The sequence below is a fragment of the Sardina pilchardus genome, chromosome 13 (genome assembly GCF_963854185.1).
Source record: "Sardina pilchardus chromosome 13, fSarPil1.1, whole genome shotgun sequence".
Classification (NCBI taxonomy): domain Eukaryota; kingdom Metazoa; phylum Chordata; class Actinopteri; order Clupeiformes; family Clupeidae; genus Sardina; species Sardina pilchardus.
Window position 1 is genome coordinate 5274863 of NC_085006.1, and position 71309 is coordinate 5346171.

General features: G+C 40.2%; 6 protein-coding genes and 1 long non-coding RNA gene across 7 annotated transcripts; 5 read left to right on the forward strand and 2 right to left on the reverse strand.

The window, feature by feature from the left end:
• Positions 1–1994: 1994 nt before the first annotated feature.
• On the forward strand, positions 1995–5082 carry LOC134099028 (extracellular calcium-sensing receptor-like). Its single transcript, XM_062551702.1, has 6 exons — positions 1995–2038; positions 2149–2443; positions 2578–3384; positions 3629–3850; positions 3931–4054; positions 4169–5082. Exons 1-6 carry the CDS (start codon positions 2010–2012, stop codon positions 5080–5082), a joined length of 2391 nt encoding a protein of 796 aa, XP_062407686.1. The 5' UTR covers positions 1995–2009.
• Positions 5083–5749: 667 nt separating this feature from the next.
• Positions 5750–9376, reverse strand: LOC134099029 (extracellular calcium-sensing receptor). Its single transcript, XM_062551703.1, has 6 exons — positions 9249–9376; positions 8513–8816; positions 7344–8162; positions 6974–7201; positions 6768–6891; positions 5750–6648 (listed from the first exon to the last, which is right to left on the reverse strand). Exons 1-6 carry the CDS (start codon positions 9305–9307, stop codon positions 5750–5752), a joined length of 2433 nt encoding a protein of 810 aa, XP_062407687.1. The 5' UTR covers positions 9308–9376.
• A 1896-nt stretch (positions 9377–11272) lies between these two features.
• LOC134099027 (extracellular calcium-sensing receptor-like) lies at positions 11273–14167 on the forward strand. The gene is made up of 5 exons (XM_062551701.1): positions 11273–11548; positions 11677–12477; positions 12721–12942; positions 13033–13156; positions 13266–14167. The coding sequence occupies exons 1-5, from the start codon at positions 11288–11290 to the stop codon at positions 14165–14167; spliced, it is 2310 nt and encodes a 769-aa protein (XP_062407685.1). The 5' UTR covers positions 11273–11287.
• An 8545-nt stretch (positions 14168–22712) lies between these two features.
• Positions 22713–27650, forward strand: LOC134100044 (extracellular calcium-sensing receptor-like). The gene is made up of 6 exons (XM_062553091.1): positions 22713–22966; positions 23252–23543; positions 24019–24837; positions 25235–25462; positions 25999–26122; positions 26749–27650. Exons 1-6 carry the CDS (start codon positions 22713–22715, stop codon positions 27648–27650), a joined length of 2619 nt encoding a protein of 872 aa, XP_062409075.1.
• Positions 27651–30709: 3059 nt separating this feature from the next.
• LOC134100045 (extracellular calcium-sensing receptor-like) lies at positions 30710–41833 on the forward strand. Its single transcript, XM_062553092.1, has 8 exons — positions 30710–30825; positions 31355–31428; positions 31520–31709; positions 32786–33062; positions 33411–34232; positions 40093–40299; positions 40637–40760; positions 40929–41833. The coding sequence occupies exons 1-8, from the start codon at positions 30710–30712 to the stop codon at positions 41831–41833; spliced, it is 2715 nt and encodes a 904-aa protein (XP_062409076.1).
• On the forward strand, positions 34432–39185 carry LOC134099416 (uncharacterized). The gene is made up of 10 exons (XM_062552280.1): positions 34432–34557; positions 35717–35822; positions 36026–36172; positions 36466–36641; positions 36831–36967; positions 37098–37191; positions 37524–37856; positions 38166–38340; positions 38426–38550; positions 38797–39185. Exons 2-10 carry the CDS (start codon positions 35738–35740, stop codon positions 39115–39117), a joined length of 1593 nt encoding a protein of 530 aa, XP_062408264.1. The 5' UTR covers positions 34432–34557; positions 35717–35737; the 3' UTR covers positions 39118–39185.
• A 13282-nt stretch (positions 41834–55115) lies between the features above and the next one.
• Positions 55116–57339, reverse strand: LOC134099777 (uncharacterized). The gene is made up of 3 exons (XR_009941158.1): positions 57205–57339; positions 56194–56241; positions 55116–55634 (listed from the first exon to the last, which is right to left on the reverse strand). It is a non-coding gene; the product is annotated as an uncharacterized LOC134099777 (long non-coding RNA).
• Between the last annotated feature and the right edge of the window lie 13970 nt (positions 57340–71309).

The following is a 71309-nucleotide window of genomic DNA, read 5'->3' on the forward strand; positions in this document are numbered from 1 at the left end:
CAAAATGAATAGATAGATAGATTGATAGATAGATAGATAGAGGAATGAGATGCACCCCTTGAGGGATGAAGTGAACTGTGAGCATCAAGAATTATCTAGCCAGTCAATGCTGCCCTCTGGATTTCAAACTTAGTCATTGCCAAGAGAAAATGTGTGGGAATATGCCAGCATATATAGCCAAAGGGGGCCCTAATAAGCCTGGTATACCGTAGTCCTGCATCTGTGTTCCACACATGCCACCAACATCACGGGCAACCTAAACCACAAATACCTGACCTGCAGCCTCCTCAGTCTTCTAGTGGCCCCCAGTTAGATGTCACAGCCTGAGCTATATCTAGAGGGTCCACCAGAACAAGCAAGGGCCTGACCTGATTATTTAAAATACCTACTTGTAGCCCTGACCTATTGGCCCGATGAGTAAAGGCAAGGGTGCTCCACTGTGAACAATTTCAGTTCATCTATCTAGCCTGTGCTGACTTTGCAAACTTAATTTACTTTTCCTAGAACAGAGAATATGTATTTGTTTGATTTTCACTGTTTAAAATACATAATACACTACTGGATTAAATAATTAAATTCAGATGGAGAGGGAAATGCTTTTGGCTACAATTTGGCCAGACTATCCTAATCTTTCAAGTCCTTCACTTATATTTTACAAATCTGTAAAGAAAATCTGTTCTTCCACGTTGTGGTGGTAAAAATACTCTCTCTTTTCATTGAATATTAGATTAGACTAGATTCTATTCTTAAATTGTATTGTCATTGTGCAGAGTACAAGTACAAAGACAATGAAATGCAGTTTGTGTCTAATCAGAAGTGCAAAAAGCAGAAAAGTGCAGTGTAATATACATTACAAAATATAGACAGACGGTGCATAGACACAACAAGAAATATAGTAAACAGTTGGTTTACAGAATGTGGTTTAGAGTAATATAAATGAATATAAATGTGCCGTGTATTAGCAGAATAAATCTGGTTCTGCAATATGAACAAAGTATGAAAAACATATACATGAAGTAATAGTAGTAAGAATAATAGATAGAATTACTTTCATTCCCTTCATTTAACTGGCATGCCATGTCTAAAGTCTAGTGTATCAAATGCATAGATCAAACATTATTCTTGGTGGAATTATTATCCTAGTTGGGAAAATATACAGTATTTGAAGAGTTTGGTTCCAAAAATCCATTAAAAAAAACATTAATAGTCATGTTATTTAATTGTATATTTCAGATAACGTAAATTTCATTGTAGTTGTTTTGATAAGGTAAAGATAATCATTACAATTGCAGTAACCTAATTACAGTTACACTGACATTGTTGGACACATCGATAAAAGTGAGGCCTCTCAATCACTTTTAGGCCTCAAGGACACAGAGCTTGTTTCACTTGTAGAATATAGGCCTACTGTAAATTTAAATAAAGGTTTGTCACAGGCTAACAATCAGCAAATGCCATGTGGATGCAGCTCGAATATGGCTTTCAAGAGCAATAAATCAAATGTCAGAGTAAGGGTATGATAGAAACCAAGTGAAAAGGGCTGGTAATTCATTCAATGTGTTGTGTAGTACAGAACTATTAAATATGAATGGTGTAGAATAATCATAAAGGAATTATCCTTAATGTCAAAGACAATTTGCACAAAACAACTGCCATCATCAAACAATAGCACCAATGAACCCAGGTGTAACTAGCCCGACCCCCAATTTGTGATTCATCTTTAGAACACATGGGGGAGGAAGCATAAGACAAAGTTATTTAAACCTGAAACAGATAGCTCTCAACTGTAAGTATTTGTAAGACTTGTGATGTTGATCGCTCAGGCTCTGACTCTTGTTGCCCTGTGGGGAGCGGTGCTTACTCTAGTTGAGTCTGACATGAGTTCTTTCAATTGTAGGCTGCAAGGAGATACCAAGTCCCCTGAATTTTTCAAGGATGGGGATTTTGTAATTGGGGGGATTTTTTCAATCCACTATTATCTGCATACATTACAGCACAACTATTCCAGTATGCCTGAACCTCTAAAATGCACTGGGAGGTACATTACAATGAGAATAGCTCAGTTAAAGAAGATTGCAGTTAATGGATATTCAAATAGTATTTAAAAGCCTCTTTGTTCATTAACCTCTTCTGTTATATGTTTTACAGTATGGACACTCGGGAACTTCGATTTGCTCGCACGATGGAATTCGCCATACAAGAAATTAATAACAGAACAGACATCCTACCAAATATTACCCTGGGTTACGAAATACATGACTCTTGTGCAGCTGTGCCTGTCGCTGTGAAAGTTGCTTTTCAGTTTGCTAACGGGATAACCCCTAATATTTCAATGGATACCTCTTGTCCCAAGAAAGCCAATGTTGTAGCTGTTGTAGGGGAGTCTGGCTCAACACCGTCCATTGGCATGTCCAGAATTCTAGGTCTTTTCGGAATTCCACAGGTGCTTCCAAATTGATTAACTAAACCGTGTAGGCTACATAAATGTAATGTCTCTCAAAAACATCACCATATTACTTGCTCTACAATGTATACCGGCAGAAGTCTAATTTAACTGTTTTACACGAACTCTTACAGGTTAGCCACTTTGCTACATGTGCCTGTCTGAGTGACAAGACACAGCACCCCGCGTTTTTCAGGACGATACCAAGCGACCACTACCAAGCAGCCGCTCTGGCACGACTGATTAAACATTTCGGCTGGACGTGGATTGGGGCAGTTCGTAGTGATTCTGACTATGGTAACAATGGAATGGCATCATTCCTGACTGCTGCAAAAAGTGAGGGGATCTGTGTAGAATATTCCGTGGCTTACTACAGGACAAATCCTCGTAGTAAATTACTAAGAGTGGCAGAGGTAATACGCCGCTCTACTGCAAGAGTTGTGGTGGCTTTTCTTGCCTCGGGTGACATGCGCATCTTACTAGAAGAGTTATCGCGACATAACCCTCCATCCTTACAGTGGATTGGCAGTGAGTCGTGGGTTACAGACCCAGACATGATACGGTTTGAACTGTGTTCTGGAGCCATTGGTTTCGGAATTGAGCGTTCAGTCATCCCTGGTTTGCGAAACTTCCTTCTAGACCTCTCCCCTGCTCGAGCGTCCAAATCCAGACTTCTCACTGAGCTCTGGGAAGACGCTTTTGACTGTACGCTGCTCTCGGCTCAAACAGATCAAAAGGGTGAACAAGCTAAGACATGTGGCAGTAATGAAAGCCTAAATGGCATTCAGATTCCCTACACGGATACTTCGCAACTGCGCGTCACTAACATGGTTTACAAAGCCGCTTATGCCATAGCGCATACTATCCATGGCCTTATATGCAAAGAGAGGCCCGAGTCTTTATCTCAGTGCAACAGAAGCATAGTCCTGGAGCCAAATCAGGTAAAATTTGGATTTTGGAGTCATTTAAATAATAATGGGGTAATAAAAAATACAATGTGGCAAAATAGGGTTACAAATGAATAGCCTGAATAGCCAGCGTTCAAATCCCTGAATTCATACATTATAATGTATTGTGTTAATAACATAGTAGCCTCATCTCTAATAGTACAGCATTTAAACTGAACTAAATATGAACTTACTTATTGTTATTTGTGAAGAAATATGAAATGTCTCTGCTCTAAAGGTTTTTGAACAACTCAAAAAAGTAAATTTCACCATAAATGGAAATCATGTTTCTTTTGATGCAAATGGTGACCCTGTTGCCACATATGAGCTTGTTAACTGGCAAGTCACTGAAAATGGAGTTATGGAATTTGTGACAGTGGGCCGATATGATGCATCACAACCCAAAGGTCATGAGTTCAGTATGCAGAAAAATATCACTTGGATGGAAGGACAATCACAGGTAGAGGCCTCACCCTCTCTGTAGGCTATACTATATTTATTGCCAGAAGTTCTATCATGTGTCTTTTATGTCTTTGGAAGGTGCCTGTGTCTGTGTGCAGTGAGAGCTGTCCTCCAGGCACCAGGAAGGCTGTACAGAAAGGCAAACCTGTCTGCTGCTATGACTGTATACCATGCGGAGAGGGAGAGATCAGCAATGAGACAGGTACAGTTATTTAGCTAATTTTGTAATGTTTTCTTGTGCTTGAAATACAATACTGTATGATTTGTGCTGGGTTGAATCTGACTGTGTCTGCACACACTATTGTCTTCTGTACAGATTCGGTTGACTGTGTCTCCTGTCCTGATGAGTACTGGCCCAATGCCCAGAGGGATGAATGCCTGCCTAAACCAGTGGAGTTTCTGTCCTGGGATGAGGTTCTTGGCGTTGTATTAGCTGTTTTCTCTATTGCAGGAGCCTGTATTGCTGTCATTGTGGCTACTGTGTTCTACAGACACCGGATGTCTCCTATTGTTAGAGCCAACAACTCTGAGCTGAGTTTCCTGCTGCTCTTCTCACTGACTCTGTGTTTCCTTTGTTCTCTTACTTTCATTGGTCGGCCCTCTGAGTGGTCCTGTATGTTGCGTCACACAGCGTTTGGGATCACCTTCGTTCTCTGCATCTCCTGTGTTCTGGGGAAAACAATAGTGGTGTTAATGGCCTTCAGAGCCACTCTTCCAGGCAGTAATATCATGAAGTGGTTTGGGCCTGCACAACAAAGAATGACAGTTGTCGCTTTCACTTTCGTACAAGTTATAATATGTATTCTGTGGTTGACACTGTCACCCCCATTCCCCATAAGGAATATGTCCCTTTACAAGGAAAGAATCATTCTTGAATGTGATCTGGGCTCAGTGGGAGCTTTCTGGGCTGTATTAGGATATATTGGACTCCTTGCACTCTTGTGCTTTTTTCTGGCGTTTCTGGCTCGTAAGCTACCTGACAACTTTAACGAGGCCAAATTCATCACATTCAGTATGCTGATATTCTGTGCAGTCTGGATCACTTTTATTCCAGCTTATGTCAGCTCTCCTGGAAAATTTACTGTGGCTGTGGAGATATTTGCCATCTTAGCCTCTAGTTTTGGCTTAATTGCATGTATTTTTGCCCCAAAGTGTTTTATAATTGTGTTTAGGCCAGAGCAAAATACTAAGAAGCATGTAATGGGAAAAGGACAGTTAAAGGCCCTCTGATACCTTGTATGAAATCTGATTTCTCTATCTATTTCAAAAAAAAAAAAAAAAACTGCATGTTTTCATATCCATGAAATGCCACATCCACTGTTTGAAGAGTATGTACACTCTAAACGGAATTAATGCAGCTAGTTATAATAATATTGTTTGGATGTTTAGTATTACTGTAGTAATTGTTTAATCTTTTCAACTCAGTTATATGACAGAATGAATCATTTGTTTCATGTATTATTGATATGTGTCTTCAATGAAATAGGAAAAAGATTTGCTGTACACCATGGAACATTTCATATTAATTTGCAACAAAATGTTTATTTAATATTTATTTGGTGTGCTGTATCATTTAATGTACAACAATTAAGTAAACAATGTACATACCCAAGTGGAACGTTATTACAATTAAAAACTCTTCAGATTTGGTTTTGAGGTGTTTCTTGAAATTTAATACTGTAATCATTTCCTTACAATTCCAATAGAGTATAAATTATTTTATTTCTACATGTAAAAATATGCTAAACTGTGTCACACTATTGTACAGTAATTCCCTGAAGGTGAGAAATGATTTATAAATAACTTCAACAATCTAATCAGGATGACCAGTGAAGCATGTTTAATGTGAAATATAAGACTTGAAAGACACAATGCACAAAAATGCAAACCATTACTTTCAGTATTTCCTTGTCATTCCTCTTTTGGTGTTTTGCTCAGGTTTAAAAAGGATAATATAACATTTTGGTGCAAAGATGCAAAACAGTAGTCCAAAGCTGGATGCCAGGATGGCAAAAATCTCCACAGCCACTGTGTATTTCCCTGGGGAGCTGTTGTATGCAGGTATGAAGGAAATCCACACAGCGAAGAAAATGAGCATGCTGAAGGTGATCATCTTGGCTTCGTTGAAAGTATCTGGAAGTTTACGTCCCATGAATGCAAGAACAAAGCAAACACAAGACAACAGGCCAATGTACCCAAGCACCAGGTAGAACCCCGGGGGCCACGCACCTTTACACTCCAGCAGTATCCTGCCACCCTGGTAGGATGTGTTCTTGAAGGGCACAGGGGGTGCAGCCGCCAGCCAGCCCGCACACAGGACCACCTGCACCGCAGAGCAGCAGAAGATGAAGGCCCTTTGCTGAGGAGGCCCAAACAGGTGGACCACATGGGAACCAGGTATGGAGGGGCGGAAGGCAAGCAGCACAACAATGGTCTTGACCAGGATGCAGGAGATCGAGAGCACAAAGCTGATCCCGAACAATGCCTGCCGGGCTCGGCAAGACCACGGCGAGGGGCGGCCCATGAACACCAGGGAGCAGAGGAAGCAGAGCTTCAGTGACAGCAGCAGCAAAAAGCTGATCTCTGAGTTGTTGGCTTTAACAATGGGTGTGGTCTTGTAACAGAAAAATATGGTGGTAATGACTGCAGCTGCAGCAACCCCCAGCAGAGATAAAACGACTAGGATGATACCCAGAGTCTCTTGGAAAGAAAGAAATTCCTCCACGCCAGCCACACACGTCACTCTGTCTCTGTCAGACCAGTAATACAGAGGACATTTGATACACTCTGTAGCTCCTAGACATAAAACACAAAGCCCTCATTCATTTATGTTAACACTGAAAATCGCACAGCTTATGCACAACGACCAAACTGATTAAAGAGAGAAAAGGTGTGTTCCGTGTTGGCTCACTCACCTGTAATATTGCTGATCTGTCCCTCGGCACAGGGCAGACAATCGAAGCAGCAAACAGCCTCCCCTGGACGCGAGGCCTTCCTACTTCCAGGAGGACAGGCTACACTGCAGACAGACACAGGAGCCTGTAGAGACACACAATGCAACCTGTATGTCACTGATTTTTGCCACCCTTTCCATTTCCACTTGAAAATTCAAGACATTCACCTGAAACTGTCTCTCTGCCCACTCTATGGACTGTTCATCCATCTGCAGCTTTAAGCCTAGAGGAGCTGAGCCATCATAGCTTCCCACTTTCTGGAACCTGACGCCACCCTGGTGGTCTCTCTGCCAGTTGATGATATCATAGAGGGGCACCGGCTCACCATTAGAGTCAAAGGACACTTTCTCTCCAAACTGATTGGTGAAGTTCACTCCCTTTAAGTGGCGAAGGAGCTGAAGGCAGAGGTTGGTTTATGTAATAATGCATCATGAAATAAATGTTACAATGTATTAAAAAGATAAATAATTATAGCTAAAACTTCAACTAAGTGATGACAATGTTGTCAGTGTTTCATAGAGGAATACTCTGTTTTACCTGCCTTGGTGTAAATGTTGTGGTTCTTTTACAGACGGTTTGTGTGACATTTCCCCACAAAGAACCACACTGCAGCAGCTTGTGTAAAGCATGGGCAATTGCATACACAGCTTTGTATACGTTGTAGGAGATTCTGACCTGTGACACGTCACTGTAGCTGGTTTTGTGTGAACTCAAATCTTCATTTCCACTGCACAGTGGCACTTCAGACACACTGTGTGAGCCAAACTCTAACCTGCATCCAAACAGCTCCTCCCAGAACATGTTAGTGAGGGTTGACCCTGGCCGTGGTGATGGACGCACCTTCAGGAGAAAGTCAGACAGTCCTGGGATCACTGCGCCTCTAAAGGAAAAGCCCAGCGTGCCCACCAGCACAGGCTGAAACCTGGGGGCAGTCAGCAGACTGGCCGTCACCCACGCCTCGCTGGCCACCCACTGCAACCTGGTCAGGTTGCGTCGAGCAGCTTCAGTCAGCAGGCTCAGCAGCTGTCCTTCTGTGGCAAAGGCTATGACCACACTGGCGGTGGTCGTCTCTAGAACATCAGCAATGGCATTGATCTTGGCCACTGATGGTGCTTTGGGAATGGTTTGGTGGAAGGCTAAGCAGCCACCCCATTCATGCAGCTGCTCAGAGAATGCTTGGATCCCATAGCGACTGTAGTCATCCTCTGTGCCTATTGTGCCAACCCAGTGCCAGCCAAAGTGGGCAACGAGCTGAACCAGCCCCTGCACTTGAAACATGTCACTAGGCACGGTGCGCAGGAAGGAAGGATACACCTGCTTGTTTGTAAGACACGTGCAGGTTGCGAAATAGCTAACCTACAAACAAAGAAGAGTAAAGAAAAAAGGGGACTAATTGTGTATATACAGTATGTACATCAACATAGCATCTACAAAACAGCTCAAATGCCTACACATACTGTATGCCGACACGTATACATTATTTATCACCAGTAAACATTAACAATCACATGAGTAAGTATGTCACAATTGCATTACAGTTATTGTCAGAACAATTGCAAAAAAATAAAGTATAATACAAAATACACTCATTTTACATACATGTAGACTGTATGCAGTTTTAAGTGCTGTTACCACTCGAGCTAATGGAACACATTCAAATAATATTTTTTTCAAAAATGATTTAAACATTTGATTTGTTTTCATACCACTGGTATCCCAAAAGGTCCCAATGTGTGTGCTAGAGCACGGGTGGGTGTGGAGGATGCTAGACCAATGACAGCAGATACCGGGCCATTAGCAATGCATTGGGAGTCTTCTGTTTGATTCTGATGATGAGCCAGGGAGCCACTAACCAATGACAACCCCCCTGTCAAGCCAAGATGAACATGGTCACAACTGTCCATTATTCTATAGCCCAGAGTAACCCCAGGCAACAGCTTAGCATTTCCATTTATCTCTTTGATGGCAAATATCATAGTCTGAAGCCAGCGAAATGCTCGAAGATCAAGGCTGAAATAATCAAAAGAAGTAGTGAATTTCAGAGCATAAAATATCTACCTGACATAAAATATCTCTCTTTTACATAAAACACTGCAGGTGATAAGATGGTACACAATTGTATAGATTGAAATTGAAATTGTATTGGAAATAAACTGCTTTTAACACACACACACACACACACACACACACACACCAAAACATATGTTCCATTTTAAAAAAGGGCTGTGCACAAAATAAATTGTACATGACTTGCAGTAATGTATTGCAAAACAGTGATAAACAAGGACACTTGTGGTGAGCTTTACAAGCACAATAAAATATTAGCATTTCAGATACAGTCACCGACATAATTGGTTTGTTGTCCTTTTCCACAAGGTTATTGGGAAAATGTGGTTTTCATCCATAGGATCCTAATCTGACAATTTGGTAATTTCCACTCACCCACTGCACTGGCTGGGCTGCGGTCTGGAGGTGTAGTTATGATCTGGCTTTGAGGCCATATAGTGAAGGGGAAATAATCCCCCAATCAAGATATCCCCATCTGCCTTCAAGACTGGCAAATTAAAGTTTCCAATCATACTGCAAAATCTCTCTGCAGTGCAACTCTCTAACAAGAGGTGAAGAAAGAACAGTACCCTAGGTGTAATACGCTTACTCTGGCCTGCTGGCATCTCTGCAGGTATATGTCAGACAACAGGCAGAAGAGGTGGCATTATTGCAGCCAAGTGCAGCGTAGACAGGATTGCCCACCCTATAAAAGCTATCTGATCCGGTTCAACTGTCATGTCAAGTGACAGAAACTAAGATAGACCAATGAAAGCAGTTGCGGGGAGGGGACTTGCAGTAATGTATCTCGAAATAGGGTTTCTCATTGCTTTCTCAGCAGTATACTGTATGCATTTTCCTAAAGCAGTTCTAATATTTCAGCGAGCTATTGCTTGACTCTTCAATCGAATTTCTGTTATGCCAATGAAAAGGTGTCACCAGAATTAAAATCCTTTCAACATTGTTTAGAATTGAGAAAGTAAAAATGTGCGGACACATTATCAACATTGCAGCAGAAGTGTGTCTTTTTAGCATAGACTGTTCACTGTAAAGCAAAACTAGCAAAGCAAGGCAAGTTTATTTGTAGAGAGCATAATCTTTTATTTATTATTCTACACTTGAGGCTCACACTCAGGGACAATGCTGGCTCTGACATTCACCCTATCATCTCTATCTGGGGAAAATGTTGCCAGTTCTGCCTCAACAGGCCTCTGGTGAATACTGAAGTGTCAGGATTCCTCACATCTTGAGGTATGAGGTCACCTGTGAGCTTTTACTATGGACATCAAAATAATCTAGCCAGTCAATGCTGCCCTCTGGATTTCAAATTTAGTCATCGTCATGCAAAATGTGGGGGAATATGCCAGCATGTTATGAGAACCACCTTAATACTCCACAGCCACCAACACCTCGGCAACCTCAACTAATACCTGTCCTACAGCCTACTCAGTCTCCTAGTGGCTCCTAGAGGTCACTAACCAGGTTATCCAGAGGGTCCACCAGAACAAGCAAGGGCCTGGCCTGCTTATTTATGAAGCGCTATGTGTAGCCCTGACCTGCTGGCCCTGTGAGCAAAGGCATGGGTGCTCCATTGTTTCTGGGTGTAAGCATTTCAGTTAATCTGTCTGTGCTTTTGGTGACTTTGCCATACATTATTTTTATTGCTGGGCAAATATAAATATATGTGTTGGACATGTCAAATTAATTGAATTGAATTAGGCCCCTTATAGGCAACATGAAAATGGCTTTTGAGAGCAATATGAGTAAGGGTTTGATATAAACCAGGTGGAATGTATTACGTACAATAGAAAATGTTGTCGATCATGAATATAAATTCATTGAATAATTTGATGAATAATCATAAAGGAGTTATCCTAAATGTCAAAGTGAATTTGCACATCAAACAATCATCAAACAATAGCACCAATGACCCCAGGTAAAACTAGCCCGACCCCCAATTTGTGATTCATCTTTAGAACACATGGGGGAGGAAGACAAAGTTATTTAAACCTGAAACAGATAGCTCTCAACTGTAAGTATTTGTAAGTCTTGTGATGTGGATCACGCAGGCTCTGACTCTCACCCTCCTTGTTGCCCAGTGGGGAGCGGTGCTTACTATAATGGAGTCTGACATGAGTTCTTTCAATTGTCGGCTGCAAGGGGCTACTACCCCCCCTGCATTTTTCAAGGATGGAGATTTTGTGATTGGGGGGATATTTTCATTCCATTATTATTTGCATATAATACAGCACAACTATTCCAGTATACCAGAACCTCTCAAATGTGCTGGGAGGTGGGCCTACATTTCAATGAGAAGAGTTAATTTAAAGAAGATAAGAAATATGTAAAGGCCTCTTTGTTTATGAACCTTTTTAACCTCTTCTGTCATAACTTTTTGCAGTGTGGACACTCGGGAACTTCGATATGCTCGCACGATGGAATTTGCCATCAAAGAAATTAATAACAGAACAGATATCCTACCAAATATTACCCTGGGGTACGAAATACACGACTCTTGTTCTGCTGTGCCTGTCGCTGTGAAAGTTGCTTTTCAGTTTGCTAACGGGATAACCCCTAATATTTCAATGGATACCTCTTGTCCCAAGAAAGCCAACGTTGTAGCTGTTGTAGGGGAGTCTGGCTCAACACCATCCATTGGCTTGTCCAGAATTCTAGGTCTTTTTGGAATTCCACAGGTGCTTCTAAATTCATTGAGTAAAACGTGTACATATTTGTATAAATTCTCTCATCGCCTAAATGCTTTCTTTACAATGATAGAAATCGACCGATGTCTAATGTCACTGTTTTAAACGAACTCTTACAGGTTAGCCACTTTGCCACATGTGCCTGTCTGAGCGACAAGACACAGCACCCCGCGTTTTTCAGGACTATACCAAGCGACCACTACCAAGCCGCCGCTCTGGCACGACTGATAAAACATTTCGGCTGGACGTGGATTGGGGCAGTTCGTAGTGATTCTGACTATGGTAACAATGGAATGGCATCATTCCTGACTGCTGCAGAAAGTGAGGGAATCTGTGTAGAATATTCCGTGGCTTACTACAGGACAAATCCTCGTAGTAAATTACTAAGAGTGGCAGAGGTAATACGCCGCTCTACTGCACGAGTTGTGGTGGCTTTTCTTGCCATGGGTGACATGCGTATCATATTAGAAGAGTTATCGCGACATAACACTCCATCCTTACAGTGGATTGGCAGTGAGTCGTGGGTAACAGATCAAGACATGTCACGGTTTGGACTGTGTTCCGGAGCCATTGGTTTTGGAATTGAGCGTTCGGTCATTCCTGGTTTGCGAAACTTCCTTCTAGACCTCTCCCCTGCTCGAGCGTCCAAATCCACGCTTCTCACTGAGCTCTGGCAAGACGCTTTTGGCTGCACGCTGCTCTCGGCACAAGCAGATCAAAAAAGTGGAGCAGCATGTAGCGGCAATGAAAACTTAGATGGCATTCGGATTCCCTATACGGACACTTCACAGCTGCGCATAACTAACATGGTTTATAAAGCCACTTATGCCATAGCTCATGCTATCCATGGCCTTGTATGCAAAGATAGGCCTGAGTCTTTATCTCAATGCAACAGAAGCATAATCCTGGAACCAGATCAGGTAAAATGGATATTGGTGTCAATTACATAGGCTACTAGGCCTACTACTACTACTAATAATAATAATAATAATAATAATAATAATACAATATGACATGACAAAGTAGGCTGGGGTTACAATACAAATTAAAGTAGCCTGTCAGCTTTCAAATCCATGAGTTAATTGGGGATGCATCATTAAGTACACTAAATCTGAATTTGCCTTGTTATGTGTGAAGAAATATGAAATATCTCTGCTTTAAAGGTACTTGAGCAACTTAAAAAGGTCAATTTCACCATAAATGGAAATCATGTTTCTTTTGATGCAAATGGGGATCCTGTTGCCACATATGAGCTTGTTAACTGGCAAGTCACTGAAAATGGAGTTATGGAATTTGTGACAGTGGGCCGTTATGATGCATCACAACCCAAAGGTCATGAGTTTAGTATTCACAAAAACATCACTTGGATGGAAGGACAATCACAGGTAGAGGCCTCAAATGATGTCACACTTTCTGTATACTATGTTTATTGGCAAAAGTTTAATCATCAGTCTTCCTATATATGTCTTTGGAAGGTTCCTGTGTCTGTGTGCAGTGAGAGCTGTCCTCCAGGCACCAGAAAGGCTGTTCAGAAAGGCAAACCTGTCTGCTGTTATGACTGTATACCATGTGGAGAGGGAGAGATCAGCAATGAAACAGGTACAATACTTGCCGTACATACTATTGTACGCTACTTAAACAATAGAAATAGTGCTGTGTTGAATCTGACTGTGCCTGCTGTAAGCACACACTATTGTCTTCTGTACAGATTCGGTTGACTGTGTCTCCTGTCCTGATGAGTACTGGCCCAATGCCCAGAGGGATGAATGCCTGCCTAAACCAGTGGAGTTTCTGTCCTGGGATGAGGTTCTTGGCATTGTATTAGCTGTTTTCTCTATTGCAGGAGCCTGTATTGCTGTCATTGTGGCTACTGTGTTCTACAGACACCGGATGTCTCCTATTGTTAGAGCCAACAACTCTGAGCTGAGTTTCCTGCTGCTCTTCTCACTGACTCTGTGCTTCCTTTGTTCTCTTACTTTCATTGGTCGGCCCTCTGAGTGGTCCTGTATGTTGCGTCACACAGCGTTTGGGATCACCTTCGTTCTCTGCATCTCCTGTGTTCTGGGGAAAACAATAGTGGTGTTAATGGCCTTCAGAGCCACTCTTCCAGGCAGTAATATCATGAAGTGGTTTGGGCCTGCGCAACAAAGAATGGCAGTTGTCGCTTTCACTTTCGTACAAATTATAATATGTATTCTGTGGTTGACACTGTCACCCCCATTCCCCATAAGGAATATGTCCCTTTACAAGGAAAGAATCATTCTTGAATGTGATCTGGGCTCAGTGGGAGCTTTCTGGGCAGTATTGGGATATATTGGACTCCTTGCACTCTTGTGCTTTTTTCTGGCGTTTCTGGCTCGTAAGCTACCTGATAACTTTAATGAGGCCAAATTCATCACATTCAGTATGCTGATATTCTGTGCAGTCTGGATCACTTTTATTCCAGCTTATGTCAGCTCTCCTGGAAAATTTACTGTGGCTGTGGAGATATTTGCCATCTTAGCCTCTAGTTTCGGCTTAATTGCATGTATTTTTGCCCCAAAGTGTTTTATAATTGTGTTTAGGCCAGAGCAAAATACTAAGAAGCAGTTAATGGGCAAAGGACAGTGAAAGGCTCTCTGATACCTTGTATGAAATATGACTTCTCTATTTATCTCCAAATAAACAACAGGCAAAAGTTATAATTTGTTTGGATGTTAGTATAATTGTTTCATCTTTTCAACTCACAATTACAGTATATGAATGATTTATTTGCTGTATGATAAATGTGTGTCTTCAATGAAATATGAAAAAAAAAGATATTTGCTACAAAACATGAAAAGTTTCATATTCATTTGCAACAAAATCTTTATTAGGGCCTGAGCACCGGAGGGTGTAGGCTCGAAGGTATGAAGCACTATTGTTTTGTAAGGGTTGTTATAGTAGTTCATCTCCATTCTGCTTTTGAAGTGGTTCTCTTGGGTGAAAACTCATGAAATTTGACATGCCCAGCAGGTGTCATCAAAGCTTTTTAATGTGTTGTATTATGCTGAAATGGCAAAACAATCCAATGTAATACCTTGCAACATCAACAGTAGGCCTAACGGTGTCATAAATTCACCATGCATTGCTCAGTGCATGCAAATGCTCAGTGATCATAGCCTGTCGCTAGGGGCGTCTAGATTTCTACAGTGATCAAACTGCGTCTGGGAAATGTATATCTTCCACTTTTTGAAACAATTAAACAATGTTTAATGTTGAAATGCACTCATAGCTGTGGACCACTGGCGCAAGAAACATAGACTAATAGTAGAGAAGATAAAAACTATTGCGGGCCGCCCGGTTAAGCCTCCCCGCACCGAGCCCTGCTGGTTGGCGCACGGGGACGGCCAGGGCACGGTTGTATGGGGACAAGTCGTCCCATTCGGTGCTCCACCACCCATGCCCTTGGATTCCCTCCTCACCTTCGCACTCTTCTTTTTTGTTTGGCTCCGAAACTCCAGCCACTTCTTCCTCACAGCACCCCACTCGTAGGCCACATGGGCCGGAGGGGGATATCTTCACGTCTATATCAAAGTAGACTACACTGTACATCACATGCCTACTACCACACTATTTATAAGAGAGATGGGATGCGTCTTGCATGAGTTAATATATGAATGGCCTGAGCTAATAAAAAATAGGCCTATATTGACAATCACCCTGTTTGATCAGTTAGTTTGAGTTTTTTGGCTCACTATAGGTGTAAGGAGCCGCGACTGTACAGCTCAGGTTGCAGAGGTGCCGCTAGGGCGCAGCAAATTATCTTCAGAAACAATATATTTAAGCTCGATATTCACACCGGCCCAAAACGTTAATGGCCCACCGGGAATCCACCCGGATCTCCCGAAACTTTATGGTTAATCAGATTGAGAATATCATGGCCATCCACCCCCTTGCAGATAGAAATAAGTGATTCTCATGGCAGAAGACTCATGAAATCTGGCTCACACATCATACTTCACAGTTTCTACTCAGGGACAGGTTTTACCCGGGGTGTGGTTCAGGGACTCCATAGTGCCTGCTTATGCCATTGAGTATTGTGATAAGCAAATAGTTTCACATGCACACACACACATTAGTGGGGATGTGGACCTCCTTAAGATGAACATCAGGGGAGTAAAGCAGTTTTTTAGGACTGTTTGTCGATTGTTACACTATAAATGTATGTAGTGTAAATGTATAAATATAAAACATCAAACCCAAAAAGTGCCCCCAATGTACAAAATTTGCAAAAACAAATAGCACACACATAAGATATGTGCATTTCACAAACACACCACATGGTTGGATTCCGAAATGTCATGGGTCGCGGAGCCGTAGATGCTTGAGCCCATCACCGACACTTACGGACGGCTATGTTTAAAGCTTTATTTGATCAAGTGTGTTGTGTGGTTTAATCAGAGGTGTCAAGTAACTAAGTACAAATACTTCGTTACCTTACTTAAGTAGAAATTTTGGGTATCTATACTTTACTTAAGTAATTATTTTTCAGACGACTTTTTACTTCTACTCCTTACATTTTCAGGCAATTTGATGAAGAGGATAGTAGCGAGGGTGTTGATTTTGCTGATGCTGGAACCCTGTTGGACGAAGATGACTATTTGGAATACCAGCTACCCAAGTACCATCGCTGCGCCTGCCACCTCCTGAATTTAGTGTCCACAGTCGATGCTTCAAAAGCAGAGGTCAACCCCTTGTACAAGCGTGTGTCAAGGTCCACCTTTGCTAAATGTTTTTGTGGAACAAAAGTTCGAGATCAACCATTGCATCAGAAGTAGTTGAAGAACACTGCAAACTCCAACCGGTGAGGCCTGTTCCCACAAGATGGAATTCACTCTTCTCAGCTGTAGAAAGAATAGTGAGAATAACAAGAGAACAAGGTGAAGGAGCCCTTGCAGCTGTCTGCAGTGAACTAGATACACCGAAGTAAGTGTTTGTTTTTCTGCCTTTCAGTTAATGAAGTGATTATCAATAGATTTAAGTCCAAGTTTTATATTTTGAAGAATACATGTCTGCCACTATGCCAACTACATTTCTAAAAGTCTCAGATGACTATATTTTTCCTTTTTAATGAAAAGTTCCTCCAGTTGAAGGTACTATATCAGTTAGGCTAAATGTTCCATGTGCTGTGTTTTCTTTTCTTCTTTGTACAGGTTTACTCCAGTGGAACTTGCTTTTCTTGCAGAATATGCAAAGACGAAGTGCCCTGTTGCAAGGGCGCTTGATGTCCTTCAGGGGGAAACCAGCGTCCAGATGGGGTGGTTGGTCCCCACCATAACACTTCTAAGGACCAAGCTCCAGCAACTTACGGTGGTCTCAAAATTCTGTGAGCCTTTGATTGCTGCCATACTATCAGGCCTGGAAAAGCGCTTCGGGGAAATGCTGGTCGATCCAGAGCTGATAGCGGCAGCCATTCTAGTGCCAAAGTTTAAGACCTGCTGGACAAGTGACGAAAATATCCGCAAACTTGGTAAGTTTCTCCCTTAACATCCCCTTAATATATGCAAGACAGTGAAATGAGTTTGAAATTACATTTAATGACACACCCACACTACTATCCAATACACAATTACAATACTGTCATATAATCTAAACAGTCCTGTTTTTTGTTTGGTTTTTATTCCACAGGCCTTGACTATATCAGAAGTCACTTGGACTGTCAGGCCGATAATCACATCAGTGAGGGCTCCCAGTCATCTGAGGAAGAGGACTTCTTCTCCTCCTTGAAGAAGACCGGCCCTCTTCAAACGACCCAACAGTTGCGTACCTAGGGTGCACAGTAGAGGTACTGAAGCCCTTCCCAGCTGTGTGCCGGCTTTCACTTAAGCTTAATACGGCACTCCCTGCCTCAGCAGCCTGTGAAAGACTGTTTAGTGTTGCAGGGCTGATCTTCAGGCCAAAAAGAGCATGCATTGGCTCAAAGAACTTTGAGAACCAGGTGCTTTTGCGTCTGAACAAAGCCTAATGCTTCGTTGCATGTTCTGTACTTGACTGATGTAGAAAGTGCGTGTTTTTTTTTAGTTAAATTTTACATTGTTGCCATTAGTGATATAACTGAGCATACATACCAGGAAGGTATCAGGATTGAGTATTATTATTATTTTTTTGTCCAATTGATCATTCATTTTGATGACACTACTGTATACTACTGTGTCTATACACAACCATACAGAGATAGTTGTTACTAAGCCTGACCTGGTACACTAATTTTCTTCAGTTTTGTTATTTTACATCTGTTGCCCTCAGATTCCTGCAGCTAAGGTTGTACATTTGCATTCCAATAAATGGTATTGATAACTTGACTCTGAAGTTTTTTGCACCATTTACAACACTTGTAGGCAACTAGTATCATATCTTCCACTCCATGAAATGCATATTAATGCTCAGTAGTACACATATGGATCCTTAATATATTAGCATTGCACTAAAATGCATTCATTTTACATTAACATTTTAATATAACATTAGTTATTATGGCCTTAGTTATTATGCCCCCCCCTACATTACTTTTACTTTTATACTTCAAGTAGTTTTGAAACCAGTACTTTAATACTTTTACTTGAGTAAAAAGCTTCAGTTGATACTTCTACTTCTACAGAAGTATTTTTGAACTCTAGTATCTTTACTTCTACTTGAGTAATGAATTTGAATACTTTTGACACCTCTGGGTTTAATGCACAACAATTTAGGAAACACTACACCCAAAGTGGAATATTATTTACAATAGATAATCAGAATCAATGAACACAAGGAAGAATAGACTCAAACACTTTTGTTAAAAATCCAAATACAATACCCACCTGCAAAAAAAATGTGCAATATGGAATCTTATGTGAAATGGATCATACTGTTTTTATGTAATGACTGAAACAAACAAGACAAGAATGATTCCTTGTCATTGCTTTCTTGGTGTTTAATTTTGTTCAGATTTCAAAAGGATAATGTAACATTTTGGTGCAAAGATGCAAGCCAGGATAGTAAAAATCTCTAGCTTGGCTCCACCTGTCTACATAGCCTACTTACATTGGTAGGTTTACTTTGGTTTCAGGACACTGGACCAACCAGCGAACAGAGGGCATAGCTGAGAGACTATGTTACACAGGCATGATCTTTATTTCCGAAAAAGCAGTTATCAATCTCACCCCAGGATTACATAATATTGTCAGATGATTTACGCATACTGATATTAGACAGGAAAGATGTCAGCTATCTGAGTTGAGTAGAGGATAAGGCCCAGTCCCATTTCACCCTTTCGCTCTACCCCTTTCCCCTACCCCTCCGCTTTGCGTGTTCACGTGTAGGGGTAGGGATGTATCAATTTCCGTTAAAGAGGAACTATGCAGGATTGGCGATTTCATCTCTGGTTTCAGTTTCGTTTTTCGTTTTCGCTCGTTTTATGCTTGCATTTTCTCTGCAGAGCTTCCCCGACAGCTTTAGCGTGTATATTTATACATGTATAGGCTATATTTAAATATATAAATTGCAAGCGTAGTTCTTCGTCTCAGATTTCCAGATGTAAACAAGGAGCGATCGTCTCCTGCAGAAAGTTGCATAGGGTCTCTTTAAGACAGAGGGGTAGGGTAAGTGGTAGGGATATACCCCTCCAAATGGAGATTTTTCAGAGGCACACTCCAAACGGAGGGGTATGAGAAATTTCCCAGAATGCCTTGCGAATAACAAAAATAAGGATACTTCCGCGTCCAAAGAAGTCACAAATGTACGTTTTTTTCTCCATTATTGATGGTTTAAAAAAATTGATAACCGTTGTATTGTGTTAAGTTTAACGTCGTTCCAATGTGTAATGGTAATTTTCTTCATAAAATGCTCACGAAAAAATCGCTATTACTACAAGTAGTGCAAAGTTATTTGTGACTTGAGGGACCGGTTGATGCATGGAGATGCACGAATTGCGGTTGTCCGTGCTAAATTGTTGAACACAATTGTTGAACATAATTGTTGAACTCAACTCCGGTTGTGTTCTATCAAATGGTGTGCGTGTCATTCCACTTGACCACGCAATAGACACCACCGCAGCTGCAGGCTGCAGACGGTAGGCCTATCTTGATTTCTACCGAATGCTCCTCGTGTCACGTATGTTTACGTAAAAGCTGGCAGAGAGTACTGATGACTATGCGGTTGTTGAAGGGCTGTCCCAATTCGTAGGGGTTGACTTTCAACCCCTACCCCTTGTTTCTCCGCTTCAAGGGGCAAGGGGCAAGGTGTAGGGGAAGGCGTAGAGGTAGAAATTAGAAATGGGATAGGCCCTAAGTGTATCAGAGCTGACAACTCGAGTTGCCTGTTTACACACGCACTCACGCCTAACATCCATTTTCTCACGCAAGACAAAATCTAATCTTGGGCTGAGACTCGTTCGTTCCTTTTAAAACTCCCCAACGGTATATGGCGCTAAGAAGCGCCACTGTACAGTAGGCTAACCCTATTCGTTGCATAGACATCCAAGTTTGCGACAGAAGAAGGAGACACCCGCGGGAGAAAATCGCAATCTGGTCAGAGACTAGAGGTGCCTCTCATGCAGCGTTTATACGTCCTCCCTCGCTCCTCGGGCCTCGATCCTCACTGATCTACATAAAGAATGATGGAGCGGCAACAATGGGATAGTCTAGCCCTTCTTCTATCTTTCTTTACGTAGATCAGTGAGGATCGAGGCCCGAGGAGCGAGGGAGGACGTATAAACGCTGCATGAGAGGCACCCTAGGTATGTTGACAATGTCACGAATCATAGGCCTATCGTTAATTAAGAACTCACTCTCTTAAACTTAAAATCTTGAAAGAATTCAGTTTGTGTGGATGAACGTGATTCCCTAGCCTACATGTTAACTTTAGAATAACTTGTTGGACTTTTGTTTTGTTTGCTGGAACGTGGGGAGAGAGCTAAATCATAGTGCTCACTAAAATCATAAAGGAACATCAAGACACTCATCTCTTATATGATCCCTTTTATGATCCCTGACTTGTTAGTGTTTTGAACATGTATTTTATCTAATGACACAGAAATCTAAATTAATTGCATCCACATATCCTTGTCATGCAACTTTTATTTCACTCGCGTAACACCGTGAGATAGAAAGCTACCTCACGTATTTCTTAAAGCGACAGGCATTCAATTACACACACCACTAATGCACACTCAATTAGACCTAGGCCTACACACCATTTAAAAAATAAGTGTAATAGTCTTGAAATCAGTACACAAATGACTAAACATTTTTAGCTACTAATAATTATGCAGATTGTAAAATACTAAACATTATCAACAAAATATGTACAGTTATATTCAATCCAAAATATATGATATAGAAACATATGACTATCATTTTCTGCATGTGTGGAGGGTCGAGCAGAATCTTAGATGGCCACTGGTGTGAATGATCACACAATATTCAATATTATAGGTTACTGATGATCAAATCACCAAATACACTAAAATTGTTTTCAAAAAAGTTCAGTTTCAAGTTTTATGTCACATATACAGTCCCCTGCAAAAGTATTGGAACATGCTAAAGTTGACTATATAAAATCATCTTTTGGAAATTGATCTTAAGGCGTGAAATAAAAAAAATATCCACCCTTTAAGGACACCAATTTTTTTTGTGAATGAATATCGTAATAAATAAAAGGTTTCCTTAAAATACAGGGGCATAAGGGCACACCTATGTTAACCCTATGTGTTAAAATTCAGAGGCTAGCAGATTTTTTTTTTTTTTTAAATGCCTGTTATTTCATGTAACAATATGCACCCTGATAAAGTCCTCTTGGTCTTTGGAATTAAAATAACCCCACATCCTTCACCATACCAAGAGATTGGCATGGTTTTATTTCAGTTAGCCTATTAGCTTGATTGAATTGCATTGAGCTCAATGAGAATGAAACAAGTGAACAATGAACATCTTTTTAAAAAGTTACATTTTTTTGATTGAGAGCACAATTACATTTTGAGCAAGACCGTTTTTGCATCAACGCTGAATGGACTTACAGTGAAAGCTAAGGGGGCAGCTAGTATGTTAAAAAAAAAAATCTATGCCGTTTTATGATGATACTCAAAACATGATAATATTTTATTATTACCATTTTGCCTAAAGCTACTATTAATCTACATTCAAATTATACCATTAACAACTTTTTCTATGACTACTTTAAGGTGTACCAATTGAAGGGGTACCCTTGGTTAAGTCAAGCTTTTCTTACAGATTCCATTAACTTTCAAGACTACACTCTATTTGACTTTGCATACTGAAAAATAAAATACTGTAGAGTAATTTGAGTCATGGGTCGTCGCTTCAAATGTCATACACAATATAGTCAGTAAAAGTGTGTTGGGACTTGAAGCACCAACATGACTTTGGAATGCAGTGCATGCTTAACTTACATCGGCGGTTAAATATTTAACCCAGATTTACACATGATGATTTACACACACTGATATTAGACAGGAAAGATAGTGCTTTCAGCTAAGGCTCTGTGAGTTTAGCACAGGATAAGTGTATGACTGCCACCCTCAGGTTAGTCAGAGAGTGCACAGTGCAACCATTCCAGTTGGTTGCTTTGTGTATAACTTGTGTATATTGTGTAGAAAACGTGAGACTAGAGAATATAATTCAAATATGAAATACATCATGAACAATAAACTATTTAAACATAAAACATCTCATAAACAAACAAAAATCAATCAAACATCAATTCGCAATGCCACCCTCTCCATGATATGTTAACACTCCATACCAGCGGAAACTTCCCGCAAAACCGCTGGTCCTTGCGCCTTCTGACACTGAGCAACAGCTGTATTTTTGCAAGTACTGCTGAACATATGGCTAGGAGCTCTTAATCTGTTTATGTTCGGGGAAACATCTAAAGTGGACTTGCAGTAATATCGGAATTGTAGGCAGTCCATTAATAGAACAACAGAATTCATTTAATGAATTAATAGAATTAACAGAATAGGTCGGCCTATTTTTGTGTTCAGATGTACATGACTGACATCAGATAGGCATGTGCTAAACCTCTACACCAACAATCTTTTCTCATGGGTATTACAGGTACACCCAAAATAACACGGCACTCTAATTTAGCTCACTATTTCAGAGAGTGAGGATGCAAAACAGAGTCAGACAAGAAAATGAGAGTGGACATGCAGGTCTCTCTGAGTCTCCTCCTGCTGGCCTGGATAGTGTCAGCAGCCACTCTGCTCTCTCCCACCCTCACCTCCAGCTCTGACACATCTGACCTCTGCCAGTTGCGGGAGCAGTTCAATCTGACTGGGATGCACCAGGATGGAGATGTTATTATAGGAGGACTGTTTGAGGTCCATTTATTCACTGTATTTCCAGAGCTATCGTTCAGAACTAAACCAGCACAGCCTTGGTGTCATGAGTGAGTCAACAGCTTGGATTAAGTCTCATAATGCTTGCATAGGTCTGGTTAAGATATAGCTTTGTTAAATTCATACTCATGCAGTACAAGTTTAAGAACAACCTAAAATGTCAAACTGTAAATCTATGTAAACAGTAAAAAGATGCCTCTTCTCCTTCTGCTGTGATGTCAATACTTACTGCTGACAGCTGCATGACAGAACCATGGTCATTAGTGTCTGCTGTTATTAGTGTTTTCATATTGATGTCATTGCTGAATGTTGTATTTTTTCTGTCCATCTGCCAGGTTTGATCTACATAGTTTTAAGTTGGCACAAACAATGGCCTTTGCCATAAATGAGGTAAACCGAAATCCGCATCTGCTTCCCAACATCTCTCTGGGTTACAGCATTTATGACAACTGTGTTAAACTCGGAGTGGCCTTCCGCGCTGCAACAGCTCTCGTTAGTGGAGCACAAAAAACTCTGTCATCATCTAGCTGCAGGGGGCTGCCTTCTGTTTTGGGAATCGTGGGGGATTCTGTGTCGACGCACTCAATCGCCATTTCTAGTGTGATGGGTCTGTTTCGCGTCCCAATGGTACGAGCTGGTGGAAACTAATGTATTAAAAAGGAGATTCACCTGGGCACTGGACTATGTTTAATGTTCTGAACAACTGTGTTGAGAAATGTGTATGAGATGGCCATGAGAGTCTACGAGATATAAATATTTTGGCCTAACAGATGCTAGTCATTAAAATATATTGATCAAAATGTATTAGTTTATCTTTGTTGTAAATACACACAATCATCTTGTCATTTGTTAATGAATAGTGTATGAGTTGTTCTCATTCTATATATTCTTAGATAACTGTGCTATGGTATAGATAGAGGGGGATATTGCATTTAGACAGGTGTGTGAGGTACAGTAGCTTTGTACCAATATCATCCCTTTTAAGAGGGCATCCTGTATGTTTTTTTCACAACCTTGAAAATGAAATGAAAAATGAAATGTTGTAAATAAATGTATGATAATGCAATATATTAAATGCCAATATATTTGTTTTCCTTTATAGGTGAGCTACTTTGCCACCTGTTCCTGCTTAAGTGATAGACATCGCTACCCCTCTTTTTTCAGGACTATTCCCAGTGATGCCTTCCAAGTGAGAGCTATGATGCACATATTGAAGCACTTCAATTGGACATGGGTGGGTCTTATTTATAGTGATGATGACTACGGCAGACATGCTGCTCAGTCTATCCATCAGGATATCACTGCATTTGGTGGTTGTATAGCCTTCTCGGAAGTATTACCAAAAGACAATGATATGGTGGGGATCAGAAAAATAATGCAGGTGATAAAGACATCTACGTCACGTGTGATTGTGGTCTTCGCTACTGAGGCTTACCTTCTACCACTCATGGATGAAGTGGCTCGACAGAACGTGATACGCCAGTGGATAGCCAGTGAGGCATGGTCCTTCTCTCCACTGCTCCTTAAGTCACGCATGCTCCCATTTCTCAGAGGCACTCTGGGCATTGCCATCCGGCGAGGAGAGATTGAGGGACTCAAAGAATTTCTATTGAGTGTTCGCCCCAACAATGACCATGAGAACAGTATGGTGAGGAAGTTCTGGCAGGAAATGTTCAGCTGCAGGTTTGAACCAGAAGAGGCCTTGGCCATATCTGAGGGAAGAGTGTGTACTGGAGACGAGGACCTGAGCAAAGCTGATTTGGCGTATAGTGATGTGTCTGACCTCAGACCCTCCTATAACGTCTATAAAGCAGTCTATGCCCTGGCACATTCTCTCCACAACCTGATGAGCTGTGTCCCTGGGCAAGGGCCCTTTAATGAGAATAGCTGTGCCAGTCTAGATGACATACAACCCTGGCAGGTACACATGTGCTTCCATGTTTTTGACACAAACACATACTGCATGAAGTTAGTGCCGAGCATAATGCTAAGTAGTGATTCATACGGTATCAGTTGATGTTACTATTGCTTAGCATTTTAGTTTTAGATGTTACATATTCTTCAAAATAAATATTAAATATATAATTCCATAGAACAAAATATTAGCTCAGATAAACACAATGAATCAAGAAAGAATGTATACTCTTTTAAAAAAGATATTTGATTTTCATGTTGCTAACATCAGACTTTATTTCACAACCCATACCTTTACAAATATGCCACTTTATCATGATTGTATTTGTAATGGTTATAATATCAGGAACTGACACTAAAGTTAATTTCTCTCCTTTTGTTTTCTTTCACTGTCTTGGCTGAAGTTACTTCACTACTTACAGGCAGTGAACTTTACCACAGGTTTTGGGGATCAGGTGTCTTTTGATAAAACTGGTGATGCTTTGCCCATCTACGATATCTTCAACTGGTATGGGATGCCTGATGGTACAATGAAGACCAGAACAGTGGGCGTTGTTGATGAATCACAACCTGTTGGGAAAATGTTCCATCTGGATGAAGGCAAACTCACCTGGAACTTTGAATTAAACAAAGTGATTTCACATTTCCAATTTAAAGGAGCTATGTGTGGCTATGTGTTTTTGTGATAGTGCTAACTGGTCACTACTCCTAGATCATTTTTGAATGTGTTTAAAGGTGCTCTAAGCAATGTTACTCGGTTTCTAAGCTAAAACCTTTTTTGTCACATACAGCAAACATCACCTCAACATCCACAACACAATCTCAGTAAACAGTCCAGGCTCCAGAAACAGCAACAAAAACAATTCGGTCCAGTCTGGACCATAGTAAGATAACAAACTGTTCCAGCCAATCACTGACGAGAAGCGTGTTTAGAGATTCAGTTGCACAGGAGGGAGGGGGAGGGAGGGGGAGGGAGTAGTGAGTTAGCTCTCTGTTTTGCTTGAACGTCAACAGGAATGACGTTACCCAACATCGCTTAGAACACCTTTAGCTAAAAAAGCTACACACAGCCCTTCTAAACAAGGTGATCTATTGCAATTGTTAGAACTAAATTAAGTACCATAGACCACACTTCGTACAATTTAATTCCATGCATTTTTATGCACAGCCTCCTAGGTCAGTGTGTAGTGAGCCCTGTCCCCCTGGAACTAGAAAAGCCAGAAGGAAAGGACTACCTGTCTGCTGCTTTGACTGCCTTCCTTGTGCTGATGGAGAGATCAGTAACACCTCAGGTACACTGTGAATTCATCAAACTTGTGAAACCAAACGTGCTTCCAGTGTCAATTAACTGGTTAACGGAATTGTTTGCCTTTAAATTAATAGTGATATAGAATGGAATCATTTTTGTCTTGGTTTTGATGAATTAGGAGAGGTTGTGCATAACCAAAGAGCTATCATGAACATGAGGCATGGTTGTGCCCTCCTTCATATGAAAATCTTGAACTTAAAAATAGCCACTGAAAAATTGGCAAATTAGAACAAAGCCTACTAGTGATGTCAAATATCGCAAAGCCATTGAAGTTCAATTGGGGTTGTCAAAGAGGGCGCCATTTATATTAGTCAAACGGACCATTTCAATACCCGGCCTAAATATAAGGTTTCAATTGGGCTTGTAAAATTGCAATTGAGTTTAATTTTTATTAATCAAAGTTGAATATATACTATTGTAACATCAGAGAACACAGTACAATACTCAATTCATCCATTCTATGTCCTGTTCAAGGCTTTTTCATGCATGCTTTGTTCCTATTGTACATTTTTTCATAGCTTTCCCCAACAATTGAACAGTTAAGTAGAATTACACCTTCCATCATTTCTCCTACTTCAATATGTTGCTCTCTCTGTTTTGTCTCATCAGATGCCATTGAATGTATGAAGTGTCCAGTGGAATTCTGGTCAAACTTTGAGAAAGATGTCTGTATCCCAAAGGAGATTGAGTTTCTCTCCTATGAAGAGGCCCTGGGCATCTCATTGACATCAGTGTCTTTATTTGGTGCATGTGCCTCTGCTGTGGTCCTTGCTATATTTGTTCACTACCGTCATACTCCTGTAGTGAGAGCTAACAACTCCGAACTGAGCTTCCTGATTCTGCTTTCACTAAAACTCTGTTTCCTGTGTGCACTGCTGTTCATTGGTCAGCCCAGGCTATGGACCTGTCAGCTCCGCCATGCAGCATTTGGTATCAGCTTTGTACTCTGTGTCTCTAGCATTCTGGTCAAGACAATGGTTGTGATTGCAGTTTTTAAGTCCTCAAGACCTGAAGGAAAAGGGGCTATGAAGTGGTTTGGAGCAGCTCAGCAAAGAGGCACTGTCATTGTCCTAACCTCTCTCCAAGTGGCCATCTGTGTGATCTGGCTCTCCACTGCCTCTCCTACACCTCACAAAAACACTCACTACCAGAGCTCCAAGATTGTGTTTGAATGCGCAGTGGGGTCAGTGGCAGGGTTTGCTGCATTGTTGGGCTACATAGGCCTTCTAGCAGCTATTAGCTTTTTGTTAGCTTTCTTAGCAAGAAATCTCCCAGATAATTTCAATGAGGCCAAATTCATTACATTCAGCATGCTCATCTTCTGTGCTGTGTGGATTGCTTTTGTTCCTGCGTATATTAGCTCCCCTGGTAAATATGCAGATGTAGTTGAAATTTTTGCTATCCTGGCCTCCAGCTTTGGCCTGCTCATAGCCATATTTGCTCCAAAATGCTACATAATTCTCCTGCATCCAGAGAAGAACACAAAGAAGGCTCTCATGAGTCGAGGCTAAATAATGACCCTTATGACCCTAATGACCATGAATGAATGTTTTCTGTATGTTGATATGTTGTGTGTCTGTGTCTTGTCATCTGGCAGATTATGTAAACCAAATTTCCGTTTTACGGACAAATAAAGTTTTATCTTATCTTATCTTATGACCAGTGCCTTGAATCACACATGTGTTTGTCAATTTAAAATACATTTTTCATGTAAATACATTTGCAATTTGTCTTGTATCTGAATTACAAAATTGTGATAGTTCGTCATTACAGCGACTACAAACCCATCAGTCGTGCACGTTTGGCGCTAGCCTGGTCTTATACAAGCATACCAGCAATAGTTCTTACCTTGGCTTTCCTGGCTGATGAAGGAACCATGAGTCACAGGATAAAACATATCAGGTAATGTGTTTTTTTTTCTTAAACTACAGCAAAGTTTGCATAACTGGAAGCAAGTTGTAACTGTTAGCTAGCATGGCAGCTTTATTGTTTCACACCATTGGTGACATATCGTTTCGAGATGTTCTTCACTGAGTGTATTCAACCTAATGAAAGAACTGTCTTGATGTGGAAAAAATATATTTTTCAATTGACAGACATCATATGTGACCAATCATTCAAAGCGAAATCAGTCGTTTTGCGCACAACGTCATTTTGAGAAAATCAACAATACGTTTTGACTGTTAAACCCGGCGAAGATTCAACACATTTGCTGTCATTCCCGTTGTGCACGCGCCGCTTAAAAAGGTGATTTCTCCTCTTCTGGCATATCGTGACAGGAGAACCATGTCAACTTTGGATGCGGTTATCTTAGCGATAGTTTGTGTAATACCCTCGATATACAGTACATATCGTTGGCAAGCTTAGTTTATGGCCGTTCACGTGAGCATAATGACTTAATTTAGTACATTTTACCGAAACGACTGGTTCCGCTTTACAGGGTCACATATGAAAAATTCACGGCTCAATTTGAGCGGGACCAGGAAATAATTGTTATCTCTCCATTGACTCCAATTCATATTTTGTTTCGAAGATCGGCCCCATGGACCTGAAGCAGAAGGGCAGAACTTTGGCACTCTATATTAAATCCGGAGTACAAACAACTTAGGATTTATTTACGTAGTTAGCAAGTTCAAACTTTTGATTGAGAGCAAAATTACATAAATTGGAAAGACTGTATTTGCATTAATACTGAATGGACTTACAGTGCTACAAAGCTAAAGGGGGCAGCTAGCACATCAAAAAGCTGTTTTATACCTACTATTAAACTACTAAAATATAATGCCAATAACTGCTGTTTTTATAACTACTGTAAAGTGTACCAATTCAAGGTGTGGCATATATAAGCACAGATGCCATGAGTTTGAAAGAATATTCTCTGTTTTACTTTGTTTAATGAAAAAAATAAAATACTGTATAGTAATTTGAGTCATCTTGGCCAATGTGAATCCATGTGCTTTATTCCTGTTTACACGATAATGCTGCACATTGGATTGTGCCACATGGCAAAAATAGGAATTGGAACACATTTGATGGATGGTCTAAACATAGTTCAAGAATCCTCCATAGAAATTAGGAGTAAATTCACGTAAAGGTATATTCCTACTGTTTAGACATTCAATGTTTTCAAGTTCAATATGATAAGTACAGTACTGAATGTAGCTTAACAGTAATCATCAGTAAGCTTTTTTTGTGTGTGTGGCCCATGTTTTAAATTAGAGTTCCAACAAAAAATGTTTTAATTGGCAGACCATATGTCGGTTTAGGCAGTTAACGTCCAAAACATTTGACACCTTTTCAAAATACTATTCCTGTTGCACATCAGCAATATTGTCAGTGAATTTTAGATTTGCAGTATACAGGCTTACTGTACCAAAAATGAACTGAATCATGGCTTCAAAACCAAGGTACAAAACGTGATTTAGCATACCTGTCCATCACACACCTAATAGAAATGTATACTCTATATTGCCAAAAGTAGGCCTAATCGCTCACCTGCCTTGACTCACAAATTAATTTCAGTCACATCCCATTCTTAATCCATAGGGTTTATTATGACGTCAGTACATCCTTTAGCTACAGTATAACAGCTTCAACTCTTATGGGAAGACTTTCCACAAGGTTTAGGAGTGTGATTATGGGATTTCTGACCATTTGTGAGGTCACACACCGATTTCGGACGAGGAGACTGGCGCTCTCAGTTTCCGCTCTAATTCATCCCAAAGGTGTTCAGTTGGGTTGAGGACTTAATGCAGGCCAGTCAAGTTCATCCACACCAAACTCTGTCATCTATGCCTTTATGGGCCTTGCTTTGTACAACTTTGTACACTGGTGCACAGTCATGTTGGAACAGGAAGGAGCTATCCCCGAGCTGGGCTTGGTCCCTTCGTTCCAGTGAAAGGAACGCTGAATGCTTCAGCATTGATCAAGAGATTTTGGAGAATTCCATGCTCCCAACTTTAAGGGAGCTTTGTTTGGATGATGAAGACGATGAGTACACACACACACAGAGTGCACAAAGAATAGAAAGAGATGATGTGGATGAATGCAGAATATGTCTATCATAAAAAGAGCATTGTGTGTTTCAAGATGGCGGGGACACACTCAAGAACATGTAATCAACAAGGACGTGGTCATACCCCAGATTCAACAATCTCTGCTTGGGGCAGAACTCTTTGGACTGGCACAAATTAAAGTGTTTGTGGAGAAACGTCTGTGTGAACCTTCAGATAGTGACCAGCACTTGAATCTGAAGTCACCCATTCGAAAGAACAAAGCCAAAACATTTGCTTCTTGCAACCTTCCAAAAACAAGCAAAATATCATCAGAGTGGACAGGCAGATTCTACAAAGGCTCATCACAGCTTACAGAGCAGGTCGCAAGGTAGATCTGTAAAATATTCTCCAGCATGAACTCATGCCCATCCCGCCATCTCTGGCCGCAACTAACGGCAGTCTACATTCCACCAACAAATCTGTTCCAGCAAATATACTGACAAAACATATCCAAACCCCTGCAGATGTGCCCCTTCAGGAACCCAGCTACTTACTTATTGATGGCCAGGCACTTAATGGCACTTCGGAAGCCGCCCGACATCACAACAATCGGCAACTATGCCAACAAGTTTGCTGACACAGTGTTGAAGATGGCAGAGAAGTACCAGAGGGTTGATGTAATCTTTGACAGGTACCATGACGAATCCATTTCAACAGGCAAAAAGAAAGAAGCGTAAACAGCGCCACCGACCAGTACACAGAGAGATCATAAATGACTCTTTTCCACTTCCAGCAGTTTTCCTTTTGGTACAATATTATGTGTATTGCATGGCCTCCATAGTAGTGCCATAGCTCTGATGTAGAGAATGTAAATCTCAAATTGTAAAATGACATTGAGATCGGATCTAGGGAACACCTGGCATGATTACTTTTATATGGGCCAACATTTGTAGCACCTGCTGTATGATGGTCCTCCTGAATTGATAGATTCTCTTGCTATATCAGTCATGTTAATTGGGACATACCACAGCGATATGACCTCATTAACAACACCTATAATCATTCACCCTCTCCTGGATCATCACCCCAGTGGGAGCAGCAGTGAACTGTACACTCATCGCTAAATGTTGGACAATTATCACAAATTGTTGGCCACATGGGAAGAGTGACTGGAAACAACTCTTTACTTTGCAATCCTTGTTTTTCTCATGTCCTCTCAGGACTGTGTGGTCTGAACAAATAGCCATGCTTATAGCACTCTCACACACTGAGGGGGAGGCTGGCAGTGAGTCAGGTCAGGAGAGCTTCACCCATGCCCAGCTCTTCTTCAGCCCTTTTGCTGCAGGCGTCTGCCACACTGCTGCTTCTGTGGTGGCACTGGCCAGAGGCAGTGATGGCTGAGGCGGCAGAGCAGGAGCAGAGCTGTTTGCGTTGGGACCAACCTGAAGGGGTTGACGACCGTGGCCTCTCTCAGGATGGAGACGTGGTCATTGGAGGGCTCTTTGTGGTGCATAACCAGCCACCTACTCCAGACCTAAGCTTTACCAAGCACCCTGGTCAAGAGCCCTGTTTTAGGTAAGTCTTTGTAAGGTGAAAAGGGCAAAGACTCATACAACTACATTTGACCAAATACAGGATTTCCTGCAAAGATGTAAATATGAACTACTCTGAGTTTTATTACGTGACACTTTTGTTTTCTATTTTATGTAATGTATAACTGTTCTGTTTTTATGTATAATCTAACCACTCTGCAATATGTGGAAATTAATGTCATAGTGCACTGAATGAACAATGTAGCAGTTCTTGTAGTACTTGTTGGGACTATTATACCTAATCATGTATCTTGTTTCATCTATTACTATGTCAAAGTCTGTGATGATTAAGTTGTGTTTCATCCTTTTTCATAAAATGTATGCATCAACATGATTTTTGCTCCACAGACATCAGATGAAAAGTGATGCCGTCTTGAACATTATCTGACCTGTCACTAAATCCCTGAACTCTGACTCTGTGAAATGATCTTTGTGGATTATTGTGGGATGTATGCACCATGCTTCAATGTTGATTTTAATGCCTGATTTTTCCATTGCATTCATGACGATATACATTTTACAACCAACAAGAGTATGTACAGGACCTTTAACTGTTATTTTCTGTGAACATGTACTGGATTAAATGTGTTGTCTGAGGGGCTATAATGAACATAGATTATGGATTTTTATTTTTGCTCTTCTACATTATGTGTTAACTTTGATGTTATACTGTAAATCTGTTTGTATGTATTTGTATTCATTGATTTTGGTCGTCTTTGTGGTATTTGCGAGTAATTGTTAACTCTGAATGTTGACAAATTATGTTTGACATGTATGTATGAAGGTGTTGAAAGGTGGGCATTGCTGTGAATAGTCTTCCCGCTAATGCATATTGTGATTAGGTTCTGTAAAGATATGCTTATTTTTGTAAACCATATTATTACAGTTGTATAACATGCACTATGGCCGTATGTGGACACACACAAACTTAGTTACTGTAATATCATAATTTGAAAGATAATATGAAATATATTGGGAGTAAACATGCATATGTCGAATATGTTGCCAAGAATGAATTGCATTATCACATATACTTAAACCTTAATTTGTTCATGTCAGTTTGCAGAAAGGGCCTTACCGTTGGGCCCATGCTTTGGTATTTGCTGTTGAGGAGATAAACAGGAACCCCTACCTCCTGCCAGGAGTGCGGCTGGGCTACCAAATCTTAGACAGCTGTACTCGTTACCCCTGGTCAGTACGAGCAGCAATGTCTTTGATCAGCGGGGGGAATCATTCGTGTAAGTCTACTGGACCTGTGCGTGTTATTATAGGCGATGCATCCTCAACTCAAACTATCATGCTGTCCAGAATCCTCAGCCCTCTGCAGGTGCCAGTGGTGAGTTCCCAGTTGAATGTCGTATATGTTTCTATACATTGAAGATTGCTGTATCATGGTAGAATTACAATTGGTAGAATTAAAAACTAACTATTCTTGACTTTCATCTGTGGAGCTGTGACAAGCTACGGGTTAGTAGTAGTAAAGGCAGCCTTTATTGTCATTACAAGAACATCGAAATTACAATAAAGGCTACTACTACTAACCCGTACATATTACAGGGTTACATATGGCTATTAAACTGAATGTCCAGAATATTTCCACATAAATGTTTACATGAAGGCTGTTGACTGCTACAGACTATTGAAACATCTTTACCACGGTATAACTGAAGCCCTGTTTCTACAGATCAGCTATCAAGCCAGCTGTGCCTGTCTGAGTAATAGACGAGAGTTCCCCAACGTGTTCCGCACAATTCCCAGTGATGTGTATCAGGCTCGCACCATGGCCCGCCTTGCTGAGCATTATGGGTGGACTTGGGTGGGAGCTGTGGTTGTGAATAACGACTATGGACTACTGGCGGTGCAAGCCTTCCAAGAGCGGGCACAGGGCACCGGGATATGCCTGGCTTTTTTTGAGACGCTAAACCGCGAGACCTTGGCCCAGGACGTGGACCGGGCAGCAACTACTGTGCAGATGTCTTCGGCACGGGTGGTGCTGGTGTTTGCCTGGTACACAGATGTGGAGGCACTGCTGCTGGAGCTTGCCCGCAGGAACGTGACCGGTAGACAGTTCCTGGCCAGTGAGGCCTGGAGCACCAGCTCATACCTACTCAATAACCCTGCCCTGAGAACTATTGGGAATGGAGTCCTGGGAGTGGCCATTAGGAGTGCCCCCATCCCAGGACTAGAGGCACACTTGCGCAGGCTTCATCCCTCCCAACACCCTGGAGACGCCCTTCTGAGAGACCTTTGGAGGGAGGAGTTTGGTTGTGACCCTGACAGTGAGTCTGGTTCTGACTCCTTACCACCCTGCAGTGGGACAGAGAGCCTGGAAGAAGTGCAAAGCACCTTCACAGATACAACTTCTCTTCGGGTGACTTATAATGTCTATCTGGCTGTGTATGCTGCTGCACATGCCTTCCACTCTCTACTGTCGTGCAGTCCAATACACACAGAGGTGAACACCAGCCAGCAGTGCTCCACTGACTACAATATCAGTGCGGCTGAGGTGAATATTGATCATTTGCTCAGATAGTAGTCATAAATAATGACCACAGAATCTCACATCATACACAGCAAAATCGGTAGTGTTAATTTGAGTTAAAATTTCTGGTGTGAATAATTCAGAGTTAATGGGTGTTGATTGGGGTGTTGTTTTAACACTTGCAGTGCTAAAAAAGCTCTATTGGTGGTGTTATTCTAAGGAGTTAATAGTTAACACTCAGTTTCGAGTTACTTTCTACATCCGGTTTTGGCACGCTCTCTTGCCTGGACCTGCCACCATGACACTTGGAGTCGAGATCGATACAGGCTACGTGCACACAGGCGAAAAGGTAAGAAATAACCATACTTATATTGAGGGTGCTGTTATTTAAATCACTTTTTAATGTTTGGTGGAATGTGACTATCTATTACAAAGCATGCAAAACTTTGCAAACTGCAGGCTAAACTAGCTACTTATCGCCAAAGTAGGCTAATATCTATATCATATCTCCCAAACGTTTTTATTGTACAGCGTAAATATATGTTGTTTACAGGTAATATCATTGCTTAACAGTCCACTTTCTTTGTGTTATTAATTACGAAATGCTAGTGGGTTTTATTTTTACATAGCCTACTGAATGAGCGGGAAGGAGGAGGGGGAGGAAGTGGGGAGGAGGGAGTCGTTGTCGTCTTTTGAAAATGCAGACGTTAGAGAACCTCTATTTGGAAGTAATTTAGCTAGGTAATGTGACAATGCATGCCCATATATAACAGCTAGTTGGTAACGTGGAGAGACAATTATTGTCAGGAGGAATACTCTTAAGGTAAGAAATACGTTTACTAATTTAACACGGAGAGTTTGCATAGTTTTTAAGTTTTGCTAGGCGGGGTTTGGGGCACCGGCACCCATTATCTCAAAGCTTGCAGAAACGTGGTAATACCATGGGTAATACAAGGATTGCTCGCATGCAAAGTCTATCTTAACGTTGGCTTGGGACATTGTTGGCATGGTTGTTGACTAAGGTTAAAATTGGATTAGAATTTAATATGCGTTTCACGTTAGCCTTGCATGAGTTCGTATAAAAATGCGACTAGCAGCAAGCTAGTTAGCTAGCAATAGCAGCTAGATAAGTTAGGGTGTGAGAGAATGTCTGTCAGAAATATTATGTTTCAATGTTGTTCCATAACGTAAACCAGATTTAAAAAGGAGAGGTGTGTGCGGCGAGCGGGTTTGAGGGGGAGAGAGAGCATTTTCTGTGCACAACTGCATAACCAAGTTTAGCAATCCTGGATATTATCCACGAGTGCCAGCAGCAGGTCAATGATGACACACGATTTTTAAGAACATGGTCAGAGACTGTCGCTAGCTAGGGCATCATGCAACACACAAACACAGACTATTTTGGGAACGTTGTCTGCGTGTGTTAGTTAGTAAACGTCATAGTGTGTTCCTCATAGCATGGCTAAACGTGTTCAAAGATTTTCAAATATTTCCCACTTTCTACACAGGTGCAGTTTTAGCCGGACACCATGTTGCTAAAAGTGAAATACTTCAGTGTAAAGAAGTACATCAAATTGCATTCAGGCTTCACCTTTTTGGAATTAATCACTGAAGGTAAGGTTCTTTTTATAACCTAGTATGCAGTGGCGTAACTCATAATACTACTGATAACAAGTATTGTAATATTTCATTGAAAGTAAGTATTGAATTTTCAGAGTCAAGAGCAAAACAGGGTGATCAATTATTCAGTCTGTGCTGTTCAAGATTTGTTTGTGGTGACTTTCTATGGATACATTTGCTCTCTCAATCTCTGACAGTCAAAAGTAAGTTTGGGCTTTCTAATGCTGCTCAACTTGAGATTTTCGATGAAACTGACACAGCTGTTGACGAAGACATTCTTCTTGAGTTATTGGAGGCTCATCCAGATCTATGCCTGACAGTACGTGAAAGGATTTCAGATGAAGGTAGGTGTCATCAGAAAATCGTATGTTGTCAATTTAGCCTACAGTCAATGCATAGCCAAGTTTTTGCTCTTTCATGCAGCTGCCAGTGACCTTTCTTCATGGAATGACATTATGATATTGGACAGGGTTGGGCCAGTTTTATGTGATATGTTGTCTGATACTTACAGTAATACATATTACACAGCTTGTTATTAATATTACCAACTGTCACCTGAGTTTAAGTTACCTAAATGGATACAGACACAAGAATGAACTTAATCAAATGCTCTTTTGTAAAGATTTTTTTCCTCTAGCTCATTCAACCCCATCTTCCCCGGATACACACTCTTCCCTCACGGACACCATGTCACTTTCTTCAAGTGACAGTGACCTAAGGGATGAGGGTATTCCCACAGGCCGGAGTAGATCCAGCAAAGAAGACATGGGTAGTTCTACAGGAAAAGTTTCTGTGTCAGAGGCTGCAAAAGAGGTAATTGAAATTCTCACCAATCAAAGCATGTGGTTCCAAACTCACCCATGTTATTGGTTTACCTCTAGGTATTTGTATTTTGCATCTCTACTGGATTTCACCTTTAGTTTATACAAACATGATGTGGTATGTGTTTCTTCCAGTGATTTATTTGTTATATCATGAACATAACTTTTTTTATGTGAGCAGATGGTTGAAAATGCCTTGCTTAGGAAGCCTGGAGGAGAGGATATTCTTGAAGAGTACAAGTCAGAAAATTCACTGAGCCACCGCACCCGGAGACAGCTTGTCAACATACTGGCAAGTGATATGACCGAGAGACATGGGTAAGAGTTAATAAGGTTGATATTATAATAGCTGTAAAGAAGGACCATATGTTATTGTAATGATATATTGTAACTTCTGTCTGTATTAAATAAAACTAATTTAAGATGGACTGTTGTCTTTTCTCTAAAGCAGGATTCCCAGCCGTCAGCAGAGGGAGAAGTATGCCCTGGGAATTATTACGCTCTTTCCTTCACTGAAGGATCCCTTTTCTCCAAAAGGCTATGTAAGTTTGGCAATGATTGTAAAAAAATATAGCACAGATTAAAGTTTTAGTTTTCATCAATGAATAATTACCGTAGCTAAACAAAATGGGAAAGATTAAAACATTTTGATAGTGACTGGAAATGTAGTGTCATAGATAGAACCACAATTGAAACTGGAGTAGGTTATGAAGTTCAACTGGTTCAAGATGCAAAATTGCGATCAATGATAGGGCCCTGATTCAAAAGGACTAAGTAAGATACATAAGTGATTGTTCTTTTATTTCCCTTTGCTACATCTGCACTTGCTGTAAGATCGTTTTGTGATGTTCATTAATTCATTTGAATGTAACAGGAGCATTTCTACGATGGGGAGAAATGCAGTGGATATTTAGCGTGGAGCCTCAAGACCATGTCTAGGACTACAGTTAAACGGCCAGCCAAGGAAGCCTCAGTGCCTCAAGAACAAGGGCCAAAGCGCAGAAGATCAGCAAGCACACTGCCTCAGCAGCTTGATGGAGATGCCTGCAGGGAGGCTATTTCATTTCTTGTTCACACTCCTGATGAAGCAAGTGTACTTCAGAAGATGAAGATGACGTTCCAACATCGCCAAGACTTAGTGCATGACCCACAAAGAACTGCAGATGTCTTCAAAACATTTCCACGCTTTTTGGATGTCAAAGGACTAGTGAGTTGTACAATTATTTTATTTTATTTTCAACTCCAGACTTTATTCTTCAGTGTTTTGCTAAATTGGATGAAAAAATGCACTCATTGGTCATCTTGGCCTCCTGACTGTATTTTGTTTTCAAAGATATTTGTTCTGACAATGGTTTAATTATGGATGATGTGCTTTCCATCTTTAAAACAGACAGAAGATGTATGTGGACATACTGTACGCTGTATGAATATAGTCAAAATCTCTTAGGCCTAATGCAACATTATCAATACTGAGCCCTGGCTTAATACACTGTATGCGTTTATGTATGATCAACAGATAAATCAGGACTTCTTGCTGCTCTTTGGTGCTGAAACAAGCTCCAAGTTGCTTGAGAAGTGGGACACCTCATTGAAGCCCAAGGTCATCAAAGAGGCCAAACACCTGACTCCGTCAACTGTTGTGTGTCGCCTGCTAAAAGCTGCTGAGAAACTCGCAGAGAATGAAGAAAATGGTAAGCTTTACGGCATGGTTGGTTGATATTACTAATACTTTGCTTTATGTTTTTAATCATCACAGCCTTGTTTCTCCCCTGATAGACTGGGACAGTGACATGGCCTCTCTGCTGCTGCTTCTTCATCTTCTGCCACCCACAGCTGGACGGAAGAGGAGGATCAAGATAAGTCCAAGTGATGCAGAGCACAAAATGGTGCACTTTCACAAGGTAATGTTGTAAAATCCAGCAAGACACCTTTTTTTAAATTTCAAAATGTTGCTCTTCATGTGTTGCTTTGAAGTGTGTTCTTTACAAGTGAATATCTAAACACAGGCCCATTATTTGGATGTAATGAGTTTCCAGTATGGCACATGATCTCAATCCAGAGAGGCAGTTTACACTCATGGTTACACCATCATGGACCAACAAGCATGGCTGAAATGTGTACATGTTTTTATCTCATTTGTTTTTTAGTCAGGCTGCAGCATTGATGAGCACCTGCAAGGATTAGAGGGAAAACAACCATACATCCTCGCTGTTGGTCGAGTCCAGAACAGGATTGACACCTTCTACATCGCAGTCGACAAGCAGCTCATCCCCTGCCAAGCCACATGCTCATTGAGTGCTTTGGATGAACTTTTCAAATCCCACTACGTGTTCAACCTGTCTTATGATGAGTCCCTGGTTCATCTCTACACTTTTGTGCAGACCACTATATTCAACATTGATGTAACCTCCACAGATGAGTCACCGCGTGTTCGTGAGTTACGTGCCAAAATCTTGAATGAGAATTGACCATGTTTAAATGTTTCATCTGTCAATCTTTGCATTTCACCAGTCAGGCTTTGATAGGTCATTTGTGACTAGGCCACCGTTATTTGCTTTGTAAGTTTTCCAAGGTGCTTACAATTTATTCATTAAAAACGATGAATGGTGATCATTTGGTCATGTGTTATTTTCCTATAATGACCAGTATCAGTATGAGGTTTAAAATTAAATATGAATATAGTGCAAGGCAGTACAAAGCAAAGATGATATGTTAACAACAATATTGTAACTGTAAGATTGGAGTGCACATGATATGAGGTAGCTGAGCAAAACAGGTTGATTCACTTTGTTCGGTGTAAGGGTGATTGCTATTTCTTAGTGTTCAACAGAGTGACAGCTTGGGGGAAGAAGCTTAGAGCTGAGAGAGATATTATGCACTTAAATGTGGTATTAAATCATACAGATACACATGTTAAGAACACAATTTAGTGCTATGTTTTAATTGTTATAAATTAACACTGTTATAATGTTATAACATAACACCCCCAGTGAAAAGAGTTAACACAATCCAGTGTGGAAATTAGCACTTACCTGTGTCAAAAAAGAACACTATGAATGTAATGAAGTAACACCCCCAGTGAAAATATTTAACACAATCCAGTGTAAACATTAACACCTAAATGTGTCAAAAAATAACTCTATGGGTGTTGAAATTTAACACTCGTAGATAGTTGAAAACTTAACACTCTCCAAAGTGTAAAATTAACTCTGAACCGGTGAGAATTATATAAACTCCGGGAAAGTGTTGAATTTAACACTATGGGAGTTGAATTAACACTGCTGATTTTGCTGTGTACAGTATATCATTACCAAAACATCATTTGACTTGAAGTAAGATCCAGTTTTAAGTCATGTCCACACCGTTGCTATAAAGGATACATTTTTTATGGTTATTGTTGGAAGTGTGAACAGGCCTTTACACTCAGCATGTGCTTTTTAAAGGTTTTGCAACACCTCAGTCAAGTGAATTTCACCACTCAGCTCGGGGAGAATTTCATCTTCCATGGTGGGGACATCCCAGCCGTCTATGACCTTGTGAACTGGCAGGAGGCCCCCAACGGAGTGCTGAAGTACATCACAGTTGGACGTGTGGAGGGATCCAAGCTGCATCTGGATGAGTCGGCCATCTGGTGGACAACTGGATCACAAGTAATAACATTTAACACTTTGCCATCCTTCATACTGTTATGTATAAGAAGGTCAAAAAACATTTCAGCCATTCTGCAAAAAGGGATGTGTCAAAAGGACACATTATTAGTGAGTTCAGGGGCTAGGGATTTTGTGTAATTTTGTGCAGCAAGAAAAACAACAAAAACAAACAAACAAACAAAAGGTACACCTTTTTGCAGATACACATTTTGTTTGGTTCTACAGAACTCTGTTTTCACCCAGCCAGCCACACAATTGCTATGTTGAAATTGACACAAAATGTGTAGTCCCTGAACACACTCAGAGATGTGTCATTTTGACACAGCCCTTTTTGCAGGTGCCAGTATCTGTGTGCAGCGAGTCCTGTCCTTCAGGAACTCGAAAAGCGAGACGGAAGGGGGAGCCAATCTGCTGCTTTGACTGCCTTCCCTGTGCAGACGGAGAGATCAGCAACACCACTGGTGAGGATATATTTTTGCCCTGATGTGGTGATGCATGATTTGTGTAGTTCACAAACACTTATCACAACTGTCTACGATAATTATAATATCTAATATTAGGGGATACAAAGGACATATAGGGAGGAATTGCATTTGACAGCTAAATGTCATTGTCTTTTTATCATCTAGATTCTCTGACTTGTGATCGCTGCCCTCTGGAGTTCTGGTCCAACGATCAGAAGAGCATGTGTGTTCCTCTCACTGTGGAGTTTCTCTCTTTCACTGACGCCATGGGCATCACACTCACAACTGTTGCTGTGTCAGGTGCTGTGATGACAGCAGCTGTAGCTGTTGTGTTTCTGTACAACAGACACACACCCATCGTGAAGGCCAACAATTCTGAGCTCAGCTTCATGCTCCTGATGTCACTCAAGCTGTGCTTCCTGTGTTCTTTGTTGTTCATGGGTCAGCCAACAGACTGGTCGTGTCGCATTCAACAGGCAGCTTTTGGGATCAGTTTTGTCCTGTGTATCTCCTGCATCCTGGTAAAGACTATAGTGGTCCTGGCTGTCTTTCGGTCAGCAAGACCTGGGTCTGATTCTGTGATGAAATGGTTTGGACCGGGTCAACAAAGAGGCAGTGTTTTTCTCTTTACCTGTGTCCAAGTGGTTATATGTGCTGCATGGCTATCTTTGAAACCTCCTCAACCTCACCGTAATATTGGCCGTATAATCATTCTAGAATGTACGGTAGGATCAGTGGCAGGGTTTGCAACATTACTTGGCTACATTGGTCTGCTGGCAGCCATTTGTTTTTTGTTGGCGTTTTTTGCTAGGAAGCTTCCAGATAATTTCAATGAGGCCAAGTTCATCACCTTCAGCATGCTAATTTTTTGCGCTGTGTGGATTGCTTTTGTTCCTGCCTATGTGAGCTCCCCAGGAAAGTATGCCATTGCTGTGGAGATCTTTGCAATCCTGGCATCCAGTTTTGGCCTTCTTCTTTGCATATTTATCCCAAAGTGCTTCATAATCTTACTCAGGCCAGAGAAAAATACAAAGAAGTTTCTGATGGAGAAGACACAGACTCAACAATGAAATATTGGAAACTTCAGTGCTGTTGTAGCGATGGGCAAGACGCCAATATTCACAAAATAACAGAAGAGAATTTAGCTTAATTCACTTAAAATAACAGATCTTACAAAAGTCCAGTCGAACACCATATGTGCACATGTTAACCTTATTCAGAATGTAATTTTTGTAATTGTTTATAAATAAAAAGATTATACTTGAAAAAGTATTATTCTGAACATAATCAATCAATACTACCTTTGCAATCAGGAGGTGATTCCACAGATTCCTGATAGAGGGTGCATGTGATGTCAGAGGGTGCATGTGAAGTCAGATTGTGTGTGGAAACATATGTTGCTGTTTTTTTTATGTATTACGGCTTGTTACTGAAGAAATTATTTGTAACTGTGAAAATAAGCCTACAGTAAGTAAATGCACAGATAGAGTGATCAGCTTATAACAGAGTGACACAACATCATTGGCAAAAACAAACAAAACAAACTCACTTCGCACAGAAAGGAAGGTGTTCTGGTTAGACACCTCTCTCGTGTCATCAGAGAACCAAGGTCATGTAAATAACAAAAGTCCTATTAAAGACTCAAGGAGGTACAGTGTAAGATAGCAAATGTTTTAATCCATCAAAGGATTTACAAAAGACATAAGCAACAATGAGATATTTGGCATAGGCCCTGTTCCTTGGTCCAGGTCACTGAACATGCAAACCCTTGCAGATGCAAGATGCAGATACCCTACGCTAGACTGTAATTTAGCTAGTCTGTGACAGCCTAGAGAGACAGTTGTTGTAAGTTTCAGGGTGAAGCGATCTTAATTGAATATGAATTGGAGGGTTTATTCTCTCCTTTTCATCCATATAATGTTTCAGATTTGGAGGAGTCGTTTATTTTGTATCCTGCAAAGGTGTCAAAGTAGTCTGTTAGGTCAAGTATGGCAGGTAAACTCTGTAAATTTGAGCAGAAGAAAATGACATTTTCAGCATACAAGGCTATACAATGTTCTCTATCACCTATCATTATGCCTGTAATTTTTTTTTAATGTATGCAAATAAGCACATATTTAATTAGAATATTAAGTTACAGAAAACTTGTAATACATTTTTTCATCATACCTTGCTCCACTCAGAGCCTTGGTGTAATATGCATTGAAGAAGAGCATGTCTAATATAACATGCCTGTCTGCCAGCTGGACCTCATTTAGGACCCTAAAATAATGATGTGTCAAATGAACATTTGCATAGGTGCTACTAGAGACAGAAACGATTTGTATGTGTCCTAACACCAACACTCTGACCTTCACTCTGGTTCGGTGATAAGAGCCACTTCTGAGCTTTTCATCCAGGCAACTATCACTATCATCATTCTGTCCAGTGGATTTATATGGCTAATTAGGAGTTTCCTCATAAGTTCAGAAGGCGAATAAGGCGAGGCGAATGAGTTTGAGTTAGAAGAAATAATAAATGGAATATTTTTTCTTTTAAGGATATATCCTTGGCCTTATTTTATCCTGAGTGTGTGTGTGTGTTTATGTGTGTGCGTGCGTGTGTGTGCAACTTAACAACATAGATTGGGACCCATTTTCAATGTTTGCTAAAAGAAAAAATATTACATTTATTATTTCTTCTAACTCAAACTCATTCGCCTTGGCTCATTTCCTGTGAAGAACATGAAACATAACGTATTTTCAATGATTGCACACAGTAGTGTGTTGTTGTGTCCCCCGTGGTTATCATACGTTATTACCAAACGTTAGTGATTGAACTCCAATGAATTCAAACTTCAGACAAGCGTCCACAAAATAAACATTTGACAATGGAGCTAGGCCAGACTCGCGAAGAAGAAAGTCTGGTCTCCAGGCTATGACTCTACAGTGTCTATCTTCTAACCAAACCCAGCAAAAGACATTTTGAAAAAAGTGCTGCATTTGCAATTAATCTGTTTACAGACAGCTGGCAAGTAGTAATAGCTTTGAAATACCAGTCATGTGAAATGGGATAATTGTTTAAGACTAAATTACAATAAGACACTAGTTGTTGCCTCAAAGTCAGCTTTTTCACAAATGATCACTTTCACTCTAGAATCCTGAGGTTTTCTAACTCATATGTGTGGTTGGAAGGAAAGGTGCAATTGCACACCAACCTCGAGGTGCAGGCAACTAGGTATAAAAACCTTAGAAAAAGCAGTCCTTGAAATTCCGCTATTTATTTTGTCCCAGACCACAGCCCAGTAGCCTACTCCATGGCCTACGTAGGTTAGTAGGGACAACTGGTGGGTGTGTTCATCTGCAATGATGAATTATGACATTTGAATAGGAGGCGTGACTCACTCATGGCCCCGTTCATCTGTATAAGGATCCAACAAGGTCAAACTTATACAAAAAGTTAAGTTGTGTGAAGGTAAACTAGCTAAGCCATAGAGCACATGACATGGATCACTGACCACGGCTGGATTAAAAGTCCCAAATCTACATGTTCCATCCAGCCAACTCATCATTGGAATCATCAGGCTTGGTATGGTCATGTTTAATACATTCAGACAACTGTATATTAAATTAAGCTTTGTAAGTGTAATCAATGATGAAGAATGTAAGAGTTAACAATAGTTTTTTCATAAAAATGTACACAATCCTATTCTAAATCATTACCAGCCTAATCACATTCTTAGTTGAGTTGAGTTGTTCTTGGTTTGCACTGTTTCTCTGTATTTGTCCACATATTACCATATTTATCCACATGATAATCATCCATGAATGCTCTTTAATTTATTGGCAATAGTTGGGTATTAGTATTTCAGATACAGGTATCAGCTGTGTTCTAAAGAATGTTTGATTAAAATTCAGTTTGTTGCAAAGTAACTGATTCTCAGCAAAAGCAAACAACAATAAATAAATAAATGTAAACAGACATCATCATGTGGCCATTACTTTTTTCTTTTTGGCAAGTAGGCAAAGCGGGATAAAGTATGGAATCATTATTGGGATAATGCCTTCAGGGCGAAAAAAGACCCCTCTACTGGTGCGTCAGGGTCCGTTCCACCCTGTCTAGATTATTTTCCCGATAATGACCGGCACTCCATATATTATCCCTTGTGTATTCTATACTTTAGCATGCATCTACTATGTAAATACTTAGTAGTAAGGGGATTGTAAATGGAAGAATTACTTTTTCTGTGGAATTATAATGGAATGATTGAAAAATGATTAGCAATAAAGGAAAAACTAGATTATGTAAATTATGAACTAATTGGACTTTGTAATTTGACTGTCACTCAAAACCCACCTTTGTTTTTTATTTCCTCCAGAATTGAAGCATAAAGCATGAGAGTACCTGAGGACAATCTTACAACTACAAACACTCTGAATGAAACTAATGGCACTGTCCACAACGTAATGATGAGCACTGTTGCAGCACTGCCTATGATCACTTGTTTCTCTAGCTTGTCACTGAACATCTGTGTGGTATGGCATATTCTAAGAGGTGCTAGAAATAGAATTGAATCTGACTTTTTCACTCTCAACCTGGCTTTGACCGATATTCTCTTCAACATCAGTTATCTGTTGATAAGGCTCATCAGTTTCACCACACACATGTATTTGTCAAAAGCTTTGAGTTTCTTCTTCGGGTTCCTTGCCACTGGCCACCAACTGTTCCAGACGTGTGTCTGTGTGGAGCACTACCTAGCTGTGGTCCACCCTGTCCTATTCCTGAAGTACAAACCACTGAGATACAGACTGACCTGTTCTGCTTTGATCTGGCTGATGACTCTGATGACCGGCTTGATGTTTGTGTTTATTATGACCGCCGCTAGCATAGCTAGCGAAGCGGTCATATAGTTGTTGTCAAAGTTTTTTTTTTTTTTTTTCCGTCATCGGTTCTGAATTTTTGGTCAACGATTCCCGGGACACCGTAACACCGGGGCACATGAAACTTGGTGGGCATGTAGCCCCAGTAGACTTTTACGGAAAAATTTCGTTTCGTCCCCGGGGGTCACTCCCCCCCCGCGCTGGCCCCGCCCGAAGCCCAAAAATTGCAGTTTTTCCTACATAACTACCTGAACCGTGGCACCGAGGATGACAAAATTTTTATGGTATGTTGGTCTCAAGAGCTCGGATCAACTTAGCTTATAAACAGTCATTTGTGAATTGCAACCCCATGGTAAAAATTGAAAATGTAATGTAATATTGCTTTAATTGCCCCTATCTTCAGATGAGATGCTATGAACTGCACAAAATTTCATGTGTATGATTAACCTGACACCCTCTGGGAGTATGCCAAGTTTTGTGGAATTTCATCCATGGGGGGCTATAATAAATGTATTTATGTGTGCATTTAGTGAATGGTCCCTCAACGTGGCTGCTCTACACTGAAGCCTAGAATGGCCCGTGCCCCATGTAGCTGTGTCACTGGCTACCCCCGTGGCTACCCTGTGCTTACCAAATAAAACAATTATGTATTTATTACGATTTTATATGAGAACGTCAAAAGCAGAACTAATGCAACAACGTTCAAACACTGCAGCCTGCTGCCACTGGTGTGTGGCGCTGGCGCTGCTCAGTGAATGATAGATCAGATCAGAGAGAAGAAGACAAACGAAGAAGATGGAGTTGTGATTTCTCAGTTCCGAATGGCGGCCATATTGGAATTTTCTTTACTGTCGCTAGTTTCACACTACTTGATTTCTCATGTTGCAGTAAGCTAAACGATTTCATCTCTTACGTGACTTGTTGTTCTTGCACGTAACTGTGTAACCGTCAGACTGATGAAGAAGTTGGTGAATGTCTTTACGTTTAGAAACGTAAATCAAGCAAACTCATCCAAGCGGATGCAAATAGCCTGTCAGTACTCAAACCACCAGTAGCAGGCTTAGGACTAGGTAAGTAAAACATCTCTTCTCTATATCTCTACTATTTTCATTTTAAAAACTGTATGTAAAGCGTAATTCTAGCCAACACCTGTTTCCAAAATGTATTTATAGAGTCTGTACATGTGGTCCCTAGCTTGGTTTGCCCGAAAATTAAGTGGAAATATCCTTTAGAAGTGTTTACTTTAGGCGCTAGTTAGCATGTAACAGCATCTGAATGAATGAACTGGCATGGTGCATTTATACCTGACGATCTCTTTCAAGTAATTTAAATAAAAAACGGACCTCATGGTTAGTATTTATAGAGTCTGTACATGTGGTCCCTAGCCTGGTTTGTCTGAGAATTAAGTAGAAATATCCTTTAGAAGTGTTTGTACTCTAGGCGCTAGTTAGCATGTAACAGCATCTGAATGATTGAACTGGCTACTACTGTATGGTGCATTTATACCTGACGATCTCTTTCAAGTCATTTAAATAAAAAATGGATATAATGGTTAGTATTTGTAGAGTCTGTACATGTGGTCCCTTGCTTGGTTTGTCTGAAAATTAAGTGGAAATATCCTTTAGAAGTGTTTGTACTTTAGGCGCTAGTTAGCGTGCCAGGTGTCATACCATTGCCGTAATCATCTCACTAAACACGTCTTCTCATATCCAATCTGTTCAACAGAGTTTGCCAGTCAGACCACTACACCTTTGCCAGCACCACCACCCTGCAAGCTTCATCAACTCCAGCCATGCCGGTAAATACAGTGCCTATTGACAGCCTACACACCCCTGTTCAAATGCCAGTAGCTTTGTCCATTGTTAAATCCCTGTTGTAATGTGTTATTGTGTTTTGGAAAGGTATTGCATTACATTACTCTTCACCTTTTGCTTTTGTAGTAGAACACATGTTGATGGTAGTGAAAAGGTAGTAAATTCAGCTAAAAAATTTTGTATGAACCCTGCCATTGCAGTAATCATCTCACTATACGCCTTTTCATTTCTAATCTGTTCAACAGAGTTTACCAGTCAGACCTACACCTCTGTCAAATTCGCTCACGACGCTGCCAGTAACACCCCAGCAAGGTAGAACTGCATTTTCATTAATCTGGCACCAATATCAAGGGAGAAACAAGCCATGAATGTCTGTCACAACTTCTTTGCATCTTTACTTTCCTTACATCTGAAGAGTGTGTTGCATATTTATATCATTATTAAAAATAATTTTAATAAATTAAAAGCATGTACAATAAATAAAGCATGTAAATGAGCATGTAAAATAAATAAACAAAAGCAAGTAAAATAAATAAATAAACAAAATGTATTGAACCTAATACTATGTGTGGTGAGTCTGTGTGATAGTTGCTGAGGATAAATGTTTTTATATTGGATTATTAAATTACAGAATACATTTATAGGTTTCTCATCAGCAGGCACTGTCTTCACCTTAGTAAATTTGGTAACAAATAATTGTAAATTGTTCTGATTGAGGGCAAATGGAAAGTGTTATAATGTATTATTGCTATTTTAGTGCATCATTTTCATTATTATGGCCATAAATAAGGCCAATTAGAAGCTGGTGGGTAGTAAGCGGCAAAAGGGTGGCCCTTTATCTGGAGCCGCTTCTGAGCCGCCGGTGGACAGCCAGAGAACTGATGAGCAAAACTCCAGCGGGCCACTGGTGGTTACCGCCGTTGGACCGCCAACTCTGCCGCTGGTTTGTAACGATAACTTTAGCATTGCCCATGGTGGATTAAATGATTGCAAAATATTTATTGAGGTGAGTTTAACAAGTGTAATTTCATTGGCATATAATTCAGGCCTATAGTAGATGGCTAAATGGCTACAGTAGAAGGATACACGAAAAGCCCAAACTACCAAAATCTTCATATTTTATTACCACAGTTTCTATCTATAGGCCTCTCTTATTTGGTATACTGACTAGACATTATTGAACAAACATAGGCTATTCATCTGTATTTCAGTATCTCAGTAGGTTAAAGTATTTTTTAGATACCTCCCTGAAATTACTTTTTGCAGGTTGTGATTTTTATGTTGAGCCGGCAGGGGGCTCAGTTTAAAAAGTAACTAAGTTCGCACACACACATCAACAGATTCACACGCACAGATAAACACACTTCCACGGATTCCACACACACACACATGCGCACACATGCACATTCACACACACAGACAGACACACACACATCTTTATACAAGCAAACTCACACATGCACACACTCATATACATATGAGCTGCAAGAGTAGGAGATATATACAGTATATTGCACAAATCGGAGATAGGCAGGTTTAGACTTGCTGCAGACAACGCGTTCGTGTTCGTATCATGGCTGCCTCGCGTATTTTGCGGTCGTTTGGTGCGTCGGTCGTGCACGTCGTCGCAAGCGAACATGACGCGTCCGTGAGATGCAATACTGATAAGAAAGTAGGGGGCGATCACTACAAAAAAAGGTGACTGCAAGATGCATTATCGACATCGAAGCTGGGGGCAATCATGAGAGTAAACAATGGCACATGGCCACATCCATGTTACTATAGTCTCCCCCTAGTGAAGACCTCCAGTAGGGTGTGTAATGCTGCAGCGAGTCTGTACACCGGACACAGCAGGTCGCACACGGGTGCATACGCTTACGGTTGGTCTAACAGCAAGTATAATCCCAGCCATACAGGAAAGTTGACGAGCGTAATTCGTTTTGGAGAGAATGTGCAGAACTGAGCGGCGGTCATATTGTGTACCGCTATGCGGTGCATCTAGTTGATCCTATAGTTACAGAGATAATTTGGCCAACACTATCCCTGATCCTATTGATACTGATGTCATGTTGCTGTCTGGCAGTGCTGAGGGGTCTCAGTAAGCCTGGGCCAGGTGATGGAGAGAGAGGTAGAAATCAGGTCAAGATGAAGGCCTTTAGAATCATCTCAGTGCTAATGGCTACTCAGGTCATCATAATAGCAGCCAACATAGTTTGTTATTGTGCCACAAGATTAGAGTATCATCATAAAGAGAAGGATGTGATTTTGGAAATCATTCTTTCAATCGTTATGACTGCATATTTTATCCATCCTCTCCTCCACCTTCACAGAGCAGGAAAACTAACCTGTACCCCACCTCTCTGAAATGTCTCTGTGATTTTCTATATAATGTTTTCCTTGTTGCATTCTAGTGCAATAGAGTGGTGTAATATCTCAATGGTTAAGATATTAATCACAAAATATCCAGGAATGTTTAAATGTGATCAACTTGATTATGGCAAATTAACTTGGAGTGACCAGTTCCAAAAGTGCAAAAAGTGCTGCTAGTTCTGTTCCATTCAACCCATTTATGAAACCTATGATGCAATATCATGATTTTAGTATTTGTAAATCTGTTACTACATTAAACATATTATTTAACATCACAGACTGAAATCTTGTTTGGTTTGATGAGAGATTCCTTTGCATAAATGTTCAGGGTGACTTTCCAATTAATATGGGGCAAAGTAAGGAGGGGGATCATAAAATACAGTTGTACTAAAATCTGTCACAAAATCACAGACACACACACACACACCACCCCACCTCACCTGACATGGTAGAGAATCACATAGGAAAGGGATTTGAGAGCATATCTCCAGATCACACATATTCCTGGGTTCACACTTTGCTTACCCCACTGGTTTTCGAAGTTTATATCAAAGCTATTAGATATCCATGCCAGCCTTGAAATTAAGTTCAGCAGGCCAGTTTTGTGTTGATAAGTTTGGTTGAATGTTGGATGATCCGGTCATAATCCATGATCCGCAAATTAATGATTCTTCATCCTTGATCTGCAGAATCCCAGTAGTATTTCTCAACTCCAGCATTTCACATGTGCAATAAAATGATTAGAAGGTAGTTTGGCATGCCTTCTGAATAATCTATTAACACAGCTGTCAGTTCTGAGGATTTAGGAGACTGTGACCTCCAGATGTCCTTTTCTGTAACTTTCTTTAGGATGTTTTGCAAACCATCGTACTAACCGTGTCAGGGCAAGATGAACATGGGTCCTTATTCTGGCACTTTTTCTAGTTCCAGTTTTTGTTATTTATCATGCTGTTTCTTTCTCAGAATAAGACCCCGTTTCCACATACACGGGTATCTTGAAAAACAGAGACTTTTCCCTTCCTTTGCACCTTTCGTGTACACTCAAACGGCGATTTTGCCTCTGAATACGATTCTTTCTAAACTCCGGCAAAAGTGGAGATCTAGGAAAACTCTGCTTTCGCGTTTGAATGTGCACTGAGGAAAACGGAGGGAAAAAAAGTTTTACGCAATCTACGCGCCAAAAGTGCGACCTTTTGTGTACACAGCTGTCAGAGTCTAGTAAAATAGAAGCAGCCCGTGTAGCGGTAGCATTTCTTTTGGTGGAAGCAATTTTTATATGTTTGCATTTGCAAATACAGATCCTTTATTATGCAAAAGGAACAGAGACATGTTAGGGCTCAACTTCAACTCCGCCGTCTGTCCACACAAATAAACCTCGCGCCATTGCTGGTTTGAGAACGAAGGAACAGGAAGTCGCTCGTGTTAGTCGTCGTTGTCGATGAGGCTTTTGATTGGCTTGCATGGCTTTCTCCTTCCTGCTACACTGCCGCCCATAGGCTTGGCGTAGTTATGATGACTCTCAACAGCGTATTTATGCGGATTAATGTACACGGACACTATTTTGAAAACTATGTGTGTGCACGATATTATTTTGGAAAACGGAGGGAGGGAAATATTCGTTTATCAAAATACCCTGCTATGTGTAAACGTAGCCTTATACCACAGTCAGTCAATCACACACAGCTTAACACACATAACAGAGAGGTAGCATGATGGAACGTAGTGGAACATCTAAAAATAAAATAATTAAAAAATCAATAAAAAAAAACCCCAAAAAAACACATAACACACAAGACAATGACAATAAAGTGCAAGTGTCACAAAGTCAGCTCAGCATTTAACAGCATGACTGCTGCTGGAACAAATGACCTGGCATATCTATTAGTCTTTCTGGGAGGCAGCACATAGCGCCGGCCTGACGGCATAAGTGCAAATTCATTTTTAAGAGCATGATCATAGCTTATGATGCTTTTGGCTCTTTGTAAAACACGTTTCTCCCAAAGAGAGTTCAAATCACACAATTTAATGCCAATAATGTTGGAACACACCTTTACACTGCTGTTCAAACATTTCCTATCTTTAACCGTTAGATTGTTGAACCAGCAAAAGGAAAAAGTGAGGAGGCTCTCAATAAATGATAAATACACAGTTGCTGCGTTTACATGAGAGCTTTAATTTCGAATAAAACCAAGTTAGTTCGAATAAAAGTTCATTTCACTTTAAAGGAGAATTCCGATGTGATATTGACTTAAAGTGTGTTGAAACATGATACCGAGTGTGAGCGTTTGTCTCAGAGCTGATCTCGACCTGCCCCCTGCACTCCAAAATCCTCCGCTAGCTTGCCAATGCTAAAATATGTCAAAATCCCCCTTTATGCAGAGCAGAGGCAGCGACTGTTCCATTGAAGTCTATGGGCATAAATCAGAATTTCATGTATATGCCAAGATCTTGCTTCTATACACTAATCCACATTACTGCGTGGCTGGCTGCTAAGAAATTAGCCCCTTGGTTCCATAGGCGGCTGTTGCAGAGGTTAGCTGTCATTAATACACGTCCTAATACCTTATGTTGTTAATAAATTACCTTCATCTGTAAGTTTTGGCACAGTCTGACATCATTGATCCAATGTTCCCTTTTACCTGACATTTTCTTTCATGAGCAGCATCTCTTTTTAGACATTCTCTGACAGGATGCTTTCATTGAAAAGCACAGGCAAGTGTCACTCGTCACACTCGCAGGCACGCAGTAATGGCGATATTCAAGATGGCAGTGCCCATAAAGTTCGTGAGATTAGTGTATAGAGTTAGGAATGTGAATTTTGGGCACGGCAGAGAATGTTTAATAAGGGGAGAACGACCACGCGCTGAATACTTCCGCATGGTACTGCAACTAGAGGGCGATCGCGAGCAAGTGAGGAATGAATGGAGGTGAATGGAGTTTCTCCTAAAATCCACTTTTCTCTGGATATAATTTTCTGTGTAGAAATCGGAATATTGCATGTGAAAGGGCGGTCAAGGAAAATACACACGGCTGAGTATTGGATTTTTTAAGTCCCTCAATTGCTCTAAAAAGCCTTTCAAACGTGTCAATGACGTCATTCATTAGCAGGTGTATAGTGTGTTATGGGCAACAACGACCAAGCCTGTGAGAAACCAAAGGGCCATAAGTAATTGTTCATTCAACTTTCGACCTATAACCCATATTAAGCTTGCAGAAACTAAAATCCAATCTTCGATTTTTTAATGCCAATCAGGTGAAACAGACCAATTTAGCCGTCTAGCCCCATAGACCCCCATTGTTTGATCACTTGCTTGTGATCGCCCCTAGTGAAACTGCAACAGGAACTGCAGGTACAATGGAGTTAATAGCGAGTGGACCGGCTCTCCATAAATGGGCTCTGGGCACGGTTTCATGAACCTCAACCCCTTCTGACCACTTCAGGTACATGTTTAGCATTTTGGAGCATTCCAGTCTGGAGAAAATCGACTTTATATCAGGTGTGCCCCTCTTGTTCATTCTGCTGATGTTGGCCAGTTGCTACGTACACTCTACCTTGACAACACATTAGCCAGCCAGCTGAACCAAATCCTGATTTGTGCTAACGACGATCAGATGGTGCTGGGGTAACTTAATGGCCCTCATTTATCAACAGAGCGTACGACCAAAAACAGTCGTAAAACAGGCGTACGCTTGTTTCCACGCAAAGTATGGCATTTATCACTAGCTACGTTTACATGCACCCTTTCTAATCCGATTCAGGCCCAATCGGAATGAAATTCCTTCATGTAAACAAGACAATCGGAATGAAAATCGCCGATCTGATAGAAATTTGGGTCGGATTGAAAGAGGTGGAACGGACCCGTCCGGTAGTAAAATAGTTGTCATGTATACACTGGATCGGATTGTTCCCTGCTACTCTTCCCTTCTGCGCATGTTCAGAAAAGGAGGCGCAATATTTCTCTTATCAAAAAAGCCACCACGGTGTGGGTTAAAGATAGTAATGAAAGATCTTTGGTTAGGTGTAAACATAAGCACTGGGCGTGAGGTTGAACCATGTTTCTTTTAGGTCTATGGTTTAAACAGTGACGGATAACACGGCATCGGAAGAATAGGCTATTTAGTTTCGTGACACTTTCAAAACAACAACAAAATCTGACAGCATCTTTGAAGTTTAGGAAGTAGGCTACTAGGCTGCAGGCAGTTGGATAGCCTACGCTAACTGGCAGCTGCGTAGGCTTTGGTAAAAGCAACGACTGAAATGCAGTGATGAAGTCTCGTTTTCTGAAAGCCAAATATTAACAGGTAGGCTATGTTTCGGAGGCTAAACGGCTATTGAAGCTAGGCCTACGACTACAGTGGAGACAGATATTTTGCTATGTCTGAAAGAACAGTGTGGAAGCTAGGTAGACGGCAAGGACCTATTGATTGAATGCATTTCCGTACAAGTTTGAATTTGTGTTGCTGGGACTTGTTAAACAACATCTGAGGCGCAAAACAACTAGCTGTTCAGTCAGACGTTTTGATGGTTTGCTACCCCCAGAGCCATAGATAGAGAGAGTTGCGACACTCTTTGAAGTCGCCGCCGCGCCGTCACGTGGTTCATGTACGCTACAACAGTTCTAACCAGCCCTGGCGCTGCCATGTTATTTCTATGGGATAGACAGCAATGATCACGAGAAACATCGAAACATTCCAAACACGAGTTCAATTTGAAGTGCTATAACGTTGGTTAGCATGTTTACATTAGTGCCCATGACATATCGCAAGTTTGCTCTGCAAACATCGTTCTGAAATAGTCTATTCTGTGGTAGCTGACACTGCCATTTAGCCTACCTCTCGGCATCAGCTCCATTCCTGGTTCCGTGATTTGCCTGTTTGTCGTCATGCATAATAAACTTACATTGTTGAAATGTATGTATTTTGTATCCAATGTTACCGTGGGTATTTGAGATGTTCAGTGATCCTCTCCAGTTATTTTGATGAGATGAAGGTGGCCACCCTAACTATATAGGCCTACACACCCACAGCCTTCACAATTTTAGGAGTAAGCCATGAACATCTATAATAGCCTATATGGCAACCAGTAACAGGTTATACGTTAAAAGTTAGATCAATGCAGTCAATCAGTTAATTTGTTTATTTTAAGGAATAGCCTAAATATGGCCACCACACAGCCTTAGTAATATTTTCAGATTAAGCCATAAACATGTAAATACATTAACAAAGAACGATAAATAACAGCCAAAATGTTAAAAGAGTGTATGTTAAAGTTAAGTTTGTTCAACAGTTCGTTCAGGACACCCACTGTTTCGATAACATTGTAACTCAATACGCAATCATCTGTTTCAAGAAAGCACTTAGAACAGCATAAAAAGGATGACTGATACATTTTGAGTTTTCAATTTGTTTATTACATTTTCAATGTGTGGAACAAGTAGGCTATGTTTTAACAACATGAATAGGAACAGGAATACACACAGAAAAGGCTTAAGGGAGATATGGTGAGACTGCAATATAAAAAGGAGGGTTAACACCCATTTATATTTTCAAAGACATTCTGAAAAACATTTCAGATTCCCAAATCTGAACAACCGTACCGTGTGTACAACTAAGACATTAATGTGCAAAGGATGCTGGACATGCACACCTACAGTACAAGAAGGTTAACTGAGGAAGATGTAGCACATTTGGCTGGAGGTGTGACAGGAGGTGTTGGAGATGCTGAGGTTGGACGGGTCCCTTCGTTTGGACCTAAACCATAAAAAATGACCCTCTCTGATAATTTCAGTCAATACTACACACCCGTCTTGTCCTCTGCATCCTTGGTCCTAGGCAAGAACAGGCACAGTGGAAAATGGAGAGAGCAGGTAAAAGTCAGTGTATACTTGGTACAATACATTCACAGATGCCACATCAAGGTATTAGCATAAACAAAAGCAAAAGGCCAGCAAGAGTTTTACATACACGGCTGACCCCTTCAAGGTTGGTTGGGGGTGCCACACCTTATAACTTTTATAACACCAATGATTCCCAACAATATCTTTCATGGCTATTTTGAGAATAAAAAGCTGACAGGCTATAAGAAATCACTGCACTTTAGCCATTGCATTCATCAACACAAGGAGACTTTTCTTATTGTAATAAGAACAATACTGAGGGTAATCAGTAACTGACTTTGTGAGGAATGCCAGCATGCTGTACAGACAACAATTGGGATTGATTACAGTATACCCACTACAGCTAACTAGACTAGGCTACATCATTGCAAACATTGTTCTTATTCTATGGATGGACCTAATTCTGCCCTTAGAGCATCATTAACCTACACTTTTCAGTTATCCATACAAGGTAAAAAAAAATATTTTTTTTTTATTATAGCCTACTTACAAGGACCACTTAATTGAAGACAATGTCTTGTCACATCACTTTCAGCATCTGCAAGATAGTGATTGCAATCAAAATTATTCCATCAAAAACATCGACCTGCTGTGGTGATATAGACCTCAGAAATGTACATTCAATGTAGTATTGACTGCAACCTGACATCCAACAGCAGTTGAGACAAAAATAAGTACTGCACTGTACACGCGCCCCTATCCCAAGCTCTAGTCTCGTGCCACTGTCCCGACTCCGGAGTTGGAACAGTAGTGGCACTAGGGGCAGGACTGGACAGTTAGGCAAGTGACACACGGCAGGAGAGTATAGTACAGTTTTTGCTTCTACAGCTCCCCTGGCCTGAAGTTCATAATTGAAATTTCTGTTGTGAAGAGATGTACCCGAGTTCATATCATGCTCTCTGATCACAAGTTTAGCTTCAGGTTCACTTCATAGTGCCATGAAACATTCCATCTAGCAAGCTAACAAGCTAGATCAGGTCTAAATGAAATGTCATCCCATTAATTAGTTCCACTGTTCATCTGAAGAACAACTTAATCACAAACTCGTTGATAACGAGCACATCTGATGCCATTGCATGCATTAAGATCACGTTACTGTTCCCCCTTCATTGCATTTCGAATGTGCGTGAGCTGACTAGCTAACATTAGCTAACGCCATCAGGTTCAGCAAATAGGATTATAAATGTCATACAAACTCCTTGATAACCCCATATATTATCTAACGTTGCTCTACTACAGTAGCGTAACCAAGTGTGATATGTCTGACATTCCTTATTGACATAGGAACATTACATTTAAGCTAGCCTCCCTCCACGTCTAAGGTTAGCTTGGTAGGCTAACGTAACGTTATGCTCTGAAATTTCGGTCATAACTAAGATACAAAAATAACAGTTAAACGAGCAGCACAAACAACTCGAATAACACTACGAGTACATACTGGTACAGTTGATATAGGAAATATATAACAATTTCAAAAAAGGTCGTGCTTTCGTTTACTTACCGCTGACAAAGTTAGGCAGACTCCAATGGAAGTGAATGAGGCAAACTCCGCGAATGTCACTGTTAAGAACTGTTGAGCTCTCCATAACGCGGAAGTAGCCTGAAAAAACGTCCGCCATTGTTTCCTATGGAGGTCTATGGGAGTGTCGCCACTCTGTTATATCTACCGCTCTGGCTACCCCGTCAGATTACAGGATAATCAGCTATATTTTTAGCTTTGGAATACGTATGACCGTGCATGAAGTTAGCATTTGCTGACCGACTTGCTGTGCAGTGTGAAAGCGGCCAGTGAGTGTGTTAGGAGGACGCAATTTTAGTTTATATGTTCGTCGTTTTAGCCATTCTAATTATAAGGAAAAGAAACAAAACTCTAGGCCTACTGATGTTGCTTTTGAACAGAAGAAAGCAGAGGCAGAGGATTGGAAGTATAGGGAATCTCACGCCTCAAACGTCATAGGCTATAAGTATGGAAAGCCAAAGCTGCCAGAAAACGGGGATATTTCCCCACGTTAGCTCAAGTATATCCGTGAAATACGCCCGAATTCTCAGTCTTTCCGCCGCTTTTATCGCCGCTCTAAGAGGCACCGCCGTTAAAAGCGCCGTAATGCGCCGAAAATGCGCCGTTTTTAACGCCGTAGTGATGTTCTAAAGACCCGCGCGTATTTTACGCGCGTCGTGCGCATCATAAACACCGCGCGTGAAATACGGGCGATTTTAATTATGATAATGATATCCATCCTTCTTTTCTGGCAGCCAATGATTTTGAAGTGTTTGCGCCCAATGGCTGATCAAGACAGGTAGACCAAAACAGTTCAGTACAGATCACCAATGTGGCAAAGATGGCTCTAACTTAAGGCTGGCTTACATTGCACGATTTTGACCTGTTTTAACAGTCGGCGACTACATTTCCAAAATCGGGCGGCAATCTTGGGAGTTGTACTGAAATCGCAGCGCGCTCCCGTCATCTAAATCGTTTAGTGTAAGGTGCCAATCTTAGCGGTTTTAAGTCCGTCGGAGGCAGTCTTTGTCTAGTTTTGCCGTTACGACAATATCAAACATGTTTGATATTATCGGAAGTCTTTTCAGTCGTGGCTCATGCAAATAGTGACGTGAACATTAAAAACCAATAGTAACCACGGTCGAACATGAAACAGGAAGGGGCAACATAGGCGACAGCTGTAGCCTATATGATTATTTGTTATTTCATTTCTTATAATTTATTAGACGGCTGTTCTACGTGACAGAACAACTCTATATCTGTTAGTGATGTCACACATCAAACAATGCTGCAGAAACGCGAAAAAATTACTTTGATATGAGTAGGCTATCATGTGAGTTCCTGTTAATGATGACGTGTAGCCTATTGCACGATGGAAATAATTTGAAGGAATCTAGCAGCAGTCTTGTAAATAGTGACCCACAGTCTTTGCAAAATCCTAATCTGAGACTGGCCTGTGACTAGACTGTGACTAGAAACTCAATGAATTGTCTTTAGATGTGAGAGGGTCTGAGACAGTAGTCTTTCAAAAATCTTTTCCAAATCTTTGCAAAGTCTGTCAATGTAAGGTAGGCTTTAGCTGCATTTGGCTGATATTTTAAGCTGGGCATACACTGTGCGATTTTTGGCCCATTTTGCCACGATTTTTGAGTCGTGCGACTATTTTGGGGATCGGGCCGAATTTTGGCTCAGTCGTGCGTCTCGCATCGTGTAGTATACATGGGGTAACGAGAAGCGATTACCACCTCACGACCACCTCCCGATCACCTCCCGATCGATCGGGAGAATATCAAACTTGTTTGAAATCCTGGTCGCCCCTCGTGAGTCTATCGCACTGTTGAAGCACTGTTTGAGCCGATTTACCTCAACCTGTCTCCGCAAGCGGGTAAAAGTTAGCAGCGGATTTGCCATTGGTAGTCTGCTACTTACTACAGGTCAAGTTTTGCTGATATCTGACATTATGGTGAAACAGTATGCATTTAAATGATTACAATATTCATCATAAATCAACAAAAACCTATTTTCTCATTCTGATTGATGTAGTAGTTGCTAGTGGTAGTCTGCTACTTACTACAGGTCAAGTTTTGCTGATATCGGACATTATGGTGAAACAGTACACATTTAAATGTTTAAAATATGCACCAAAAATCAGTACATATATAATTTCCTCATTACAGTGCATGAAAATGCACTGTACTGTTCTTCCAAGTCTTCTTCCGCAACTTCTTATTATTACAGTGCATGAAAATGCACTGTACTGTTCTTCCTAGGCTTCTTATTACAGTGCATGAAAATGCACTGTACTGTTCTTCCTAGTCTTCAACTTCTTCATCTTCTTATTATTCTTCTTCTAACGCACGCAATTCAGCTTGAACCGTTTAACGTAGAAACTTCATTCAAACTGTGTTACGTAGATCTTACTTACGCGATGTGGGCTTTGTATATATCAACTTTGTAACTTTTATACTTTTTAAACTATTAGTTAAAAACTATTACAATTTCCCCCATAGACTTAACATTGCTCATTATGACATCACTGCAGCAATTAGAATCTTACGCCAGGTGGCCGGCCACCTGGGCACCAACTGTCAGTTTCTCTGGCTTTAAGCAGACAGTCTCTCAGAAGACTACATATCCTGTTAACTGTTTCCTCTGTCCACAACTGTTTCAAAATAAAAGTCCTCACTGCAATAATACACTATTAAATCATTTAACCATTGAAACTACTCAACTATTGAACTGTTCAACCATTCCAACTGTCATTTATTATCCACTATGCCGCCAGTCAACTACATGAAACATCCATGTACCTAGCAACCAACATAGCAACCATTAAAATGAAGTGTTTATGACCGTTTCCATAGCAACCAACATGATTATACTGCAGTAACTTCTTGTTTCCTGATAGTGGCCACCATGGATACCCTAGCAACACATGTTTCAAACTAAAAGTCCTCACTAGCAAGTTAGCTAGTTAGCATGGTTAGCATTGTTAGCATTTTTAGCATAACTGCAAAAAATCATCAACTAAGTTAGCTAATCAACCTGGTTAGCATTGTTAGCAATTTTAGCATTGTTAGCATAGTTAGCATTTTTAGCATTACTGCTAGAAATCATCGGATAAGTTAGCTAATCAACCTGGTTAACATTGTTAGTAAAGTTAGCATTGCTAGCATAATAAGCATTTTTAGCGTAACTGCTAGAAATCATTAGCAAAGTTAACTAATCAACATTTTAACATGAATAGAAATCGTTAAGTTAGAACTGGAATGTTTCATCTTTAAACTGTCTACCTTCACACTATCAACTCTCTGTAAACTATGCAACCACCATGTTTACCCTAGCTACACCTTAGTAACCATATCTACATTATCTATCTATTTTTGCATTTTCATGCACTGGTAATTCCTTGGAATTGCATTTCTAGTTATTAAACTTCTTCTTCTAACGCTCGCAATTCAGCTTCAACCGCTTAACGTAGAAACTTCATTCAAACTTTGTTGCGTAGGTCTTGCTTATGCCATATGTGCTTTGTATTTTTCAACTTTGTAACTTTTATACTTTTTAAACTATTAGTTAAAAACTATCACCATTTCCCCCATAGACTTAACATTGCTCATTATGACATCACGGCAGCAATTAGAATGTTACCCCAGCTGGTCAGCCACCTGGGCACCAACTGTCAGTTTCTCTCAGGCTCCTCTCTGAAGACTACATATTCTGTTCCCCTGTATCCTCTGCGCACAACAGTATCAAAATAAGTCCTCCTAATTCCATCCAACTTTATATCCATTCATCTTCTTCAAACCATTCACTCATCCACCCATTCTAAACAGTCTGCCTATCAACAACATCAATTAGACGCTCTACATTGAACTTTTAAACAATCTACTCTGTCTCAGGCTGGCTCTCTTAAGACTAGCCAGTTAAATTGATTACACCTGTATCTGTATCCACTACTCTCAGTAGAGAGCTGTGTCTCTCCATTCTACAAGAATATAAGGCACATTCCATCCAACATTCTATCCATTCATCTTCTTCAGACCATTCACTCATCCACCCATTAAACTGTCTATCAACATCTATTAAACAATCTGTCTATCAACATCCATTAAACTCTCTGTCTATCAACATTAATTAGACTATCTACATTCAACTTTTAAATTATTTACTCTGTCTCAGGCTTTAAGAGTATTCTGGCTCTCTTAAGACTAGCCAGTTAAATTGATTACACCTGTGTCAACTACTCTCAGAGAGCTGTATCAGTGTCTCTCTTAACAAGAATATAAGGCACATTCCATCCAACCTTCTATCCATTCATCTTCTTCAGACCATTCACTCATCCACCCATTAAACTGTCAATCAATATCTATTAAACAATCTGCCTATCAACATCCATTAAACATTCTATCTATCAACATTAATTAGACTATCTACATACAACTTTTAAAGTATTTACTGTGGGTCCCTCTCAAGCAGCGTTTATATGTCCTCCCTCGCTCCTTGATCCTCGATCCTCAATGATCTACATAAAGAAAGATAGAAGAAGGGCTAGACTATCCCATTGTTGCCGCTCCATCATTCTTTATGTAGATCAGTGAGGAGCGAGAGAGGACGCGTAAACGCTATGAGAGGCACCTTCTGTCTCAGGCTTTAAGCATACAATCTCATTAAGACTACACATCCTGTTTCACTACTTCCTCTGTCCACAACTGTTTCAAAATAAAGGTCCTCACTGCAATAATACACTATTAAATCATTTAACCATTGAAACTACTCAACTATTGAACTGTTCAACCATTCCAACTGTCAGTTATCATCCACTATGCCTCCAGTCAACTACATGAAACCTCCATGTACCTAGCAACCAACATAGCAACCATTAAAATTAAGTGTTTATGACCGTTTCCATAGCAACCAACATGATTATACTGCAGTAACTTCTTGTTTCCTGATAGTGGCCACCATGGATACCCAAGCAACAAATGTTTCAAAATAAAAGTCCTCACTAGCAAGTTAGCTAGTTAGCATGGTTAGCATAGTTAGCATTGTTAGCATAGTTAGCATTTTTAGCATAACTGCAAAAAAATCATCAACTAAGTTAGCTAATCAACCTGGTTAGCATTGTTAGCAAATTTAGCATTGTTAGCATAGTTAGCATTTTTAGCATTACTGCCAGAAATCATCGGTTAAGTTAGCTAATCAACATTTTAACATGAATAGAAATCATTAGTTAAGTTAGAACTGGAACGTTTCATCTTTAAACTGTCTACCTTCACACTATCAACTCTCTGTAAACTATGCAACCACTATATTTACCCTAGCTACATCTTAGTAACCATATCTACATTATCTATCTATTTTTGCATTTTCATGCACTGGTAATTCCTTGGAATTGCATTTCTAGTTCTTCTTCTAACGCACGCAATTCAGCTTGAACCGTTTAACGTAGAAACTTCATTCAAACGTTGTTGCGTAGGTCTTGCTTATGCCATGTGTGCTTTGTATTTTTCAACTTTGTAACTTTTATACTTTTTAAACTATTAGTTAAAAACTATTACAATTTCCCCCATAGACTTAACATTGCTCATTATGACATCACGGCAGCAATTAGAATCTTAAGCCAGGTGGCCGGCCACCTGGGCACCAACTGTCAGTTTCTCTGGCTTTAAGCATACAGTCTCTCAGAAGACTACACATATCCTGTTAAACTGTTTCCTCTGTCCACAACTGTTTCAAAATAAAAGTCCTCACTGCAATAATACACTATTAAATAATTTAACCATTGAAACTACTCAACTATTGAACTGTTCAACCATTCCAACTGTCAGTTATCATCCACTATGCCTCCAGTCAACTACATGAAACCTCCATGTACCTGGCAACCAACATAGCAACCATTAAAAGTGTTTATGACCGTTTCCATAGCAACCAACAAGATTATACTGCAGTAACTTCTTGTTTCTTGATAGTGGCCACCATGGATACCCTAGCAACAAATGTTTCAAAATAAAAGTCCTCACTAGCAAGTTAGCATGGTTAGCATAGTTAGCATTGTTAGCATAGTTAGCATTTTTAGCATACCTGTAAAAAATCATCAACTAAGTTAGCTAATCAACCTGGTTAGCATTGTTAGCATATTTAGCATTGTTAGCATAGTTAGCATTTTTAGCATTACTGCTAGAAATCATCGGTTAAGCTAGCTAATCAACCTGGTTAGCATTGTTAGTAAAGTTAGCATTGCTAGCATAATTAACATTTTTAACGTAACTGCTAGAAATCATTAGCTAAGTTAGCTAATCAACATTTTAACATGAATAAAAATCATTAGTTAAGTTAGAACTGGAATGTTTCATCTTTAAACTGTCTACCTTCACACTATCAACTCTCTGTAAACTATGCAACCACCATGTTTACCCTAGCTACACCTTAGTAACCATATCTACATTATCTATCTTTTTTTGCATTTTCATGCACTGGTAATTCCTTGGAATTGCATTTCTAGTTCTGATTGCTGTAGTAGTTGCCAATGGTAGTCTGCTACTTACTACAGGTAAAGTTTTGCTGATATCTGACATTATGGTGAAACAGTATGCATTTAAATGATTAAAATATTCATCATAAATCAACAAAAAGCTATTTTCCCATTCTGATTGCTGTAGTAGTTGCCAATGGTAGTCTGCTACTTACTACAGGTAAAGTTTTGCTGACATCTGACATTATGGTGAAACAGTACACATTTAAAGTTTTATAATAGGCACCAAAAATTAGCAAACATATATTTTCTCATTCTGATTGCTGTAGTAGTTGCCATTGGTAGTCTGCTACTTACTACAGGTCAAGTTTTGATGATATCTGACATTATGGTGAAACAGTATACATTTAAATGGTTAAAATAGTCATCATAAATCAACAAAAAGCTATTTTCCCATTCTGATTGCTGTAGTAGTTGCCAGTGGTAGTCTGCTACTTACTACAGGTCAAGTTTTGCTGATATCTGACATTATGGTGAAACAGTACGCATTTAAATGTTTAAAATATGCACCAAAAATCAATAAATATATATTTTCTCATTCTGATGGCTGTAGTAGTTGCCATTGGTAGTCTGCTACTTACTACAGGTCAAGTTTTGCTGATATCTGACATCATGGTGAAACAGTACGCATTTAAATGTTTAAAATATGCACCAAAAATCAATAAATATATATTGTCTCTTTCTGATTGCTGTAGTAGTCAGCAATCAGTCAGCAACCAATTGCTGTTGGTTTTTGGTGCATATTTTAAACATTTAAATGCGTACTGTGTCACCACAATGGCAGGTATCAGCAAAACCTCACCTGTAGTAAGTAGCAGACTACCATTGGCAACTACTACAGCAATCAGAATGAGAAAATATATATTTATTGATTTTTGGTGCATATTTTAAACATTTAAATGCGTACTGTTTCACCATAATGTCAGATATCAGCAAAACTTGACCTGTAGTAAGTAGTAGACTACCACTGGCAACTACTACAGCAATCAGAATGGGAAAATAGCTTTTTGTTGATTTATGATGAATATTTTAATCATTTAAATGCATGTTTCACCATAATGTCAGATATCATCAAAACTTGACCTGTAGTAAGTAGCAGACTACCAATGGCAACTACTACAGCAATCAAAATGAGAAAATATATTTTTGCAAATTTTTGGTGCCTATTATAAAACTTTAAATGTGTACTGTTTCACCATAATGTCAGATATCAGCAAAACTTTACCTGTAGTAAGTAGCAGGCTGCCATTGGCAACTACTACAGCAATCAGAATGAGAAAACAGCTTTTTGTTGATTTATGGTGAATATTTTAAACATTTAAATGCATACTGTGTCACCACAATGGCAGGTATCAGCAAAACCTCACCTGTAGTAAGTTGCAGACTACCAATGGCAACTACTACAGCAATTAGAATGAGCAAATATATTTTCATTGATTTTTGGTGCATATTTCAAACATTTAAATGCATACTGTGTCACCACAATGGCAGGTATCAGCAAAACCTCACCTGTAGTAAGTAGCAGACTACCATTGGCAACTACTACAGCAATCAGAATGAGAAAATATATTTTTGCAAATTTTTGGTGCCTATTATAAAACTTTAAATGTGTACTGTTTCACCATAATGTCAGATATCAGCAAAACTTTACCTGTAGTAAGTAGCAGACTACCATTGGCAACTACTACAGCAATCAGAATGAGAAAACAGCTTTTTGTTGATTTATGGTGAATATTTTAAACATTTAAATGCATACTGTGTCACCACAATGGCAGGTATCAGCAAAACCTCACCTGTAGTAAGTTGCAGACTACCAATGGCAACTACTACAGCAATTAGAATGAGCAAATATATTTTCATTGATTTTTGGTGCATATTTCAAACATTTAAATGCATACTGTGTCACCACAATGGCAGGTATCAGCAAAACCTCACCTGTAGTAAGTAGCAGACTACCATTGGCAACTACTACAGCAATCAGAATGAGAAAATATATTTTTGCAAATTTTTGGTGCCTATTATAAAACTTTAAATGTGTACTGTTTCACCATAATGTCAGATATCAGCAAAACTTTACCTGTAGTAAGTTACAGACTACCATTGGCAACTACTACAGCAATCAGAACTAGAAATGCAATTCCAAGGAATTACCAGTGCATGAAAATGCAAAAATATATAGATAGATAATGTAGATATGGTTACTAAGGTGTAGCTAGGGTAAACATGGTGGTTGCATAGTTTAAAGACAGTTGATGTGTGAAGGTAGACAGTTTAAAGCTTAAACATTCCAGTTGTAACTTAACTAATGATTTCTAAAAGGTATGTTAAAATGTTATCTAACTATGTTAACAATGATAACCAGGTTGATTGGTTTACTTAACTAATGATTTCTAACAGTTATGGTAAAAATGCTAACAATGCTAACAATGTTAACTATGCTAACAATGTTAACCAGGTTGATTAGCTAACCTAGCTAATGATTTCTATCAGTTATGCTAAAAATGCTAACTATGCTAACTATGCTAACCATGCTAACCAGGTTGATTAGCTAACTTAGCTAATCATTTCTAACAGTTATGTAAACAATGCTAACTATGATAACAATGCTAACTATGTTAACAATGCTAACTAGGTTGATTAGCTAACTTAGCTAATCATTTCTAACAGCTATGCTAAAAATGCTAACTATGCTAACAGTGTTAACTATGCTAACCATGCTAACTAGGTTGATTAGCTAACTTAGCTAAACATTTCTAGCAGCTATGTTAAAAATGCTAACTATGCTAACAATGCTAACTATGCTAACCATGCTAACTAGCTACTGAGGACTTCTATTTTGAAACATTTGTTGATAGGGTATCCATGGCTGCCACTATCAGGAATAAAGAAGTTACTGTAGTAAAATCCTGTTGGTTGCTATGGAAACGGTCATAAACGCTTCATTTTAATGGTTGCTATGTTGGTTGCTAGGTACATGGAGGTCTCATGTAGTTGACTGGAGGCATAGTTGATGATAACTGACAGTTGGAATGGTTGAACAGTTAAATAGTTGAGTAGTTTCAATGGTTAAATGATTTAATAGTGTATTATTGCAGTGAGGACTTTTATTTTGAAACAGTTGTGGAAAGAGGAAACAGTTAACAGGATATGTAGTCTTCACAGAGAGATTATATGCTTAAAGCCTGAGAGAGAGAGAGAGAGCTGCTGCAGGTGGGGCTGGCCACCTGGCATAAGATTCTAATTGCTTAACGACCAGACTGTGATGTCATAGAGGCCAATGTTAAGTCTATGGGGAAATTTGTAATAGTTTTTAATTTATAGTTTAAAAAGTATAAAAGTTACAAAGTTGAAAAATACTTAGCAGCATGCCCCTATTGAAGACCTACGTTGCAACGTTTGAATGAAGTTTCTAGGTTAAACGGTTCAAGCTGAATAGAAAAAATGAATTTGGTAAGCGGAATAATAATAAGAAGAAGAAGCCTAGGAAGAACAGTACAGTGCATTTTCATGCACTGTAATGAGAAAATGTCAGCAATCAGAATGAGAAAATGTCTTTCAAAAACGAATATCCAGCGAATATCAAACCCGCTGCTAACTTTTACCCGCTTACACATGCGCGAACACAGATACGGACAACAAAACAAACGATGTTGCCATAGTCTGCTTATTTTAAGTGACTTGGGCTTGATTTTGTGTGAAGTTGCTGGTTGCACGCAGCGCCTACACGCTACACAGGGGGCATTTTGAACCTAGGCTATGCAGCTGCGTCGACTCTCACGGTAGACTCCTCTATGACCACCCCAGAAATGTAAAAGGGGTTCGGGGAGGGGATGCTATAACCTTTTGGGGTTGTGTGTTTATAATGGCTTATTTTCAGAGACCTGCTGCGTATTTCTCCTCATGTGACCTGGCAACACTGGAAGCAATTAGACAACACGGAGCCGCATGGCAGCACAGCTGATAAAGTTCCAGATAAAAGAGTCCAACTTGTTGCGATATGGACGTACAGTGTGAGCAGTCAAATCGCATCCGACCATCGGATCGTGTAGTGTGAGAACAGGAATCGTGAGCTGCCCCTGCGAATTCACTCGTACAGTATGAGCAGCAGCAGAATACCGCGATTGAAAAAATCGCACAGTGTATGTCCAGCTTTAGGGGAGAGAGGACAAGCACCCATAAATGAACCTCATTGTTATTTTGAATCCCTATTTCATGCTTCGTTCATCTAAATACTTTTTTTTTTTTTTTACGTTTTTAATTTCCCTTACGGTCTTATAATAGTTGGTCTGTCATTATACTGTGGAACAGATAGTGTAGTGGTTAGAGATCACATTTAGCATTTCATTTTGCCTTTTGTGAAATGCAGGTTCGAATCCAGCGAGAGTCAACGACTTTTCTTCTCTTTCCCACATCCACGTTGCTACGTTGGTGTGCATTTGTTTGTTGTTTGTTAAATTTGCACCTCACTGTTATATGAATCCCTATTTCATGCTTCATGTAATCTAAATACTATTAATATATATATATATATATATATATATAATGTTTCCCCTTATGGTCTTATACCATTTAGTCCCGCAATTCCATATAAACTACGACGGACAGTGGGTGTAGCGTGTTACTGTTCGCCCTTCAATGCTGTTAAGAGATGGCGAAATGCAATACATTTTCTTCTCTCGTTCTGCCATTCACTGCGTTGCTACGGTGTTTTTGTTTATCGGTTTGTTTATCTGTTTAAATAGTAATCCACGGAAATTGTGCTTTTGCGGTCATGGTTTTGATGTTTGTTTGCTCTATACAGGCCGGAGGATTAACCAAATTGATGCATGCAATTACCGTGAAATTACCGGCTTGTAGATGGCGCCACACAACCAATAGGCGACTGTATTAACAGAGCAAGACAGAATATTGCCAACACAATTTTTATTGAAAAAAAAATCAAATAAAACATTAGATCCTATAGGAACAAAAAATCCCACTGTGTACTGTAATATCCACGACTGTAAATGCAGTTTTAACGTACACGTATCTATTTTAAATTCCACCGGAATTCCAGGTTCGAATCCCGGCAGTAGCAAACATGAGGAGTGTGATTTTTTTTTAAAGAAAATTTCTTATAGAGACGGCTTGTTCCCATTGTTATGCTTACAATTCTGTTTTTAATCATTCATTTGTTCCTTTTTGACTGACACAACAAAACTTTCCCTTCCTGACTAAAGAATGTGTAGGGCTGTGAAAAGTGTATTTATATGCAGAAAACACAGAAGTCAGACTGTGCATTATCTTTTTTTAAAAATCAAGATTCAAAACAATGGCAACAGACAATCTCTCAATGATTCTCAAAGGTAATATACAATCCAATATTATTTTTGACAATGTACAGGTAATAAATATTCATGACAAAGCTGACAGTTGGGTGTGTGAGGTAGGCCTACAGTGCAGAATAGATAGATAGATAGGATACTTTATTGATCCCCAAGGGGATATTCAAGGTCTCAGCAGCTTAAGACACCACACACAACATACATTACAATGTAAACAGGAAAATACAAAGCAAATCAACATGACCAAAGGAGCAGTAATATACTATAGATCAGGGGTATTCAATTAAAATTCAAAGAGGTCCAGTTACTAAAATGTCTTCCCGGCAAAGGTCCGAATCTTAAATTGTCACTGAAAATAGTGTAGGCTACCCTGAAGTTAATAAAATCAATAACGCATGTACATTTCTAGGCCTATTTAATTTATTGTTACATTTCAAGTGTTTTCAAAGTAATATGCTTGTAACATACCAAAAAGTCTTAACTTGAATGGTACTTGAATGCAAAACAATACTGTAGTTGTCTTTACTAGGCCTACATTTCAAGAAAGACAGACAACAGACACTGAATTTATTCTGAATAGAATAAATATAAAGTGCAAAATAACTTTGAGCAGCCTGCCTGAACTTAGGGCCTATTTCAAGCAGCCTAGGCCTAATGTAAAACATTCCGAATCTTTTGAATAAAATAAAAGTGGATCTTTAAGAAAAGAAAAAAAAGACCTTTTCATACTGCGTTCTAGTATCCTCTGCTAATAGTTCAGATATTCTTGAATCTTGTTGTTGAAGCTGACAATGGGATCTGTAAAGTTTCTGCAGCCGCATTAAGCACTCATTCACAGCTGCTGTCCCATCGCCAAATGCTCTTTTGTGTTGCATCAAAATCCACGCAATCTTTAACGAACACTAATTTGCCTGTACATGCATGCGTGATCACACGAGTAGACCTGTCATAGTGTGCTTTCAATTTGATAATTATTATCCTACCTCCGCCGAGGAAAGTAATGTTTTCATCGAGGTTTGCGTTTGTTTGTCTGTTTGTTAGCTCTCGGAGTGCTTTTCAAGTTTTACTTGCCCTCACTGCGGACTTCTGCGTGTACCTTTCCTCTAACGACCCGTGTTTGATCTCAGTGACGCACGCTAACGTCGCCACAGATTCACAGCGCATATTCACAGCAGCACGAACGTATTGGTCCGTCCGTCCATTCATCTTTAAAAGTTCGGTTTTCACCATCATTTTTGAGCAAGCCATTTTCTCTCATCTCCTCTCTCTCCCGCTAGGCCTATTCTCTGTTGCTGAAAGGTAAACAATCGAGTTGATTGGCTTGGCTACGGACGATGCTCTTTGATAATATTAGGCCGACAATTTCAACGGGTCCGGACAGCACCGTCACTGGGTCCGGACCCGGACCGCGGTCCGCCATTTGGTGATGCCTGCTATAGATAAAGATGTGCATGAATGTACTGAGGATTGGTACTGTGATCCAGTATGAGGTTTGTGTCAAGTTGGTAGTGCAAATAAGTCCAACAGTGCAACTGTGCAAGATTAAATTCTAGTGACCAGCAATATGTACAGTACAAAAAAGTAAGCATAGTAATAACAGTACTAGTATAAATATATTGACAATTAAAATAAACATAACATAGTAATATAAGAGTTATAGCAGCAGTGCAAGGATAGTTAGATATGGGTGCAGACATTAGTCATTGGTCAAAATGTAAGCCATGCCATGTAAGTGTATAAGAGTGTGGAGGTGTAGCATGCTATGCATAGAAGTCCAACTCTCCTTTTCCCTTCAGTGAAGCATTGTACAGTTGTATGGCCCTGGGTGCAAATGACTTCCTCAGTCTGTCCGTTGTGCATGTCATGGAGCGTAGTCTCCAGCTGATCAAGCTCTTCTGCTGTATGGTAGTGCTGTAGAGTGGATGACAGTCATTGTCCAGAATGCTGTGTAGCTTGTTCAGGGTCCTTTTGTCTGATACTAAAGTGATGCACTCCAGATCAGCTCCCACAACAGAGCCAGCCTTCCTTACCAGCCTGTCCAGTCGCCCCGTATCCCTCTTCTTAGTGCTTCCTCCCCAGCATGCCACAGCATAGAAGAGGACGCTGGCAACAACAGACTGGTAAAACATCCAGGAGCTTGCTGCAGACATTGAAGGAAGCCTCCTCAGGAAGTACAGCCTGCTCTGCCCTTTCTTGTATAGTGTTGACTGACCAGTCCAGTTTAGCGTCCAGATGTACGCCCAGGTACT

Coding starts and splice junctions, on each gene's coding strand:
- LOC134099028 (XM_062551702.1), top strand. CDS start 2,010: ATGCCTGAACCTCTAAAATGCACTGGGAG. Junction 2,039..2,148: donor CCTCTAAAATGCACTGGGAG/GTACATTACAAT, acceptor TATGTTTTACAG/TATGGACACTCGGGAACTTC. Junction 3,385..3,628: donor TAGTCCTGGAGCCAAATCAG/GTAAAATTTGGA, acceptor TCTGCTCTAAAG/GTTTTTGAACAACTCAAAAA.
- LOC134099029 (XM_062551703.1), bottom strand. CDS start 9,307: ATGGCCTCAAAGCCAGATCATAACTACACCTCCAGACCGCAGCCCAGC. Junction 8,163..8,512: donor GACCTTTTGGGATACCAGTG/GTATGAAAACAA, acceptor CTTTGTTTGTAG/GTTAGCTATTTCGCAACCTG. Junction 6,649..6,767: donor ACAGATCAGCAATATTACAG/GTGAGTGAGCCA, acceptor TTTTATGTCTAG/GAGCTACAGAGTGTATCAAA.
- LOC134099027 (XM_062551701.1), top strand. CDS start 11,288: ATGGAATTTGCCATCAAAGAAATTAATAACAGAACAGATATCCTACCA. Junction 11,549..11,676: donor GTCTTTTTGGAATTCCACAG/GTGCTTCTAAAT, acceptor GAACTCTTACAG/GTTAGCCACTTTGCCACATG. Junction 12,943..13,032: donor GGATGGAAGGACAATCACAG/GTAGAGGCCTCA, acceptor TGTCTTTGGAAG/GTTCCTGTGTCTGTGTGCAG.
- LOC134100044 (XM_062553091.1), top strand. CDS start 22,713: ATGAGAGTGGACATGCAGGTCTCTCTGAGTCTCCTCCTGCTGGCCTGG. Junction 25,463..25,998: donor GGAACTTTGAATTAAACAAA/GTGATTTCACAT, acceptor TTTTATGCACAG/CCTCCTAGGTCAGTGTGTAG. Junction 26,123..26,748: donor AGAGATCAGTAACACCTCAG/GTACACTGTGAA, acceptor TTGTCTCATCAG/ATGCCATTGAATGTATGAAG.
- LOC134100045 (XM_062553092.1), top strand. CDS start 30,710: ATGGCACTTCGGAAGCCGCCCGACATCACAACAATCGGCAACTATGCC. Junction 40,300..40,636: donor GGTGGACAACTGGATCACAA/GTAATAACATTT, acceptor CCCTTTTTGCAG/GTGCCAGTATCTGTGTGCAG. Junction 40,761..40,928: donor AGAGATCAGCAACACCACTG/GTGAGGATATAT, acceptor TTTATCATCTAG/ATTCTCTGACTTGTGATCGC.
- LOC134099416 (XM_062552280.1), top strand. CDS start 35,738: ATGTTGCTAAAAGTGAAATACTTCAGTGTAAAGAAGTACATCAAATTG. Junction 35,823..36,025: donor TTTGGAATTAATCACTGAAG/GTAAGGTTCTTT, acceptor AATCTCTGACAG/TCAAAAGTAAGTTTGGGCTT. Junction 38,341..38,425: donor CGCAGAGAATGAAGAAAATG/GTAAGCTTTACG, acceptor CTCCCCTGATAG/ACTGGGACAGTGACATGGCC.